At 44.1% G+C, this 62,636-nt stretch overlaps 2 protein-coding genes across 4 annotated transcripts in view; both read right to left on the bottom strand.

Moving 5' to 3' along the window:
* Positions 1–14,655, bottom strand: part of SMAD4 (SMAD family member 4) — a 54,854-nt gene extending 40,199 nt beyond the window's left edge. For all 3 annotated transcript variants that reach the window (XR_009247100.1, XM_058677113.1, XM_058677112.1), the window contains exon 1: positions 14,518–14,655. The gene's annotated coding sequence lies outside the window, so the exon portion shown is untranslated. The remainder of the gene's footprint in view (positions 1–14,517) is intronic.
* A 27,819-nt stretch (positions 14,656–42,474) lies between these two features.
* Positions 42,475–56,951, bottom strand: ELAC1 (elaC ribonuclease Z 1). Its single transcript, XM_004579492.3, has 4 exons — positions 56,808–56,951; positions 49,069–49,233; positions 44,883–45,350; positions 42,475–43,123 (listed from the first exon to the last, which is right to left on the bottom strand). The coding sequence occupies exons 2-4, from the start codon at positions 49,223–49,225 to the stop codon at positions 42,657–42,659; spliced, it is 1,092 nt and encodes a 363-aa protein (XP_004579549.2). The 5' UTR covers positions 49,226–49,233; positions 56,808–56,951; the 3' UTR covers positions 42,475–42,656.
* Between the last annotated feature and the right edge of the window lie 5,685 nt (positions 56,952–62,636).

Raw genomic sequence — 62,636 nt, forward strand, 5'->3', positions numbered from 1 at the left:
TATCCCATGTGGGTGCCAGGGAACCCACCACTTGAGTCACCATCTGCCACTCCCCAAGGTATATCCCAGCAGGAAGCTGGACTGCACTGACACAGGCACTCTGGTAAGGCAACTGTTGAGCCAAAGCCTACCTGACAAAGCTATTTTTCTAATGAGGGTGTACTAAATTCTTCAAAAAATATTACTTTGGAAATGGATACCAATGAAGACTCATTCAACAGGTATTCTAGGTATACCTGGAAGAATTTACCTGACTTCAAGATAACAAACTGAATAGGAAAAGGGGCCACTAGCCTAACAATGAACAATCTAAAGCAGGGCTGAAGCCTCTGCCTGGGAGGTTTTATCTGTTCACTCCAGGCTGACTTTGCTTTTATTTTATTTTGCTATTTAATTTTATCCTCTTTCCTGAATGCATAAAATTCACTCAACACCCTCTACAGAAAATTCATTGCTTTTTTGAGGATCCTGTACTAAAGCATCAACTCTCCCCAACAATCCAGCTTCAGAGAGTGTGGCACACCATGGCCGCACTACTCCACGCTCCCTCAGGTCCTTGACCTTCGTCTTTTTTTACCTGCTTCCTCCTTTCCATCTGCCCTCCTGGTGTTGCAGCTTTGAGCCTCCTTGGTATTTACATCAATAACTAGGTATTTAACCCATGTTTCTAGCATTACTCCTTTACACACATATTTTCTCTTTAACTCACTATAAGTTTCATGCACACAAGCACTTTCTCTTGTCTTTGAGTACATATCATTTACTTGCATTCAGTAAGAAAATGCTGATAATCAAAGATCACTTGCATGGCAAGTTATGGAATCAGAGCTCTAAAACAGAACCCCACTTTTTGGGGCCAGCATTATGGCACAGCAGCCATTGTCTTTAGCATGAGCATCCTATATACATGAACACTAGTTTGAGTCCTGATTGATCCACTTCCAATGCAGCTCCCTCCTAACCGGCTGAGAAAGCCAAAGATGACCCCAGTTTCTGGGCCCTACCACTCATGGGAAACCCAGATGCAGTTCCAGACTCCTGGCTTTGGCCTTGCAAAGCTCCAGCCATTGCAGCCGTTGGGTAACGAACCAGCAAATAAAAGATCCGTCTCTACCTTTCTCTGTAACTCTGCATTTCAAATAGGTACAAAAATCTTATCATACTATCCAAAGTTGTACAACTACCTAACGCCTGGAGCAGTTCAAAAGTCTTCACTGGGATTCATTTTACTTCCATATCCTAAAGTTTCCAAAGCACCTGACATTCTCCAAAGTTGTTCTTTGGGTTTTCTGTCACATTCCAGGAGAGATGCAATCACCAGCCACGCTGAATGGGTTTACACCCTGAAGCCAGGCCAACAACTGTACCAAGGCAAAGGGTCAGAAAATATCTGAAGGTCATCACTCATTTCAATACTAAAATCTCTACCCTAGGAGGAGTTTAACCCGTATTATCCTACCCCAACCTATGTTGGAACATGATTTTGAACTATGCCTGCAAAAATTCTGTAGTCACATCAGCATGTGATGACAAGAACGTCCACTCTTGCATGTTCATTTTCCTTTATAACATTAAAAGTATATCCATTTCCTCCGGCTTGGGGAGTCAACGTTTTTGGAAACAATTCCCTGTGGTCAACACATTTTCTGCAAGTAAATGACTTTGTGTGACAACTCCTGATGGTGCATTTCTTAATTAAACTGGCCAGGTAGCAGGCCACATTTTTTGTTTGCATAACAACTACTTAAAACCATCTGACTTCGTATAAAGTGTGTATAGAGCTCAAAGGAGAAACTTCACCTGAAGTATCTGGTACACAGCACTCAGTCGAAAGTAACAACTGTCTTAATACCAAAATATTTAAATGCTTTAAAGGAAGACTTTCCTAAAATTGATTATGCATATTTTCTTCTATTGTTGCAGAAAATGAACCAAGGCAGGAAACAAAAGTGAATCTCTGGTCTGCCACTAACAACTCAAAAGTGGTGGGGAGGCAAAACACGTAAGCGAACAAAATGTGCTGACTGAAGAACGTCAGAGTACAAGCACCTGCCCATCCACAGTGGGGGCATTTTATAATGCTACCCCCCTGCTCCCAAAGAAAGCAAAACATGCTCATGAAGACATGAAATCGTGTTTTTAAGTAGTGGTAATTTTTTTCATGGAGAAAAGAGAGAATGCAAGCAATCATATGTATGCCAAACAAAATACAACATGAACTCAAATAACACCCAAGAAAACTACCAGTATGAAATTACTGCGGGCCAAACTTTACAGTTTAAATTCCTACACTGAAAGCTTTAGGAAATGGAAACTATATTTGTCTTGCACGCCCTATCTATACAGTTCCTAGGATGGGCAAGTGCTCTATGCTGTCCAAAAAACAAATAAATAAAAATCCTTTTTGTCTCTGTTGTTATGACTTCCAATGTTAGCTTATGCTCTTTTGATTTAAAAAATGAAGCCACATTTTATCCACTGTGTTCTAGACATGCTTCAAAGTATAATTTGACAAATACCTCGACTTGAATTTCTCCCTGACACACTGTCTCCTCTCCTCTTAATCCTAGAGAACTGTTTCCCAGCTTTGTCTAGTGTTTCCTTGCATGTTACTTAACTATCTCCCTGAAACTTAAAACACACTCCTACTACAGTTTACCATGCCACATTATAGCCATTTGATTATGCACCACAAATGCATAAATTATAGAAAATAATCACATCTTCATCTTATACATGAACATTATGAACAATCCGACACAAACCAAGCCAAGCATCTCTCTAGTCTGTCCAATCTAGTTTGTCTAATCTTTAGAGTTTTCTTACAGTAAATTCCAAAGCATACAAATAACTTTAGTTGAATACATTTTCTAATATTATTTTCCAAAAAGATCTTTACCAATTTAAAATACTTGAGTGTCACTATTTAACCATAATCTTACCGTGGTAATCATATAAAAAAGTGTATATAAAAGCAATATGGAAACCAAAAACTGACCAACCAATAAACATGGTACCTACCATGTACAAAGCACTATAGACACAAGTAACATGCAATCAGAAAATGGTTCTCAACTCTATCAGACCAACACCTCACTTCTATAACAAATAAGCTATGTCACCCCCTTAGCTATGTTCAAACAAAACCTTAACCTGCTGATTTTTTTAAGTTTGAAAATGCCCGGGCCCGGCGGCATGGCCTAGCAGCTAAAGTCCTCGCCTTGAAAGCCCCGGGATCCCATATGGGCGCCGGTTCTAATCCCGGCAGCTCCACTTCCCATCCAGCTCCCTGCTTGTGGCCTGGGAAAGCAGTTGAGGAAGGCCCAATGCATTGGGACCCTGCACCCACGTGGGAGACCCGGAAGAGGTTCCTGGTTCCCAGCTTCGGATCAGCACGCACCGGCCATTGCGGAGTGAATCATTGGACGGAAGATCTTCCTCTCTGTCTCTCCTCCTCTCTGTATATCTGACTTTGTAATAAACTGAATAAATCTTTATTAAAAAAAAAAAAAGAAAATGCCCCAACCGCAACATCAAGAAAAATATTTATATTGAAATGTGTATTTCAATACACAAATGCTCAAGCATACTAACTAACCTAGAATATAAAATAAAGAGGCTAGATGCCTGCATTTATGCAAGAACCATAAATACAACAGCCACAAATTCTGAGTTTTCAAGACAGGAGTGTTTTTTGACTATTAAAATGCCACCATGGCTCTGCAGTTGGTGACATGAATTTTCCCTAATGATGAACTGCTGATAAAGTTTTAAACAAACAGAAAAAAAAAACCTGCAATGAAGAAATCAAACTAGATAAATTTAATTCCAAGAATATTTTAGTATAGATTAAAATTAAATTGACTTCCAATTATTTCCTCCTACATGAATTTTTGGAGCACCTAAAAGTCTTATACAGCACAGATGATCTTCACTGTCTGTCAAAGAATGGGACCACTGGTCCTACTTAACAAACTCTTCCCATGAGTTTCCATAACACCTGTTTAAGAACTCCAGTAATATTTAATAGTCTAGATATTACTGCACAAAATAATATGCACTAAAATAGGTAGGCATTAAAGCAATATGGGAGTTTAAGAGGGCATGGAAAGACTAGATAAGCTGAGTCTTGGCATGATTTATATAACAGATTAGGACAGATCAATCACAGTGACAACCAAAACCAACAATATCAATAGCTTAAAACAAAAGTTATGTTTCTGCCTTAGCTACAAGTTCATCACTGATCAACTTCAAAGTACTATACACTGTCATCCTTCAGGGAGCAGGCTGGCAATGGCTCCATCTCTATTCTTAAATGGCAAGGAAAGGGAAGGGACAAGACAACTCAAGTACCATCTGTAAATGCTGCCACTTCATTCACATGTGATTGCCCAAGGTCACAGGACATGCCAAAGTTCTCACCCAGAAAGAACTTGTGTCCCTTGGGAAAACATCCTGGCAATATCTGAAGACCTTTCCAATATAATAACTGGATGGAGAGTACATCTCAGCTTCTAGAAGGGAAAGGCAAGAATGGCTACTAAATGTCCTGGATGCACAGTAGAATCCTCCAGAATAGATAGCCCAAGGTCCAAAATGGTATCGTGCCAAGACTGAGAAACCTTGGACAATGCTTACCTTAAAGGAGCGAAGGGAGAAGCACAACACTTAGTTGTGCCAGAGAAGAGCTATGAAAGTATTGGAAGAATAGTATTACTGACTATATCATGTGTGCATAAAAATCTGCCAAATTGAAGGAGAATCATAGGATTCTCTGAAGAGAAGCTCTCCATTTCAGCAGCTGAGCCAGTGCCCAGCCTGACAAAGCAGCCACCCACTCCGCTATTTCAGAGATGGGAAGGAGTCCAAGGCAGGACAGTGACATCTCTCCAGCACCTTCCATCATAGAACTAGAGAGAACACAGACTCCTCACGCAATACTTCAAGCAGGAGTAATCAGTTTGGAAACTACCTGAGAATTAAACTAAAAAAATAAAAGCAGAGCCACGAGTTAGCAGTCTGAGGATTCTGGCGAGAGCCTGGATCCAGCAGTTTGAGGTCAGCTGTACATCAAGACCACAAAACAGCGGATTCCTCTGTTTACCATATGTTCCATAATACATAACTAAACAAGAAGCTTCCTTACTAATATTTTCAGAAATAGCAGTAATACAAACCAATCAACAGACCCAAGTAATAATCCAGACAACACAAAGAACTAGTTACTTTTAATACAGAAGTTACTAAAAATTCTAGTCTTGGAGACCACTGCAGTAGTGCAGCAAGCTAATCCTCCACCCTGTGGTGCTGGTATCCAATATGGGACGGATTCCTGTCCTGGCTGCTCTACTTCCAATCCAGCTCTCTGTTAATAGCCTAGAAAAGCAGTGAAGGATAGCCCAGGCAATTGGACCTGTGCACCTACATGAGAGAACCAGAAGAAGCTCCTGGCTCCTGGGTCCTGGCTTCAAATCAGCTCAGTTCTGGTAGTTGTGGCCATTTGGGGAGTGAACCAGCAGATGGAAGATCTTTTTGTCTCTTTTTCTCTCTGTAAGATCTATCTTTCAAATTAAAAAAAAAAATCTAGTCTTGGGAATCCCTTCATTTGCATTACTGAGTAAAGCAAATAGTTTTCCATTAGAAAATTCATCATACAAGTTACAATAAAATATTAAAATTTATTACATTAATTTTTTTAAATTAAAAGATAACACAAGAAATACTTTCCAAAAGAAAATAGCCATTGACACTTACACTTCACAAAGTTATCAACTTAACAGGAAACAGCTATAGTCTCATAGATGCTTCTGCCATCTACCATGATAAGTTATTTTGATTAAAGTACATAAAGAAAAGACATGTTATAAAAAAGGATTATAGTATTAACCTTTTTGGATAATGGATATTCGTCTTTTATTCAACACAAAAACACAGCAATTCTTATTTACAACTTTTAAATAATCCTAATGATTCCTTAACTTCAAGCTGTAATTTACTTTAGTATAGAATTTGAACCTATATCAAATGAACTTTATAACTTATTATTTGGACTCAGCCATCTACACTTGATTTCAAAAATCATGAATTCTTCATTTGGGAAAACACTGATTCAATGAGTATGCATAACTTTCAGAATATACATCATTTTTTAATTCCTGAAAGATCTTACACAATGCATACTTCCAAACTCATATCCTTCAGGATCACTCCCAATATCACCAGAAAAATCTTTATTAAGAAACTGATAAATTCCTAATGACAGGTTCAAGCTTTCCAAAAATCTAATTTTCACTTGAAAGATCAAAATTTTAATACTGAATAAAAGGCTCACTATATTATCAAAAAAGAACTGTGGTTTATCTGTCATTTCGTTATGTAAAAATTAAAATCATATTCTACATTTAGAAAGCAGCCAGTTTAGCTTGCAGCTCACACAAGCGCTTTTCCTAGGAATAAGTACAGTATTTCGATGTCCACAATGCTTCAAGCATACTTCCTATTTAATCATACTAAATATTTTTTAAAAACTCAATGCACTTCAGGGGAGAGATTTTAAAAACTGAAACTGTTTACTGCTTCAGCAAGCATTCTTGAGTGAAACTGCTATTTTTTTCAAATATTTAACGTGTACTTACACGTTAAGAACAAGGACTCATATACAATTGGGCAACTGCCCTGACTGAGCCAACGTGCCAGTACTTTACTCATCATTGCTCCTTTACCAACAGTGTAAATGTCAACGTGATGAAAGGGAAAAGAAAGCTTTGGTTTTACTCTCAAAACTAATTTGACTTTGTGAACCCCTTAAATAAAAGGGTCCAGGTGATCCCTCAGGAGTCTAAGGAATCATACTTTGGGAATCACTTAAAATTTTTCCTATTTACTTGTTTGTTATTTGTTTGGCATGCAAACACTGAATGATTGAGAAAGGAGCGGCAGCAGGGAAGGAGGGCCCATTCTTTCCCCAGGTGTCTGCAATCACTGAAGCCTGGCGCTGAAAATTCAATCCAGATCTCCCAAAGTAGAGTGCCCAATTACAGGAGTTATCAGTGCTGCCCTTCAGGATCTGCAAGAAGCATAAATCAAGAGCTGGAGTCAGGAACTTCCTGAAAGAGGAAGCTGGAGTTAGGAACCAATGCCAGGCATCAAACCCACATGGGCTGTCTTAATCACTACAACCATCCACCCCAAAGCAACCATTTTAAAAGATGTGGAGACTAAAGCTGTACTTTAATGAACTGGAAAATAGATTTTCTACAACTTTTAAGTGGGGCCCGGCACCTTGCATGCACCAGGATTCCACATGGGCGCTGGTTCGTATTCCCACTGCTCCACTTCCCTTCCAGCTCTGCGCTTTTGGTCTAGCAAAGCAGAAGAGGACAGCCTAAACGCTTGGGACCCTGCACCCACAGAGGAGACTTGGAAGAAGCTCCTGGCTCCTGGCTTTGGAACACTCAGCTCCGGCTGTTGCAGCCGCTTGGAGAGTGAACCGGCGAATGGGAGATCTTTCCTCTGTACCTCCTTCTCTTTGTAACTCTGACTTTCCCCCAAAAAATAAATAAAACTTAAAAAAAAAAAAACTTTTAACTGAAGGAGACTGTCAGGTCATCTGTCTTATTCTCACAGAGGGGCTAGCAAATCACTCAGACTAGTTCAGCTCTACTTTACAGGCATCCACAGTCTGGTGGACAACCAGGGCTTCACCTTGACAAAGCACCCTAGGAATCAGAGCTGCTGTCGGTTTCACATAGAACTGACTCAGTCAATAACTTCACCTTACAAACTATCAAAACAGGGCCCGGCAGCGTGGCCTAGCAGCTAAAGTCCTCACCTTGAAAGCCCCGGGATCCCATATGGGCACCGGTTCTAATCCTGGCAGCTCCACTTCCCATCCAGCTCCCTGCTTGTGGCCTAGGAAAGCAGTCGAGGATGGCCCAGAGCACTGGGACCCTGCACCCACGTGGGAGACCCGGAAGAGGTTCCGGGTTCCTGGCTTCGGATCGGCACTGCACCGGCCGTTGCAGTCACTTGGGGAGTGAATCATCGGACAGAAGATCTTCCTCTCTGTCTCTCCTCCTCTCTGTATATCTGACTTTGTAATAAAAGTAAATAAATCTTAAAAAATATATATCAAAACAAATTACACACCATAATATATGCAACTGACTGAAAAACTACTTATATGGGCCAGGTGAGGTACCCTAGTGGCTAAAGTCCTCGCCTTGCACATGCCCAGATCCAAAATATAGGAGCCAGTTTTATCCCAGTGGCCTCACTTTCCCATCCAGCTCCCAGCATGTGGCCTGGGAAAGCAGCTGAGGATGGCCCAAAACCTTGGGACCCTGCAACCACATGGAAGACCCAGAAGAGGCTCCGGGTTTCTGGCTTTGGATAGGCGCAGTTCCAGCCACAGTAGCCACTTGGGGAGTAAATCATCAAATGAAAGATCTTTCTGTCTCTCTTCCTCTCTGCATATCTGACCTTCCAATAAAATTTTTTTAAAAATATTCATATTTATATGGTATAAAAAAATTACTCCTTCAATTAAGTTTAGATACACCCAGTATGCTGATGTATAAGGATTCCTGGCTTAGTTTCTCCCATTTAGTGCTACTTTAGCATTCACTCACCAGATGTTTCAATTATTACAATGACTGGCCATTTATAGATAACAAATGTGCTAGAATTCACTATTAAATATCACTAAAAAATATCCTTAACTTAATCTTACTAAAAACTCACACTGACCTGAGAAAGATCTGACTTCATTTGCTATGGAAATCAGGAGCTGGCATCACCATGCTCAGGGGCCTACAACACCAGCTGCCCACACAGGTGCTAGCTGCTCTACCTCTGGTCCAGCTCTCTGCTGATGTACCTGTGAAGGCAGAGAACAGCGGCCAGATCCTTGGACCCTAGCACCCACATAAGAGATCCACACGGAGCTCCTGGTTCTTGGCTTCAGCACAGCCGCTGTGGCTATTTGGGCAGTGAGCCAACAGCATTCTCTCTAACTCTACCTCTCAATTAAGTAAGTCATTTAAAATTACACAGAAACGATGCTTCACTATGAAAAATATTCAAAAGTCCTATTTTTAATCATAAATAAGATATGCATCACAATATGTGAATTGGAGCTTGATAAGTTCACACTTTACAAAAACAAAGCAATAAGGATAAGCATGTTAAAATAATCAAAGCGTTCAAAAACCAATTTTTAAAAATACTGTACAGATGAATGTTTCTGGAAATGTGGTACTGATTCCCATGTCTTCATGTCATTACCATTTTAAATCAGTGTGTGTGTTGGGTCAAGGAAGGAAAAACATCTTCTTTTTAAAAAACAGCTTATCCACAGACAGAAAAGCAACAAACTCTATATACCAGCCCTTGGAAATGACTTTAGGTGACGCAAGTGGAGCCCTGAACTTAACTCTGGGATAAAACTAGAAAACTGCTAGCTAGCGGGGGTAGTTAAACTATATGAACGGGCCTGGCGGCGTGGCCTAGCAGCTAAAGTCCTCGCCTTGAACATCCCGGGATCCCATATGGGCGCCAGTTCTAATCCCGGCAGCTCCACTTCCCATCCAGCTCCCTGCTTGTGGCCTGGGAAAGCAGTCGAGGACGGCCCAATGCATTGGGACCCTGCACCCGTGTGGGAGACCTGGAAGAAGTTCCTGGTTCCCGGCTTCGGATCAGCGCGCATCGGCCCGTTGCGGCTCACTTGGGGAGTGAATCATCAGACGGAAGATCTTCCTCTCTGTCTCTCCTCCTCTGTGTATATCTGGCTGTAATAAAATGAATAAATCTTTTAAAAAAAAATAAAGTATATGAACAACTTTCTCACAGTAAGTTAAGTGCAGACAGCAAAAGCTAAATCAATACAGCTTGCCTCTCAAAAAGTGACCAATTAATTGGTGGCTTGCAAATTTTGTGGTTTCCAAGCAGGTTAATCCCCTAAGATTATATTTCATTAGGAATTTAAATGCTAATTTAAGCACTTAAAAATTGTTCATTTCTAAAAGAACAAGCAAGCATTTTAGAGCAACTTAAAAGAAGAGCAACTTCCTATTTAAAATACTGATAAACCAACTCCTCAAAATGGGAAGTACAAGTTGCTGAAACTTGTTCCCAAATCATTCCGATGGACTGAAACTAAGAAAGATGGAAAGAAAACAGAGAGGGAGGAGTAGAGAAAGAATTAAAACAAATGCACAGATACCTTCAGCAGACCTATCAGGTTAGCCATGAGATGACATCGCACCTGTGGAGGAGCATGCCCCTGAACATACAGTTTACAAAAGGGAAACAGCTCAGAGGACAAACCAACAGAGATCCCTAAAGGCCCAACCACTATGGTGCTCTAAATTGGTCACGTTCTACACCTGAACCACAACTTATAGGGGTAAGATTACGAGAGCAGCATTTTGTAAAGCTCCTAAAGTACACCCAAAGTGGAAAACCATTCCCGAAACCTTGAGAGAAAAACACAATGATTAAACTCAACTCAGTTACAAAGCTGTCAAAACTGCAAAACACCCCCTGTAAGCATTACCTTTTCTTCACTCTCACTTGGTTCAAATTTTCCTGGATGCCAATTACACCATGTAACTACCAAGGTGACACAACCTAAAAATACCTTGTTCCTGAGAAACTGGAATTAGCCAAATTTCCCATTACCAAAATTAGACATTTTAGAAGAAAAAGTCTAAATCTGACTCACTACCAAGTACATTTGTATATTTGTATCATACTGAAAGTAGTTCAAATGAATAATAAACACATTTCTCAACCGTTTGAATTTCCCATTTTAAAACAATTAAGTCTTCAATTATTGCACAAAAAGCCTTAAATGTGATAATTTAACAATCTGTTATGCTTTATTATGTACACTTTAGCATTCATTTAATACAGAAAACAAGACATCAATGAGATAGTTTGGTTTTTTTTAAAAATTTTATTATTATTATTGGAAAGCCAGATATACAGAGAGGAGGAGAGACAGAGAGGAAGATCTTCCATCCGATGTTTCACTCCCCAAGTGAGCCGCAACGGGCCGATGCGCGCTGATCCGAAGCCAGGAACCTGGAACTTCTTCCGGGTCTCCCACATGGGTGCAGGGTCCCAAAGCTTTGGGCCGTCCTCGACTGCTTTCCCAGGCCACAAGCAGGGAGCTGGATGGGAAGTGGAGCTGCCGGGATTAGAACCGGCGCCCATATGGGATCCCGGGATGTTCAAGGCGAGGACTTTAGCTGCTAGGCCACGCCGCCAGGCCCAATGAGATAGTTTTAATCAGGTTAGTTTAGTATGAGGTTAAGTGTCACCTCAGAATATTATTCATCACAACTTTAAGAAAAACAAAGCAACTCTGCTGAACCACACTAATATACAATGCTTAAAGAACCATTTGCTAGAAGCCAGCTTGGTGGCACAGTGGGTTAAGCTGCATCCCATTACTGGAGCGTGGGTTCAGTCTGGGCTCCTCTGCTTCTGACCCATCTCCCTGCTGATGCGCCTGGAAAGCAGCAGTAAACAACACAAGCACTTGGACCCCTGCCCGCCACAGGAACTCTTGGCTTGGGTCTGGCCCAGCCCTGATGGTGGCAAGCGTTTGGGAAGTCAGTCAGTAGATGAAGGACTTCTTTCTCGGTCTCTCTCTTTTCCCTTCTCAATCCACCTTTCAAATAAACCAAAAAAAAAGGGCGGGGGCATCATTTTCTCTAAAATCACTAACTGAAAATGAAAGAAGAAAAGGCATGGCTGGGGAAAAAAATAAAACGGAGTAAATCCTAAACATCAGAAAAATAATGTATGCTTTTCAAAAGCAGGAAAAATTTAGACAAGACTAACTGTAATGAACACTGTAAATCCTGTAGGGTTAACTATCTCCATGGAATCCTCAGCAACACACAGCTCAAACACAACAGCGGTGTCTAAACAGGTTACTATAACACTGGGCAAATCAGAAAAAAAGACAGCATCTAAGTCATATCTGGATTATGATGCTTGCTTCTTAATTGGGGGGAGGGGGTGATTATTAGGAGGAGATCGGAACAGAAACGCTGCAAAAGAATTTACACAAAAGCAGAGAAATACCTAAATTACAATGTAACTCAAAGAAAGTTTAAGTTGTTAAAAAAAATAAAATCTGCTGCTTCCTCAAGCTAGAAGAGCTGCTTCAAGCAGCAAACTCATCATAAAAGGTCAATAATCCACCTAAGATTTATTCTAAAATATTTCAAAATTACTGTCTCAGCATGAATTTTCATTAAATCCAAAAGAGATTTGCAGGGTATTTTTTCCTAAGCTCTAGATTTTCTGTGGTGGCACTTAACAGAGAAGTACGTACTCCTCACTCAAAACAATTCTTTTAACTGAGATGCAATACCTCTTTAAAGCAAACTCACCCAAAAGCCTGGAAAGCAAAGCCACTTCTATTAATAGATTTACAAAACTCAATTTTCTCTAGAAAGGCTTTTAATTTCGAGAACCTAGACTTACACAATTAATCATCACTTTGACTCCTAAAGGTACTTCTCCATCAAAATGCTTGGCCTGGGCCCGGTGGCGTGGCCTAGCGGCTAAAGTCCTCGCCTTGGATGCGCCGGGATCCCATATGGGCGCCGGTTCTAATCCCGGCAGCTCCACTTCCCATCCAGCTCCCTGCTTGCGGCCTGGGAAAGCAGTTGAGGACGGCCCAATGCATTGGGACCCTGCACCCGCGTGGGAGACCTGGATTGGCGCACACTGGCCCATAGCGGCTCACTTGGGGAGTGAAACATCGGACGGAAGATCTTCCTCTCTGTCTCTCCTCCTCTCTGTATATCTGACTTTGTAATAAACATAAAAAAAAAAATGCTTGGCCTGCCTCAATTACATTTGTTCTGTAACAAATTTACTTCAGAAAAAAAATTCAGGGGCCAGCATGATGGCATGAACGCTAATTCTCAATCTGCAGCACCAGCATCCCACATGGGCGCTGGTTCAAGTCCTGGCTGCTCCACTTCCAATCCAGCTCCCTGCTAACGTGCATGGGAAAGCAGTGGAGGAACTCAAGTCTTTGGACTCCCAAACCCACATGGGAGACCGAGAAGAAACCCCGGGCTCCTGGCTTCAGATCAGCTTAGCTCTGGCCATTGCAGCCATTTGGGGAATGAATCAGGATGGAAGATCTATTTCCCTCTCTCTGTAAATATGCCTTTCAAATAAGAATAAATAAATATTTAAAACTGATAGATTTTTGGAAAAGTATTATAAAACTATATCAATCAGTAACAAATTGCAATGTCGACTAATTATACCAGAACTTAACCATCATAGAGACACTAAGTCCTTAGCAGGAAAATAAAATTGTATGAAATATAGTCTCAGTAAAGCACAGCAAACACAATTTATGAAATTACAGTAAGATTATTCAAATGTAATGCACTAGGTCTAATTATCAAAGTATGCATTTCTGTATTTCCTATTGAGCCTCTAAATGGTTTCAGTCAGCAAAAAGTACTGCACCCACTTCTTAAACACTAGAATAACCAAACTGATACTCAGACTAAAAGAATATTAATTCTGGCAAAAGTCAAAGGTCGTTAAAAAATCAGTCTGCAAACAGTGAACCCGGGGCACTTAAAGTGATCTGCCCCTCTTTGGTTCTACACTCTGTCTTAAATCACTAGCAACTGCACTTTAAATGATGCTACAAAGACTTAGAGCACTAAAAATTAATTTCGAAAGAACTGAAGGGGGGCAGGGCCACACAGCTTCATACTGGGATTTATAAAGCTTCTGTAATCCCAAAGAGACCTTGCGAGTTAACTTAGCACCTCCCGCTAGTCTTTGAAAACCTAGCTGGACAAATTATCACTGCGGGAGGTGGGGGGGCGATATGATAGAGCCACCGCCCACCACCCTGCACCGATTTCACGTTCGGAACCCGCAGCCCCAACAATAAGACAAACCGCGGCTTTCCTGAGGGGGCGCGTTTTCATTAGAGGGAGCGGGGTTGGGTGTAAAAGGGGATTCCTGCAGACCGCCGCCGCCACCCCACACCAGGACGGCAAAGTAAACAAACTAGAGCCAGAAACGTGAACTCGAGATGACAGGACCAGGAAGAGAAAAACAAGGGACAAAGAGAGAGCCCACATCGACTTGAGGAGAGACTGACAACTTTGAGATCCCAAGCAACTCGGTCCTCCGATCCGACCCGCCTGTGCAGCAGGGGGTGACGGCCCAAACTCCTCTGGGGAGGGAACAACAAAGAGCGGCGGCCGCCGCCGCGGGAGTCGCTCTCGATTCTCCCACACGAACTACAGGAGCCCGACCGGGCGAGCCGAGGGTCGGCGAGGCTCCGCGGCCGCCCGAGGGGCCGGCCCCTCCGGCGGCCGCGGTCACTCGCCCTCCGGGCCGATCCGCCCGCGTCCCGCGCGCTCGTCGCCGCGGCCGCCGCCGGGAGCCCGCCCCGGGGCGAGGTGCGCGGGCCCGGGCCGCGGGAAGGGGAGGGGAGATGGCGCGGTTTACCTGGGCTCGGGCGGTGACGACCAAGGTCTCCGCTAGTCCGCCGGCGCTGGCCTGGCCGGAGCGCTCCGAGGCGTCCCAGCCGGCCGGGCCGCCCCTCCTTGAGCGCCGCGCGGGCCGGGCCGCCTCGAGCTCCCGGGCCGCCCCGCGGCGGCGGCGGCGGGGAGGAGGAGGAGGAGGAGAGGGGGGCCTCTCTCGCGGGGCGCCCAGCTCCCCTCACCCGCTCCCGCCCCCCGCGGGCGGCCGGGGAGCTGTGGAACAGGGCCGGAAGGGCCTCCCCGTGGAGGGCCGGGCGACCGAGAACGCGAGCTCCGTCACCCGAGCCGCTCCGTTACCGCAGCGGCGACGACGACCGGGGCCGTGTTGTTGCTGCCAACTTGTCGGGAGGACACTGAGCATGCGCGCGCGGAGACCACATCCGGGTAATTTCAGGGTTTGGCCCTTTCTCCCCCCACCACCTCCACACACACACACACACACACACTCACACACACACACACACGGAGCTCCTTTCTCCCGGCTGCCCCCGCCTCCTGCCCGGAGTGACGGGAGACTGCGTCCTGCGCAGGCGCCGGCAGGGCTGCGCCGGGTTGCGGGAGTCCCTGGAGCTGGCGCAGGGCGCTGGCCCAGGGCGGTGAGGAAAGGCCGCTCACGGAGCGCGGTGGGGGGTGTCACAGAAACGGGTGTCCCTTTCAGGAAAAAAATAAGTAAATAAAAAGCACCCTGGCAACGCGGGAGAGCTCGGAGTGCCTGGGTCCCGTGAGTATGTATCACTAGCGATCAGCCAGCCAGGCCTTTGTGGATTTTGATATTGTTTCGTTTGTTTGGAAGGTCCGTCTGGGTGCAAAATTTGGCCTTTCCCAGCCAAGCGCCCACTCCGAGGAGGAAGTGGATGTAGCAGTTTACTTTTAGGGGAGAAACTAGTGATGATCTCATTTTCCCCTCTCCTTCCGGCAGTCCCGAATCACAAGCACAAGAAAAAAAAAGGGGGGGAGCATTTAAACTTGGGGAGCCAGGCTAAGGACCAGGCTAGGAGTCACAGGACATGCACCTGTTCACCAGGATGCCGGTTGAGGAGAGGAAAGACTGCTTTGGGACTGTACATTTCATTTGTTTGATTTTTTTTAAGCAAGAGATATGCATTTCTCTTGCAATTTAAAGAGTTCCAGAAAATACACATGGGTTGAGGTAACAGTGCCTGGAAAGTATGAAAAGCCAGCAGCACCAACACCCTTCATACACCCAGTGCCCCATTCCTTGCTCGCTGCCATCATTCCCTGAGCAGTTGCCCCTACAGCAAACCCCTGAAGCTGTCCACTCTTCAAGCTGCCTTTCCTTCACGGCTCAGTCTTAGAGTCTTTCCAGACCTGCCAAATATATTGCTTTCCTAAACTGCTCTGCTTGGGAAGACACAATATCCACTTTCAAAACTGCTCTCCATCTGCCTTTAAAAAAAAAATGTCAAAATTCTCAGTCCCTGCTAAGGTGTATTGATCCAAAATGTAAAATCCTTCCAAGGCGATTCAAAGGGACAATTTGAAAATTGATCTGTGGTGAGAAAGTAAATGATCTTAATGAATGGATGTTATATTATTTTGCAAACCAGTGACTCTGATTCTTTGTTATCAACAAACAGTGAAGGAAGATCTGTCAGGTCAATAGATTATTTAAGATCATTTGATAACCGATCACTAGGTGATTGTTAGTTAATGTGCCACAAGGAGTTTCTAAACTTGAGTAGCCACCTTCTTCCTGTACTAGCCAGCTGTAGCTGTGTAACTGCGTTACACTGTGTAATAGTATTACCACAAATCTAGACACTTTGAGTCAGCACTATAGGCTCAGCTAAGTCTTCTGCAAAGTGGAGCTGCCCTGGTACGGCCCGGGGGTGGGGGAGAGATCTGCTTCCAACATCCTGCTGGCAGCATTTCGTTCCTTGCAGGCTGCAGGACTGAGGGCCCGATCCCTGCTGTTGTCCAGGGTCCCCTCAGCTCTTTGCAAGGGACCCTCTCCATAGGGAAGCTCACCATGTGCTGTCTTGCTTCTTCAAAGTTGAGCAAATGGAAAAGTGTCCCCCAGACACTGGTTGCAACATTAGGTAACACAACCACACATGACTACTGATCCAACACATCCTGTCGCCTTTGCCTTGCTCTTTTTAGGTCCCAGGCTCCACCTACACACAAGAAGAAGCTGCACAGGCATGTAAGGGTCAGTTCACCACACCGTCTACTTATTTATGCAGCTCACATTCCCTATACACAGCTTGTCCTTTGAACTGCCCTTTGGGTTCTCCTCATCCTTTTCTTTAAGGGAAATCTGGCTGTCTCCTGGTACACAGCTTCCCTTGTCACTTCTCACACTGATGACTGGTTTTAACAGTAAGCCTCTGGAGCTAGCCAAGCATCTTGTCCTCTCTCCTAATTCAGTTTCCTCCCACAGACATAAACATCAGAACATGATCAAACTCTGCAACTTCTGCACAGAGTTTAAGACTCCTCACGTTCTGGTTTCCACCTCAGAGTTCCGGGTGGCTTCTTGGTGTGTACTAACTCCAACAATTCTCCAGCTTCCAGGTGTCTTCTCAGCCCCATCCTCACTCAACTTAGTCCCCTGGCTAATCATTCTCATCACTCTTTTTTTTTTTAAGATTTATTCATTTTTATCACAGCCAGATATACGGAGAGGAGGAGAGACAGAGAGGAAGATCTTCCGTCCGATGATTCACTCCCCAAGTGAGCCGCAACAGCCAATGCGCGCCGATCCGAAGCCGGGAACCTGGAACCTCTTCCGGTTTCCCACACGGGTCCAGGGTCCCAAAGCTTTGGGCCGTCCTCAACTGCTTTCCCAGGCCGCAAGCAGGGAGTTGGATGGGAAGTGGAGCTGCCGGGATTAGAACCGGCGCCCATATGGGATCCCGGGGCTTTCAAGGCGAGGACTTTAGCTGCTAGGCCACGCCGCCGGGCCCAATTCTCATCACTCTTCAACACACCTTCAACTGCCTTTCCTACTTCCCCCTTGTAGAGCTTACTTGGCAAAAATAAAATTCTGATGTAGGTCAGCTCATCCCCTGGTCCACACCAGTACCCATATGTCCACATACGTTTAGTCAGAAGCACAGCCACACAGACGAGTTTCACTGTAATGTCAACACAGTGAGCCGTGGGTAGACCCTTTGCGCTGCCCAGCGATTTTATGTTCCCCCGACACTTTCCTAGATTGTATCCCTTCTCTTTCCTCTACACATCCTCAATTCCACTTTCATTCTTGGTTAATAACTAGTTTCCTACATCTTTGAGAAAATGGAAGCAATGAGAGGAAAACTTGCCCCAGAATCCCACCATCATCTCTACTCATACCTGCATACCAGCTTCTTCCTCACTTGATCTTCATTATATACTGTCAGATATATCAGATAACCTGGATAAACTGGTTCCCTCACTAAAGCAACAACTCTCAGTCCCAACTTGCCTAATTAAGGTCATCGCTATCCCTTCTGTTTTATCCAATATGTACCTCTATTGTGGTCATTTTCATAAGCTTGTAAGAAGTTGTTACTTCTCCAGTCATACAAATTACATTCTTTGATTCATCTCCACTATCAGTTACCACCCATATCTCTTCTGCTTTGTTACCAAATCTTTTAAAGATTTATTTTTAATTTTTTTAAGATTTTTTTTTTGGTGGAAAGTCAGATATACAAAGAGGAGAGACAAAGAGGAAGATCTTCCATCAGCTGAGCCACTCCTTAAGTGGCCGCAACAGCCAGAGCTGAGCTGATCTGAAGCCAGGAGCCCAGAGCCTCTTCCAGGTCTCCCACACGGGTACAGGATCCCAAAGCCTTGGACTGTCCTCACTGCTTTCTCAGGGCACTGGCAGGGAGCTGGATGGGAAGCAGGGGTGCTGGGACACGAACCGGTGCCCTTATGGAATCCCAGCACATGCAAGGTGAAAACTTTAGCCACTAAGCTACCACACTGAGGTCGCCAATTTTTTTTTAAGGATTTAAGGTTTTTTTAATTGGAAACTCAGATTTACAGAGGGGAAACCGAGAAAGATCTTCCACCTACTGGTTCACTCCCCAAATGGCCTCAGCACCCAGAGCTGAGCTGATCCGAAGCCAGGAGCCAGGAACTTCTTCCAGGTCTCCCACATAGGTGCAGGGTCCCAAGGCTTTGGGCCATCCTCTGCTGCTTACCCTGACTACCAACAGGAAGCTGGATGGGAAGTAGAGCAGCCAGAACTTGAACCTGTGCTCATATGGGATGCTGGTGCTTACAAAGGAGGATTACCAATTGAGCCATTGCATAGGGCCCTACAAAATTTCTGAGTTTTCTATGTAGTACTCTAGTTTCCTTTCTACTCTGGAGAAACAGAATGCATGCCACATATATTATTTCTATAAAGCTCAAAAACATGAAATATTTTTTGTGTTGAGACCACATGCACATGTAATAGGATAACGATGCACAGGAGATGACATTTGTGGCATATTTTATGTTGACAGGGAATGGACAGGACTCTGACCCTCACTATAGCCTGCTCCATTCATGCTTTCGTCCTGTTCACTCTGGGTGAGCATACTCTTACCAAGGTCAACAGTGAATTTCACTTTGGCCAAGTCCAGTGATCTGGTCTGATTTCTCCTCTTCATTGCTTTGCCTGACAGCTGTTACAGCTAACCACCTGATTCACACTTACTCTCAGGGTTTTCTTCCTCCCTCCACGCCCCCTGCCTCCCTGTCTTTGCTGGTTCCATCCGTTTTTTCTCAAACCTCTACCCTTACAGTGAGCAAGTGCAAGGGTAGTGTTCATTCCTTGGACTTCTCTTTTTTATCTATGCTCATTTCCGGAATGATCTCATGCAGTCTTCTGACTTTCCTTGTCATCTAATACACGTTGATGTCACACATGCTAACTACTCCCAAGGTTATTATCTATAGTTCAGACCTCTTGCCTAAACTCCAGATTCTGAACTCTAGCAGGCTACTGCACACCTCAAACTTGACCTGTCAGAAACTGAATGCCCCCCACCATCAATTCTGTTCAAACACACTAACTTTCCTATTGCAGGTGAGAACAACTCTGTCCTTGCTGCACTTTCTTCTTTTTGCTGCATCCATTTTTCCTTTTTTTTTTAAGATTTATTTATTTTATTTGAAAGTCAGCTACAGAGCTACTGAGAGAGCAGGGGGAAGGAAAGACAGAGAGAAAGAGATCTTCGATCTGCTGATTCATTCCACATATAACCGCAACAGCCAGAGCTGGGTTGGTCAGAAGTCAGAATTCAGGAACGTCTTTTGGCGGGGGGTGATGGGTATCTTTAGTTGCAAGTGCATCAGCAGCAATAGCAAGCCTTGAACCAGGTGCTCGCAGATAAGATGCAGACATCAACTCCTTAGAATTTTGTGTATTTGAGAGAAAGAATGCTCGCTTCTCCTGGTTTACTCCAAAAATACCCACAATAACCACAGGCTGGGGAATGGTTGAGCCAAACCCTAGAAACACAGTCCAGGTCTTTCACATTGGGTAGCAGGAACCTAATTACTTAAAACATCACAAGTAGGGCCCAGCACAGTAGCTTAAAGGCTAATCCTCATCTTGCATGTGCCAGGATCCCATATGGGCACCAGTTCATTTCCCAGCTGCTCCACTTCCCATTCAGCTCCCTACTTATGGCCTGGAAAAGCCCTGGGACCCTGCATCCAAGTGGGAGACCCGAAAGAGGCTCCTGGCTCCGGATTGGCTCAGCTCCAGCTTTTGCACCCACTTGGGGAGTGAACCAGCAAACAGAAGATCTTCCTCTTTGTCTCTCCTCTATAGATCTGCTTTTCCAATAAAAATAAATAAATCTTTTTTGGAAAAAAATCACAGCTACTTCCCAGAGTCTGCAATGGCAGGACTCTGGAGTCAGGAAATGAATTCAGGTGCTCCAGTGTAGAGTGTGAGCTCAACCTCTCGGCTAGATAAATACCTGCTCTGACATTCAATTAATTTTTTTTTTAATTTGGGAACTATGATAGGCTGATTCGTATAGACTTTCTAGTTTAAAATACTAAAATGTTTAGATGGAAAGCAGACAATACAAAGTGGGGGACAAAAGCATGATGTAAGATTTAAAGAAGAGCTGTTTCATGATTTTTTTTTTAAACTGGATGATAGACACATTATGATATTTAGATTCCTTTGGATTCACTTAAAGATAGATTTAACAATGCTATTTTTAAATGTCAGCACTTATAATATGCCAGAAAAAAAACCCAAACCTTGCCATTATTCAAACTTAATGGTGAAATGTTTTAAATGTGACCTTTAAAATATAGGAAGCAACACAGCTTTTCAGATATCTTTTAGGACATAAGCAAGCAAGAAATTGTGAAGATGAGATTCCAAAAAGCAATCAAAGAGAGTTCAGCCTCTGCTGAGGTTTCTCCGAGCAAAGCTTGATTGTCCCATCACCTCCTATCTGTGCAGGTAAGGGCTGGAAAGCTTTGCTTTCCTTATGTTGTCTTTTTTTTTTTTTTGAAATAATGTGTTTAAAAACATCTATTTGCTTGGGAGACAGAGAGCTTTCACCCATGTTTCCTAAAAGGGTCCCCTTTCTATAAAGAGGAGTTTTCCAAGAGTGAGGAACCGCAGAGGCAAACAGAAACTCAATCCACAACTCCCACATGGGCGACCAGGACCAAGTTACTGGAGCATCTGCCACCTCCCAAGGTGCACATTAGCAAGAAGCTGGAGTCAGAAGTAGAGCTGGGATTTGAACCCAGGCCCTATGTGAAATCCTAGTCCACTCCCTCAAGATACAGTGATGCTACCAGACTCAGACTGAGAAGATAATTTTGGGGGCAGACTGTGAAGGAAAAATGTGCTGATGAGTTGTACTTCATTCAGGATCAGATATGTCTGAGTTTAAAAAAAAAAGTTTTATGAGGACCAGTGTGGCATAGGGGTTAAGCCCCCAGCTGCAACACAAGCATCCTATAGGAACACTGGTACAAATCCTAACTGTTCCACTTCTGATCCAGTTTCCGGCTGATGCATTTGAGAAATCAGAGGAAGATGACTCAGGAACTTGGGCCTCTGCAACCCATGTAGGGACCCAGTTGGCATTCCAGGTCTGCTCTTCAGACTGGACCAAACCTAGCCAACTATGGGCATGTGGGGAGTGACTTCATGCATGGAAAAGCTCTCTGTCTCATTCCTTCTGACTTTGTGATTCCACCTTTCAAATGAATAACTCTTTGCAAAATATAGTTTTTTTTTTTTTCAAAATATAGTTTTGTAGAAGTATAATTTATATGTTAAAAACTTTGTTCAGCCTAGTTGGAGTGACTCCCAATAACCCCCACCAGGGCCGTTCCCCATCCCTGGGTACTGAGACAGTTGGGAGCTGGGTGCAGCTTCTCCGCTTCTCTATCCCCTTCCCCCAGAAACAACAAGAAGAAAGAGGAACAAAAAAAAATAAAACATTGCAGTGTACATCTCTACTCCCAAATAGAAGATGGACTCCCAATGAAACTGTTAAGTACATCTTGACAATAGCATACTAGACTTTTGCTACTGTGTATCTACCATGTCACGATACACTGAAATAATATGATGGACTTGTGACTGTTGCTGAAGAACTATATTATTATAAAAATACATGGGGAAATAGTGAGGGGAGGGGGAAGGGTAGAATGGGAAATCCCTGAGCCTAAGGAATTATATTATGAAAAATAAAACTTTTTAAAAAAGAATGTTATTTGGACACTTGACAAAATTTGAAAACGGGCCATTGATTAAATCATAATATAGGATCAGTGTGATTTCCTAACTTTGTGACTAGCATTGCAGGGCCAGGTATGGAGTGAGGCAAGAAAGGCGGTAAGGTGCAGAATTGGAGGCAGCACTTTTGCAGATCCACCTGCTGTCAGCTGGTGCTCGCCTCCATTCAATCCTGGCCCTGGTAATGTGGCTGAGAGTGGGACTGCCCTGAATCTTAGGAAATGCACACTGAAGTATTCAGGGTAAAGGCATGTCAGTGTATGCAACTTACTCCCTCACCCAAAAGTTCAGGAGCAAAGCAATAATGTATACATAGAGAGGAAAAATATGTTACAGTAGATATTATGAAATAGTAATACTTGGGGCCCGGAATGGTAGCCTGGTGGCTAAAGTCCTCACCTTCCATGAGTCAGAATCCCATATGAGCACCAGTTTGTGTCCTGGCTACTCTACTTCCCTTCCAGCTCCCTGCTTGTGGCCTGGGAAAGCAGTCGAGGACAGCCCAAAACCTTGGGACCCTGTACCCATGTGGGAAGCCTGGAAGAGGCTCCTGGCTCCTGGCTTTGGATCAGCTCAGCTCTGACTGTTGCAGCCACTTGGGGAGTGAGCCAGCAGATGGAAGATATTTCTCTCTGTTTCTCTCCTTGTCTCTATAAATCTGACTTTGCGATAAAAATAAATCTTCAAAATAAACAAAGCCAAAATAGTAATACTTGATGAATTACTACTTGGGTTTTGTATGGGTATAGGATGTATCCAGAAATTCCTTTTAGTGTTCTTGTAAAATTTCTGTTAAGTTTTGATTATTTTTTTTAATATTTAAGCCATTTGTTCAGGTGTTGGAGTTCTCTAGCAATTGAACCCCCTGGACCTCCATGTCTCTATGCTATGATCTGTGATGCTGTCTTGTAGCCCTCTGCCAGGGCCCAGGAGCATCTGCTGTCCAGGTGCCTCAGAGCCGTGTTCCTTCCACTGTAACATGCACAGGGATCACTGACAGGTCTTGTGAAAAGATGGTTCTGATCCAGTGGGTCTGAAGCCCAATTGGACAGTCTAGTGGGACCCTTGGTCCATGACCATGGTTCCAGAGGCAGGCCCTGGTCCAGACCTGAAGGGACCAAATTCAAAAGGTATCAAGGAGGAAAATATTAGAAAGGAATAGTACCTGCCCTGGGAGGCGGCCCGCGGTTACAGCGCTACCCACTTAAAGTGCTTTTAGATGATCAGTTGAGATTTCCTTCTGTCAAATATCCATCCTTTCACTGTGTACCAAGAATGAACCTATGGGCTGCCATGCTATAGATTTCGAAATCACGGGTGATGCACAATAACTGAAGCAGTTAGAATCCACCCAGACTTTCCCTTTCCCCAGGAGACCCCAACTCAGCCTGAAGTCTAGACAGTTTTTAGTCCAGTGAGTGAACTTGGTATCTAACAGTCTCACTTGGTGTCACAGGTACAAGAGAGAGCATTGCAGCCAGGGAGTGCGGGGAATGACAAGTTCATCAAAAGCAAGAGCATGAGAGAGAAAAAAAAAATTTAAAGAGGTGATATTTGTGCCAGGGCAGTGGTTGGTGATAAAATAATCATCTAATGAATATTTGTGCTACTTTTTGTTTTAAACTTTTACCTCTCAGAGAGAATAGATCCTAACCTTAAGCAAATGCCAAATTCTTTTCATATATTTCTTGGGAGAAAACGTTGGAGAAAGTAATTACTTTACCCTGGACCAAAGTCACAGCTACAGTTTGTTTATCTTTATTTATTTTTGGAAAGGCAGGGAGAAAGACACAGAGACAGATTGAGATATTTTATCCACTGGTTCACCCCCTAAATGTCTGAAAGAATCAGACTAGATAAGGCTGGGACCGGTGTAGTCTAGCAGCCTTGCACACGTTGGGATCCAACATGGGCACCAGTTCTTGTCCCGGAAGCCCAGCTTCCCATCCAGCTCCCTGCCCGTGGCCTGGGAAAACAGTTGAGGATGGCCCAAAGCTTTGGGACCCTGTACCCCAATGGGACACCCAAAAGAGCTCCTGTCTCCTGGCTTTAGATCGGTGACATTCTGGCCATTGCAGCTGTTTGGGGAACAGCTGAATCATCGGACAGAAGAGCTTCCTCTCTGTCTCTCCTATGAATATCTGACTTTCCAATAAAAATAAATAAATCTTAAAAAAAATAATAAGACTAGGCTAAAGCCAAGAGCTGAGAACTCAACATAGATTTTAAAAGAGAGAGAGAGAGAGAGAGACCCAAGGCCTAACACCAGTACCTGATTACCTGTGGCCTTCAAGGGGTTTCACTGGCAAAAAGCTAGAATCAGTAGCAGCATCAGGACCAGGCACTCCAGTAGGGGATACAGGTATCTCAAGTGGCTTCTTCACCCTGCTGCTAAACACCTGCTCTTATTAAAAACAAAACAAACAAACAAAAACACTACTCAGAGAAAACCAAATGACACTGTTCAGAGGTGGAAATGAAGCCAGGAAACAGGTGTTGAAGAGAGAAGGGTGCTGTGCGCTCTAGAGCAGGTCACTGGATGACAGAGAAGCACAGATGGTTCTAAGACTCAGGCCCCTCTGAGATACTCCACTCCCTTTGTCCCAGCAGCTGTTGCAGCTTCTCGGCTTTTGCTTCTTCCCCTTTCTGGCTGACTTTCACTTCCCCTGGCACTTCTGACAAGCTTCACCCAGAAGCTGCCTTTGAACTGTGCCCACACTTCCTTCCCTTAATGAGATGCTGTACCATCCAGGAAAGCATGCTCCTAGAGCAGCCTGCAGTCCAGCGACCTCTTTGGGCTTTGATAAGTAGATGTTTGAAGCAGTACTGGCAGTAGCTGTTTCCCTCACCTCCTACCTTGTTTAGCACACACCAGTCCTCTTTGAGAAAAGATGCTGGCTCAGAAACCTTGTTCAAGGCCTGGACTGCCCTTTCTAGCACACAGAAAATTGGCAGCTCCACGGGGCAGCTGAGTGGGTCTGAACCTGCCCCAGGCTGCACTGATTAGAATGCAGGTCCTGACTCCAGTCCTGACCACAGTCCACAAAGGCTTCTTGGAAAATGCTCTTTGTTGGAGTGTTTGCCACAAGCCCGGGCATGTGGGCTTCGCTGTTGTGCCCCCGAAAACTTACCCTTTGCCGAGGGGAATAGCCAAATTGGATTCTTCAATCCCAGCAAAGCCATGGTGACCTCGCTCCTTATCCTTCCAGATCTCCAGCTGCCAGGCCCCTTTGTCTTCCTAGCCATGGCTCCCATTGTTTAAAGTTTCCTTTCTTTCCTAAGAGTTAAATGAGAATTCTCATCCAGTACAGTTTTGACTGTGTGTGCTGCTTGCCAGGCACTGCTCAAGGTGGGGCTGTGGTGCTGTAGGAGACAAATTCCTTGCTTTTAGCAAACTCACCTTCTAGCAGGTCAAACACATAACAAGGCCAAACACGTAACACTAAGTCATGATCTTCACTATTTTTGAAAAGCCTGCAGAGGGTAATTAGATTTGGGGAGGATGTATGTTATAGGATAAGATAGGTAGGATAGGTTGACCAAGAGGTGACATTTCAGCAGAGATCCGAGTAATATAAAAAGAGCAGATGCAAAGACCCCAAAGCAGAAATAAACAATGGGTTCATAAAACAGGAGGAAGAGCAGCATGGACAGGACAGTGTCAGAGAGAAGGAATCCACGCGTGGGAGGAAGCTTAGCCTGTTTTCCTCTTCAGGTCTTCCACTTAGGTCAGTCCACTCAGTCACCTCTTTCCATGAAACTTAGTTTAGTTTATTATTATTAATTTTAATTTCTGTTTTCTTTTCTTGACATGTCAGTAAGCATCTGCATTCAGCCGGGGAGAGGAGGCCGGAGGTCCAGCAGCCGCCCTGTTCCCTGTCTGCTCTTGGCTCCGGTGTGGAGCTGCCTTCCTGCGGCCTGTGAGCTCTTGGCTTGAAATGACCTCCTCAAGGCCAACATGTCCCAGCTTGTGCTGCTCTGCCCACCTTTGGGATGCCAGAAGGGGAGCAGGGCATCAGCTTCACACTGGGCCTGCACTATGGGATTTCCACCACCTTCCTTCGGGCTCACTTAGTGGTGGGATGAGAAAATGAGCAGAGAGCAGTGACAAGATCCCAGGGTCAGCTGAGGTTACCAGTGGAGGAGCTGAACTTGTACTCAGGGATACCCTGACACTTGCTACTCTGCAACAAAACAGTGCCCAGAAAAGTGCCCAGTGAGGCATTACTTGAATTTATAAGAGACTGAAAAAAGTTTTATAAGGTAGAAACAAACCAAAAAAACCTCAAAGGTAGCCAATTTTATATCACTAAAAATTTATTTTAACATGATAAGTATCATAAGAGGCAAATACTTTATATTCAGTATAGATTAAGAGGTTACACAGATAGGCACATAGCTCTAAAATATGTAAAGCAGTAACTAATAGGATAATCAACAACTGTATTCAGGTATTTGTCCTTTAGAAGTTAACAGACTGGGGACTGGCACGGTAGCCTACTAGTTAAATCCTCACCTTGCATCTGCTGGGATCCCAAATGGGTGCCGGTTCATGTCGCGGCTGCTCTACTTCCCTTCCAGCTCTCTGCTTGTGGCCTGGGAAAGCAGTAGAGGATGACTCAAAACCTTGAGACCCCACACCCGCATGGGAGAACTGGAGGAAGCTCCTGGCTCCTGGCTTTGGATCAGCTCAGCTTCGGTTATATTGCCACTTGGGGAGTGAGCCAGCAGACAAAAGGTCTTTCTGTCTGTCTCTCCTCTCTGTATATCTGACTTTGCAATAAGAAAATTAAAAAAATGAACAGACTGAACAGTTTTTACTTAAGATAAAATAGATTGGAATGACTCAGTCAGCAAGCACAGTCTGACAGACTGCTTTTTTTTTGCCCCAACAAATACAGTATATTCTTTTACTGAACCCATGGAATGAATAACCACAAAGATCAGTCAGCCATCCGCTGGTCATGCATCTCAATACATTTCAAAGTATCAGTATCATACATCTTATATTTTCAGACCTACAATGAATTTAGGAAACAGTAAAGGGCAGGGGGCTTAAAATGCCTTCAAATCTGAAAATGTAAAAGAAAAAAATTAGTATTAGAATAAAGAAATTGTAACACAGGAAATTCCTGCAATGAAAGCAAATAAGAAATACTAGCACTCAATGAGCTAAGTATTCCGTGCACCCCCCCAAAGAAATAAACATGAGGGGGGCCCAGCGCCATGGCCTAGCGGCTTAAGTCCTTACCTTGAATGCTCCGGGAAGAAGTTCCTGGCTCCTGGCTTTGGATCGGCACAGCACCAGCCATTGCAGTCACTTGGGGAGTGAATCATCGGATGGAAGATCTTCCTCTTTGTCTCTCCTCCTCTCTGTATATCTGACTTTCCAATAAAAATAAAATAAATCTTTTTAAAAAAGAGAAATAAAATGAGGGAAATTAAAAAAAGAAACTGAGTGCTATGAAGTGGTAGAGGAGGAATAGAGGAAAGAATTAGCAAAAACAACATGAAAAAACTGCTGAAATTTACCAGCCTCTTACAAGATGGAGCAAAAAAAAAAAAAAAAAAATCAGGGAGACATACAAGTAAATAAGACGTGAAATAAATGCAATAAAAAGAAGGAAATTACTTATAGGCAAAGTTGCTAATATATTTGTAAATAGAGATGGAAGGAATACAGAGCTATAAAAATATCAAATACCTAGGTGGCATAAGAAGAAACAGAAATTTTGATTAGGATAGTATCCATTAAATAGTTTAAAGTTATAAAGAACTCTATCCCCAGCCCATCAGCTATAAACATGCATACACATTTGGTTATTAAAAAACAGGGATAATAAACTATAAACAAATTTAAAGTGTACTCATGTGGAGTAAAGGGACAAAAAGAAGGAAGTTAGAATTCTCTGACTATCTCGTCTTATAAATTTTCCTTTAGAGTCATGTAAATGTCTTGTAATTATAAAACAAAATGAAAAAGCAATCCCTAAAAAAATGAAGCCTAATTCTGTGTCAAGTTTGTGGCACACAGAGGTACTATTTCAACTCACTTTAAAACGAGTACTTTGACTCTATATCCCTGGTGGGATCTACCTTCAGGAAAAAAGGACTGTGAGATATACAGGCACACACATTAGTATGTGCAATGTCTTAAAACTATTTTTGCTCATCAGACTGTTAGTGGAGTTTTGATGTTATTAACCTGAGGCTGCTAATATGTATAGGGAAATAATGCAAATGGGTTATTGTGCTGGTACGATTGAAAAGTACGATTTTCTTTCTTTGATAAGACAGACAAGAAGATACATGCCAGAATTTCCAAAAATTTGGTAAGAATTGTATTAAAAGCTGTTTTGTGCAAAATAATTGAAATCTCCACGTAGCTTATTCATAATACAGATTTTCTGTGAACTTCTTGAAGACCTCTCGTAAGCAAGAAAATTTGGTGTTTAACTTTTATCTTTGAGAAGCAGAAAGAAACAGGGAACTCCCATCTTTAGCTCCACTCCTCTAATACCCACAACAGCCAGGAGGAAGCCAGGAGTCAGGAACAGGAGTAGCAGAGACCCAATGACTTGAGTCTTTTCCCAGGGATCCCATTAACAAGAAACCAGAATGGGGAGCAGAAGTGCCTTTACATGGAACTTGAGCATGCTAGGGTCTCAGCCACTGGGTTAAATATCCGACCCCCAGGTCTGAATTTGAACTGGAAGTGTGTGAGAGGCAGACTGCAATATGCTCCCCACTGAATCAAGCCCTGCCTGATCTCCTTTTGAGCAAACCGAAGGTGAAATATCGTTCTGTCACTCCCGTAATTTTAGGTTACACCATGCAGCAGAGATGAAGGGATGATTTTTGCATACAATGAAGATGCCTGATCAGTTACATTTCAGTGAATCAAAAGACATTTTCCTGGGTGAGGCTGATGTGAAAAGGCAGCTTTTAAAGAGGACTAAAAAGGACAGAAAGCCTAGCTGGTAAACCTTTAGGTATAATCTCTTCTCATTTAGAAACAAAACTAAGAGATTGGCCACCACAACAGCTGCTGCTGAGGTTACTGTTCGACTTAGAGAGATACAGGACCTGACCATGAGACAGAGAGAAAGACTAAGGATTGGAGGATGAGAGATTAACTTGCTATCATCAAAAAACCCAAGAGAAGTAACAAATGATTAGATCAAGTGCAAATGTAGGAAGGTGGCCAGAAAGAAGAGCAAATACGAACACCAACTATGGCGACCAGCATTTGGCCTCCGTGTTAAGACTCATGTGTCCCCCCCGGTTTCAGCTTCCTGCTAATACATACTGATAACTTATAAATCAGATCAGGCTGAATAACCAAAGTTGAAATTTCTAAAGCAAGTCCAACTGAGGATTAATTTTTTAAAAAGACTTATTTATTTTTATTGGAAAGTCAGATATACAGAGAGAAAGAGAGCCAGAGAGGAAAATATTCCATCCTCTGGTTCACTTCCCAAGTGGCCGCAAAGGCAGGAGCTGAGCCGATCTGAAGCCAGGAGCTTCTTCTGGGTGTCTCACGTGGCTACAGGGTTCCAAGGCTTTGGGCCATCCTCGACTGCTTTCCCAAACCATAAGCAGAGAGCTAGAAGTGGAGCAGCCAGGATGCGAACCGGCCACAATATGGGATCCTGGCACATGCAAGGTGAGGACATTAAGCCACTAGGCTACTGCTCTGAGCCCCACAACTGAGAATTGAAGCCCAGGAACAACCAGTCAGTTGTCTGAGCCTGCAGTGGTGAGAAGTTGAATTTGATAACAGTTCTTTACCATAAAATGCTATTTCTAGACGCCTCAACCACGGAGAAAGTCCCCAGCAACTGTATGTCTAGGCTGTCTCCTTTCCCATCCCTGCTCTCTCCCCACTATTTAGTGACAAGACAGACAGTCTGGACACGTGGCCCTCTTCCAATGAAAGCAAACTGTATGAAAACACAAGTGAATGCTTTTGTTCGGAGTACTGTCAACAAAATATTTTCTCTTATGGGACATTTTGTAGATATCTTTTCTCTTGGAGGAAGCAGCATGAAGGTGTAGCACCTGACTGGAGGATTCTCCCCCAATATTCAGGTCGCTTCATCAGTGATAACTTCCTGTCTTTCAATCCCAAAGTCTCTCAGCTCTGTCCATGCCATTAAAAACTGTTATCTGTAACATTTGTGTAGTGTCTATTCTCATTGCCCTGGAGACAGGGCCATAGTGTTGACAAAGTGGGATTGACCTCAGGAGATCGACTTTGCTGAAGGCACAGAACAGACCGCGGCTGAGCAGTACTATCAGGTTCTTCCCAGAGTCAGGTTATAAAACTTGGTGGAAGAAAAAGGGAATTCCTAACATTTCTTCTGTTGATAAAGTGGATAGGGCATCCGGCCAGCAATCAGGCAACTTGTGTATAATCTTGGCTCTGCTATGTATCCAGTTTGGCAAGTCAGTCAACACCTCTTGGTTGTACTTTCTTCATTTGTCAAGTGAACTTCACAGTACTGCCCTGCTTGCCCAACTACAAAGAAGATGTAAGAACAAAACAAATGCAAATGCAAGGCGCAGTCATGATGCCCTACTCTTAGACGTATTTATTCAAACCTGAGACTGTGGGATTCTGATTTGGGGATTCAGTGACCAAAACTGGAAAATAAAATTGTGTTTCATAGATCAATTTATTTAACAATTGATGTTATGAGTTAGGAAATTCATAACTCCACATGTAAAATAGTATCAAATAGTATCAAACTTGTATCATCAGTGAGGATAGTGCCATATGCAAATGGTTGGAGATTCGAAGTCTGGATGCACTTGGCAGTCTAAGTAGTTGTTACGTACTTCTGCAAAATTTGGCTAAAAATGATCTTTGGCAGATACTTTCAATTTCTCCCCGGATTTTAGCTTTTGAACAAAACCAAAAACCCTGGTGAATTTGGAGCAGAGACCTCTAAACCCCCTCCACTCCTACAACTGTCTTTACTTTGTGCTAAATTTAGAGCAGATGGAGAAACCAGGAAGCAAGACGATGTCTGCATCTGCTAATACATTAATACCGCTGAGCCAAGCAAGTGGAAAAATCTTGAGTGGTCTGAGAGTGGTAGCAGACCAACGAATAACGTACAGCCTCTTGCTTTTGAGGGTTTTGTAATTACTATTAACTTAAGCATACTATTGTCTGCTAACATCTGTTGAGGAATAGGCACTATATGCTAAGTGCTTTACTCATCTCGACTCACGTCATCTTCCCAACAATCTTGTAAACAAGATATGTTACCCAGTTTATCAAAGAGAGAACAATGCATCTCACAGAGATGAAGTGATTTTGCCCAAGATCATATGACTGGCAACAAAGAGGGGGTTCTGAAACCATGTCAACGTATTCTTCTAGAAGGACACAGATAGGAAGGAATAGAATGCTAAGATTTCATTTCCCGTTTACTATGAGTGCTTCATTATCCTGTAGAAGTACACCCGTTAGAATGCTCTCTATGTTTGTATCATGGCACTTAGGGTAAGCCTTACCTTTAGTCCATGCTAAAGTTAGTATTTATTGATTTGCTCACCAATGACATCATTGTGGATACTTAAGATTGCTTTGGACATGAAATTACCACACAAACTTTAAAAAGCTCACTGAGGCTATGAAAGAAATGCCAGACCTCTGACTTCTGGCCAGACCCACATTCCTGTATGTTCATTTTTACGTGTGTAGCTCGACATGGCCTCCTCAGTGCCCAGCCCAGGATCTAACACAGCATCTTCAGGAGGAGTTTTCACTGTGAGTGACAGGAGTTCAAACAGCACTTGCTAAAAGTGAAAAGAGATATGTTGGAGGGGAATGCCGGGGGAAGGGGTAAAGACAGAGCAGAGGAACTCGAAAGTTAGACTCAGCTCTGTGCTGCTGGGATGCTTTCTGTTCATCTCTTTTTCTGCTTGGGAAAAACCAGTCTCCCAGGGCCCGTCATGCGTAGTCCTCTGGCTGAACGATGTGAAACAAGTCAAGGGGATACTTCCTCTCCCAGGTCCAGGGAGAATCATCTTGAGGAAGTGCTAACTTAGCCAGGTTTAGGTCCTGTTAGGGCTTATTGTCCATCCAGTCCTTCTAGAGCATTCCAGTTGGCTTTGTGCTTTTTCCCGGGGGCAGGGAGTCACTTTCAGAGCAGAAGTGGAGTGTGGAAAGAAGAGAAAGAATGATATGGGTGTATGCTGGGTCTCCGAAAACAACACCTGCCACATACCTAGTAAGTTGCTAATCTTGATGACAAGGAATACAGGCTGCGGTGTGGAGCGGATTTTATTTCCTGAGGAATTGGTTCCATATTGAAAAAGAATAGTGCTTTTCTGTCACTCAACTTACATTCCTTCACAAAATCAATAGTATTTTTTTTTCTATCAAGGGTCAGAAAAGACTTATCTATTTTTATTGCAAAGTCAGATATACAGAGAGCAGGAAAGACAGAGAGGAAGATCTGTTGGCTGAATCACTTCCCAAGTGGCTGCAACAGTCAGAGCTGAGCTGATCCAAAACCAGGAGCCAGGAGCTCCTTCTGAGTCTCCCACGCTGGTGCAGAGTCCCAAGGCTTTGGGCCGTCCTCAACTGCTTTCCCAGGCCACAAGCAGGAAGTTGGATAGGAATCAGGGCTACGAAGACATGAACTGGTGCACATATGGGATCCTGGCACGTGCAAGACAAGGACTTTAGCTACTAGGCTACTGCTCGGGGACCAGGTCTTGTCATCTTAAATGACACCTATAAATGATACCTATAAAAATAAGTTTTTCAGTTTGTTGAAATGTAGGAATAAACTTGCTTTCCTTTTTACTGAATGCTCAGCAACCTTGCTAAATTCACATATTAATCCAAACAGGTTCTCTGCTCATTTTTGGAGCTTCTGTGCACCTGCTTGTATTACCTGCCAACACTGAGTTTTGTTTCTTCCTTTCCAACCTTCATTCCTGTTTTTCTTGCTTGCATTGCAGTGGCTGAGACATTCCAGGCAGTGCTTTACAGGACTGTGGCTGAGTGAGTAACTTTGTGTGCATCTCATTCCAGAGGGAAAGTTTTTAATATTGTTACTGAGAATATTTACTGTATTTTTTCCACAAAGTATTGGATGAGATAGGACTTCCTCCTATTCTTTTAAGGTTGTAAAAATTTTTTATTTTTAAAATCTTCTTTGAGATAACATATTTTTAATTTATATCTTCTGTTCTTAATATGCTCAGTTCTTATCATAAATATTAAACTTTAAAATTAAATTTATCAAATTATTTTGTGCTATGGAGATCATTTTACATTGCTTCTCGGCCTTTTGGCTAAGATCAAGTGTGGAGATCATTTTACCTCTTTTTCTCCATTTATTTTGTTAATATGGAGAATAACATTGATTTTCAAATCTTAGGTAAACGTTGACTTGCTGGAATTAACTACTCTTGTAAAAATGTCTTAATCATTTTATATGTCACTAAGTTGATTAGCTAACTTCTTTTAAATAATTTTTAAAATTTTTCTATTGGAAAGTCAGATCTATACAAAGGAGAGACAGAGAGGAAGATCTTCCATCTAATGATTCACTCCCCAAGTAGCCGCAATGGCCAGAGCTGTGCTGACCCGAAGCCAGGAGCCCAGAACCATTTCTTGGCCTCCTACATGGGTGCCAGGTCGCAAGGTTTTGGGTCATTCTTGACTGTTTTCCCAGGCCACAAGCAGGCCTTGGGATGGATGGAAAGCAGGGCACAGTCTGGCGTCAATATGGGATCTTGGCATGCAAGGTGTGAGGCTACCCCACAGCATGCAGGCCTGATTAGCTAACTTTTTAAAGGATTTTTGTAAGAAAGCTTAACATGTAATTTGTGGGTTTTTGTTTGTTTGTTTGTTTGAAAGGCAAAGTTACAGAGAGAATCTGCCACCCATTGATTCACTTCCCAGATGGCTGCAATGGCTGGAACTGAGCTGATCCAAAGCCAGAGACCAGGACTTTTCTCTGGGTCTCCCGCATGGGTGCAGACTCCCATGGACTTGAACCATCCTCTGCTGCTTTCCCAGCCATTAGCAGGGAGATGGATGGGAAGTGGAGCAGCCAGGACATAAACCAACGCCTACATGGGATGATAGCACCATAGGCAAAAGATTCGTTTGCTAAATTACTATGTCTGCCCCAATTTTTCTTAATATTCTTAAGTTTTAACATTAGGACGATATTATATCACAAATGAACTGGATACATTTCTTCTTTTGTTTTTCTGGAAATGTTTAAAGGAAGATTTTTAATTGAAAATTTTATTTTGTACAAAATATTAACTACAAATTTCAGCTCCTCTAAAGATAGGAAATAATGATAGCCCATTTTTGTGTGTCACTTCTGGAAAATTGTGTTCTTTAAGGAAGTCGTTTTATTAATACTTTGTAAAATTAGAAATTATAGTGTCATCTTTTATCTTACTATTTGTAGGAGCTGTAGGAATGTTTTCTTTTCGATTCTTGTTATAGGTACTTTGTGGAAAAAATTTGTCACAATCTACTACTGAAAACTGATGAAAAGATAAATAAGATGTGGTATATCCAAACAATAGAATACTATTATTTGCCCGCAGAAATGAACAAAGCACTGATACAGCACGGCTCACTTAAAAACATTAAGATAGGCAAAAGAAGCTAATTGCAAAGGACCACTGTATTGCTCAAATGTGGGATTTCTAGAAGCAAAATTTAGGGCATGATAGTGGTTTTTTCTGTGGCTAGGGACGTTGGCAGGGAGAAGTGGGAATAAGAAAATGCCAGAATATGGAGTTTCTTTGAGAAATCATGACTTTGTTCCAAAATTGATTGTGATGATATCACACAACTGTGACTATGGGGAAAGCCATTTCATTGTATGGTACGTGAAATGTATCTCAATAATAAAGTTGTTTTTTTAAAAAATCTAGTATTAGATTAGATTTTCCTTCATTTTTTTTAAACAGCAAACTGAAAACTATCTACCTTGCAAGAAAATTTATTATCTAAGAATTCATTTTTTTTTCAACCTTAATACCAACATTTTCAGTGTCCCTTTCTTTCATGTCCTAGAGGAAGTTTCTTCTGGGATGTCGCAGAATAATTGTAGCAAGACACTTTGACCATGCTAACTGTTAGGTAGACTGATTTGAGGAAATGTTTCACCTGAAAGTATGCCTGTTCCCCCTAAGAAGGCATTCCCAATGGGGCACAAGTACCTTGGTTTGAAGGCCCCTGTGGAAGCTTTCCTGCCTGTCAGTATAGGCTTGTAGGGGAGGAAGCCGATCGTGTCTGGTCTCTGCTCCTGGGATAACCCTGTGTTCCATTTGGATCTGCGTTTGGGTGGTTGATCAGACATGGCCGTTTCTACAAGGTCAGCTCCAGTCCACAATGGGAGAAGCAGACAGGGTCAGACAAGCCTTTGACTTCTGGAAGCTGCAAACCCAGACAGAATCACTTCCATTTTTGACGTGAAACTAAAGGATGTCTGGCTCTACCTGAGGCTACCTGACCAGGTTTTGGCAGTTAAAGGGGAATCTATACAGTTGAAAAATTTGATCCTTTGCCTTTCCCCTTCTGCCTTTTGCTGAGCAAATTTAATCTGTGCTGAGCATGTCTGCTGATATGTAATTAGCATTCTGACACCTGTGTGGCAGTATTTCTCAGTTTGCTGTATTTAAGGGAGCACAGATTTTTAGTTTGGATAGACTTAACTGCTGTCCCCCACCCCCAACATCCTAGTTAGCATGGGTATGACAGCTTTGTAACCCTTGGAATATGTAAAAGACACAGACATAGCTGTGTGCAGATGTCAGTTGGAGTTAACCTGATCTTTGAGATAAGCAAGGACACTTTAAAATGCTGGAGGAAAAATGAAATTAAAAAATTGTTGAAATCCAGGCATAGCTTTTTTTTTTTTTTACTTAAAATGTATTTTATTAGAAAACACATTTCTTTTTTATTTTTTTATTGGAAAGGCAGATACACAGAGGAAGAGATACAGAGAGGAAGATCTGTTGATTCACTTCCCAAGGAGCTGCAACGGCTGGAGCTGAGCCAATCTGAAGCCAGGAGCCAGGAATGTCCTCTGGAATAGGCCCCTGGCTCCATATCAGCTCAGCTGTGGCTGTTGCAGCCACTTGGGAAGTGATTCAGCAAATGAAGATCTTTCTCTCTCCTTCTCTCTGTATTTCTGACTTTCCAATGAAAAAAAAAATCTTAAAATAAATAAATCTTTAAAAATAAAAATAATGCATCTTACACATACTAAAAATTACAAATGACAAGGAATAGCATTTTAAAAGAAATTATCCCTGTGAAAGCCACAGAAGCCATTTCCATGCTCCCCTGTTTTTAATCTGCGATCAGTGGGGAGGGTTTTGTCTGTTTTCAATAACAGGAGGAAAGGCAAACAGACGCAGAACAAGTTACTCCATGTTAATAGGATAATAAGGAAAACCGAGCTCGCCAACAGTATTTATTGGGTGCCTAATGTACTCCAGGCACCAAATAAGGCACAAAGGGAAACACAAACCACAGTTCTGCTCTAGTGAATTCACAGGGCTAATGAGAAAGAGCGAAGTGAAATTGTTAGGTGCCGGGCACCAGGAAAGTTGGGGTGCAGGTGATGAGGGTAGTAGCAATGTAGTAGAGAGGTCAGCGAGGGCTCCCATGAGGCTGCCACTGCCGAGCTGGGAACTGAAGGCCCAGGAAGGGCTAACTTCGGGAAAGGAGAGAGTATTCCAGGCAGGGTTGGCGGGGGAGCTACAGAAGCTCTGGGATGACACATGGCCCTAACAGAGGAATGACAGAAGGTTTGTGGGGCTGGGGTCTGCCACGGACTAAGGAGTAAGGAGGCTGCAAAGGTGAATTTGGCAAGAACATCACAAATGTTCCCGTCAAGGGAGTCTGAGCAGGCTTAAGATCTGACACTTTGTTGTTGTTGTTGTTTTTTAAAGATTTATTTATTTTATTGGAAAGGCAGATGTACAGAGAGGAGCAAAGACGGAGAGGAAGATCCTCCGTCCGATGATTCACTCCCCAACTGGCCGCAACAGCTGGTGTTGCGCCGATCCGAAGCCAGGAGTCAGGAACCTCTTTCCGGATCTCCCACACGGGTACAGGGTCCCAAGGCCTTGGTCTGTCCTCGATTGCTCTCCCAGGCCACAGCAGGGAACTGGATGGGGAGTGGAGCTGCCGGGATCAGAACCGGTGCCCATATGGGATCCTGGCGCATCCAAGGCGAGGACCCTCACCACTATGCAATTGCACCTGACCGAAGATCTGACACTTTGAACACATCATAGCTGCAGTATGCAGAATGGATCAGATCCCTGCGAAGGCTTAAGAGGAGTGCCCAGGTGGAGACCTGAGTAGTCAGAGCAGTCTCTGTGTGATTTGATGAAAAATTTAAAACACATATTAAAATATCAAATAGTGCTATTCCAGTAGGCTTACAAAGAATGACCACTTCCTGCTCACCTCTCCCCACACCTGTGGCCCCTTCCGCTAGAGCCTCTGACTCCACTCTAGGCGATTCACCTGGTATCCCTCCCCTTCTCCCCAGCGTTCTAAGAACATGATGTTCTTACAGTACTGTTTATTTCTGTTAGACATTGTTCACTTCCTACTACTGAAGCAGAGCTTGGTGTTCCCACCCCGCATCATCCCCGACCCAAACTCATTCCCACCCAGTCAAGCAGACATCTGAAGCACTACCAGCACTCTCCTTTTTTGGACTTCCCATGTAAGAAAGACTGCCTCATTCATTACCCGAACAATCCATCAATCAGTAAAGACAGAACCAGGACGTCTCACTATAAGTTTACATTCTTGTGAGGGCCAAATACCTTCCCTGTACTTGTTAGTACTAACTACCAAAGTCTTAAATTGGATTAAAAATGTTCAAGGAAGGGTCAGCATTGTGGCATTGTATATTAAACCTCCGCCTGTGATATAAGCATTCTGTATGGGCACCAGCTTGAATTCTAGCTGCTCTGCTTCGGATATAGCTTCTGCTGATAGCCTGGGAAAGCAGACAAGGATGGCCCAAGTATTTGGGCCCTTGCACCCACTTGGGAGATCTGCATAAAGCTCCTCAATCCTGGCTTTGGCCTGGCCCAGCCCTGGCCCCTGCAGCCATTTGGGGGCTGAACCAGCAGATGGAAGGTAGTCTCTCTTCTCTGTCAGTAAATCTGCCAAATATGTCTTTAAAAAAAAAATTCAAGGAAACCACAGTTAAATTAAACGTGCTAGATGAAAGTTAATAATATTTCTAGGACTAAGGTCTTGGAAAATGAAGTGCTGCGAAAGTCACACATGAATAGGCCACTCCTCTTGGCTACTGAAAGTGCTAATGAGCATGAGTGGGTGGTTCCTACCAAGTCTGAAAAAGTCAGTCAGATGTTTTGACGCTTGGGGAAATCAACTCTAAGAAAAGACTGAGAGATACAAAGACTTATAACAAGAATATTAAGAGGGGATGACACTATGGTGCAGCTTTAAAAAAATTATTTTTATTGAAAGGCAGATATACAGAGAGGAGGAGAGACAGAGAGGAAGATCTTCCGTTTGATGATTCATTCCCCAAGTGAATGCAATGGCCGGTGCTGAGCCGATCTGAAGCCAGGAGCCAGGAGCTTCTCCTAGGTCTCCCACGTGGGTGCAGGGTCCCAAGGCTTTGGGCCATCCTCGACTGCTTTCCCAGGCCACAAGCAGGGAGCTGGATGGGAAGTGGGGCCACCGGGATTAGAACCCCAGTGCATTCATGGTGAGTACTTCAGCCTCTAGGCCACTGTGCTGGGCCCTGGTCCAGCTTTTTAAGCCACCTCCTGTAACATCAGCTTCCAATGAGTGCCGGTTTGATTCCTGGCTGCTCCACTTCCCATCCAGCTCCCTGCTGATGTGCCTCCGAAGGCAGAGGAAGACGGCCAAACGCTTGGGGTCCTGATATCCTTATTGGAAACCCAGAAGTTGCTGGCTCTTGGCTTCAGCCAGGTCCAGCTCCAGTCACTTGTGGCCAATGGGGAACAAACCAGAAAATGAAAGATTTCTTTAACTTTGCTCTTCAAATATATAAATCCTTAAAAAAATTCATGAGAGTATGATTTTTGATAATGGTAAAGAGGAAAATCCCCCCAAATAGGAAAATGATTAAATATTACATCTATAGAAAGGGATAAAATCATTAAGTGCTTTCATAAATACATTTATAAAATATTATAAAATATAAAATCAGTGCTTTCAGAGAACATTTAATGCTATGGGAAAATGCTCTCTCTCTCGCTCTCTCCCTCTATATATATATATATATATATTTTTTTTTTTTTTGGAAAGGCAGATCAGAATTAGAGAGAGGAGAGCCAGAGAAAAATCTTTATCAGCTGGTTCACTCCCCAAGTGGCCTCAGCAAGCCAGTCCAATGCACCGGGCCCAAAAGGTACTAATTTAAAGTAGTATAAGGAACAGCATTTTTCAAAGTCCCAAGATGTTCTTGGCAAAAAGGATTCAGGGAGGCAGTGTGATGGCAAAACTGGCTAATCTACTTGCAAGTACCACTGTCCCATATGGGTGTCGGTTTGTGTCCCGGCTGCTCTACTTCCCATCCATTTTGTTGTTGTTGTTGTTGTTTGTTTTTTGTAGTCTAGAAAAGCAGTGGAGGATGGCCCAAAGTCTTAGGACTCTGTATCTATGTGGGAGACCTAGAAGAGGCTGCTGGCTTCAGCTCCGCTCATCTCTGGCTACTGTATCTATTTGGGAAGTGACCCAGGAAATGTAAGATCTTTCTCTACATCTCTCTGTAAATCTGCCTTTCCAATAAAGAATAAAATAAAATTTTCTTTTTTTAGAAAAAGAAGATTCAAGGATCAAATAAATTTAAGGTCTGCTATTAGTCATACTATCATGAGCAGATTACAGGTTATGAGAAGTCCCATATAAACTTCAATTTTAATTCTGAATCCATAAATTAGAATGTTCCTATCATTAAGGAATTCTTGGTCAGAAGAGTCTAGAGGGAATTCTCACCATGGATTGATATCTGACACCCTGTCCAACCTGTCATTTTCATGTTCCCATGGCCTCTGAGGGCTAAGCCAATGTATATTTATAGAGCCTGATTCTAAGGCCACAGCTTAAGTCAGATGCCGAGTGATTCCCGGGACAGCAACAGTGAGCGCCAGACTGAAGATCAGAAGACTGTTTGAAGGAAGTACATATTTACTTGCTTACTTATCTGACACTACCACTAAACTATGAACTTGGGGCTGGACTTCTGTCTATTCATGTATGTACTCCAAATCCAGTAAGATACAGTACTTAGTTGGTATTCAGTGAATGGAGTGGTTTCTTTTTTCTTTTTCTTTACTATAGTTACAGTAATAAAATGGACTGGACATAGAATCATGCCCATAAGTTTGCATGCATATGACATCAAAACTGCATTTGTTTCAAAATCCGTTTTTGGTGTACTTACCATGGGTTGGCATTTCTAAGAATGCAGAAGTAATCAAGACATACCGTATGTCTAGGCAGTGGACCTTTCCTTTTTACATAGGCTTAGGCATACAGTAAGGGTCAAATTGATGCTTGTTTGAATTAAACTTGAGCACTTTGGGGGTAAAAAGCCTAGATTCCAACAGAATCAGATCATTCTAGAGACAGCATCGGGTTGATCTGAGTTATTAGTATTAGGTAATCAGACTGATCATTTCTACTTTGGAGTCTCCCTAACCAGCTGGAAGCGAATCTACAGTGCACACTATGACAGTTTCTAAGTGCGTGTACTTGGCAGTCTCTAGGTCGCTGTGATGATCACAAGTTGGATCTGTTGAGGCAGGACTGAGAAACTGGTCCATGTCAATAATGGAGTTGACAGGCCTGGGCACTGCAGGACCTCTCCATGCCTGCAAGCCATGTGTTATACTCCTTATACCCACTGTGTCATGTCATTGTCACAACAATCCTATGAAGTAGGCTTTATTATGTCTCCCATTTTAGAGATGAGCAAGCTCATACACGGTTCAGGGAGCATGAAACTTGCTCAGACCCCAAAGAAGTGCCACCACAAGATGTGGAACTGGACCCTAGGGTCAGGTACCCAAGAGTGGTTCATGATCATTCCCGGGAGTACTGTCCTCGTGTACTGACAGCCATCAGACCATTCCTAGAGGAGCGTGGAACATAAAGGACCTCCCGTGCAGATCTGACTTAGGGCCCATTTGGAATGAATGCTCCCTCTACAGTGGCTGTTCATGGAATACACTTTGAGACATGCTGTGGATCAAGTTGGTCAGAGATGCCTCCAGGCACACAGAAAGGACATCAAATGTAGGACAGAAGCAAAGGCCACTCTGGAAAGAAGATACATTAAAACTGTAGCCAAAGAACTAAGAGGAACATGTGCTCTAGGCTTCAGATGAACAGACACAACTTTGAAACTCAGGATCACAAGTTTCACTTGATGGCTCACTTCTTCAAGGTAATATTTGATGCGACATGTCCATCCCAATATCTCCACTCCTTAGCATTTGTTACAGGAATCGATTTGCCTTGTCCTTCTGCTCATTATCACTCATTTTGGTGTCTACTCATTTGTGCCTCTCAATGAGCCTGCAATTTGCATTTTGGGGTGAGATAATTATTCATTGCACAGGACTATGCAAATTATGCAGGATGTACTAACATCCCTGACCCATGTTTAGTAAACATCAGTAGTATCATCACCATCACTACCACCACCACCACTATCCTCAGCCACTGTTACCAGTAAACATCCCCACAACTCCTTCTAGGGGGAGCAGTACCACACTAACTGAGAACATGGGGTTTAGACCAAAGCTGAAAGTTTAGGAAAATACTAATATATGTACCCAGACCAACCCTGCCTGCAGTATTCCAGCAATGCCATCATTATACAAGTTCTAATCCTTCATGTACAATATCTCACTACATTTCTTTCTATTCTGTTAATAACACGAACCGATTCAGCACAGGCTGCCAAAATACCACTCTGAGCTGAGAGAGCCAAGCCCAGTGCACCTTGCCAATAGCAGCAAGAAAGCTGGGCTGAAGCAAAGCCCAGGATGGTATGGGGTCCTGGCTTTTGTCTGTAGCAGAGGCCACTTGATGAGATGTGGACCCAAACAGTCTATCATTTTGTCAAACTTAAACTTGAAAAATGAAGCTGGGCCTTTTCTTTCAAAATGATTTATTATCAAAAAACTTGCTCCCTGCCGTGACTGAGTCAGCTCAGCAATGCAGCTCTATCCTTTCAAGGATTACCAGGACCCAAAGAACTTCAGATGAAAAAAACAACACAAGCTGGACTGTGTTCAGTAATAGTGTCACAGATATGCCAGTATGCGCTCAGGTTTCATTTCTTGATTGGAATGCTGATCACCATAAAATCTTCTGCCAGAGTCACTTCCTGCAGCTCCAGCACGGCTTCAGCTTGCCTTTTCAGCTCCATGGTGCCGTCTGGTTCTCCTTCTCGGGCCAAAGAGGTTGGTTTGTACCTCTGACTGAAATGAGTCAAAACCAGCCTCTTTGCACGGCACAGCTTGGCAAAGGTCGCCGCCATCTGAGGCGTGCTGTGGCCATGCTCCTTGGCTTTGTCCATCTGGGCGTCGTTCAGGGTGGCCTCGTGGATCAACAGGTCCGCCTCAAAGCACAGCTTCACACCCCCCTCACCCACCACCCCAGAACAGTCGCCCAGGATGCAGATCTTTCTCCCACTGACAGGCTTTTTGAGAACGTCTTGGGGAGAAACTGTAACTCCGTTTTCTAGAACAACCGAAATTCCATTTTTCAGCTTCCCATAGGCAGGACCTGGCGGAACACCTAATGATGAAGACAGATAATGTTATATCAAAATTTACTACTTTTTAGAAGAGTTGATTTTAACAGCATAGCAAATAGCAAATGGAAAAGGCATCCAGCTCTTTTCCTAATTATTATGCATATTTTACTGCTTGTGGAAAATTTGGATATTTATGTATTTTTTTAAAATTCAGTGTTGACTGATCAAGACCAGCAATGCCCTAGTACTTAAAACACTTACCATGCATTTGTGTCAAAACTGTAAGCTCCTATTTTCCTTTCTTTCTTTAATATTTTATTTTCTACTTGTTTTAAGAGTTACAGAAAAGAGATCTTCCATTTGCTGGTTCACTCGCCAAATGCCCATAATACCAGGAACTAGCTCAGGCCACAGCCAGGAGCCTGGGACTCTGTCCTGGTCTCCCACATAGGTGGCAAGGACCCAATCACTTGGGCTGTCTCCTGTTGCTTTTCCAAATATGTGTGTAGGGAGATGGATCATAAGCATGAAACATTGTAAGTTGTCACATGGGACCCCAGCCTTGCAGGTAGTAGCCTGACCCACTGAACCACAGTGCTGGACCCATGAGCTCTACTTGCCATTACGACTTTCTTACAGTCAATACAATAGGCTCAATTCTTGGTTGTGCAAGGGAGTAACAGGTTTTATATGTTCCGTATTTACTAAGCTCATCTTTTGGTAAAATAAAGGACTACACTTAAATAATGACATTATTGCCCAGTCAAGATAAGTACCTACAATGGTTAACTCATAAAAAATTGTTAGAGTGGATTGTTTGGATCACAAGACCAAGGAGTACGTCAGTCAATCATACACGATCAACTAAAGACAGGAGCAGTTCTGCCTTTATCAAGCTGGGCTTTGGCTCCGATGAACTTAAAACAACACCTGATCTTCACTCTGTATAGCACAGTACTTACACACAAGTATGGTGTACTCACTGTTAAGGCTTCTCAGTACAGGGGCTGGTGTTGGGGCACAGCACATTAAGCTCAAACTGTATCCCTGTTCAAGTCTTGGATACTCTGCTACCAACCAGCAGAGGCAAGGCAGCAGGGTACGGCCCAACTACCTGGGGTTCTGCACCAAAACACGGGAAACCTGGGTGGAGTGCTTGGTTCCTGGCTTCTACCTGGCTGAGCACTGAATGTTGCAGGCATCTGAAGAGTGAACCAGAGGACAAAGGCCTCTCTGTTTCTTCTCACTGTCACTCTGCCTTTGAAATCAATAAGCCTTTTTAAGTTTTCACATACAGTATTTCTACCAGTTTTTGGATTATAAAAATACCTTTGGCCTAAGCCACTTTTCCTCGTTTTCTAGTTTTTGTTTTGGCTCAAGTATTGATTGTGTAATGAAAAGAACTAGTGAAAAATAGCTCCATGCTTTTTACAGGCATTGTCACCAGTCTCCCTGGCCAAGGGCGGTGGTGATCTTACATGTGTGACAGAGTCAGAGCGCTGAGCACCGCTGTGGGCACAATGGCTTGGCACAGAGGAGCGGTGGAGTCCCCTCATGTGCCCCAAGCCTATCTTGGTATGCTTGATTGAGATGCAGTGTCCTGAACATCAAATTAATTCAAATCAAGGTAGAACCAGAACAGCCAAGTTGACAGAGAAAGGAAACCCGACAGTAGCTGGCTGCAGTTGTAAAGTTATGAGCAGCAAAAATTCTCATACCAGACATGTCCCTGATAAGGTATTTTTAACAGCTTTGGGTAGCAACAGCTCAGTTGATGAGAAGGCAAAGAAAATCACTTACCAAGATCTTTCAGTTTCTGTGCATTGAGTTTACCTGGGCCTTTCTTTTCCATAACTGAAAACCCAAAGGCAGGAATTCTGTGGAAGAGGCGAAATGCTTTGACAACAAACTGCTCCTCATCGACCAGAAGGTATGCATCTTCCTCGGAGTCCAAGAGGATGGTTCGTCCTTGTCCCTGGGCAGCAGGGCTGTCTGCTTTGTCCATGCCTGCCAGCTCTCTCAGTGCCTCTGCCGGACACTGATCCGCTGTGGGCACCAGCTCATGAACCACATAGGGGAAGACCAACTCTGTGTGAGAGAGCTGCATGGTTCGCCATATGAAGTCCCGCAGCCCTACAGGGCCAAAGATCTCAATAGGCTGCTTGGGGACCGTGGGGCCGCTCTGCAGGCTGATTGTGCACAGGAGGCCAGGAAGGCCAAAGAGATGGTCTCCATGAAGATGTGTGATGAAGATCTTGGTGATCCTCCCTTTGGATGGAGACGCAGAGATACATTTGGAGGTATTTTTTAGGAATAAAAATCTGCACAACACTGTTTAACACAAGCCTAACACAATACCAAAAGTCTTAAACAATTTAGAAGTTCTACTTCCCATCATAAATCTATTCATTTACATTTTGCTACACGATTTCAGAAGCAAGGTTTTAATACCATACCTTTTTTAATTTTTTAAATTTTTTTTTAAAGATTTATTTTATTTTTATTACAAAGTCAGATATACTGAGAGGAGGAGAGACAGAGAAGAAGTGGAGCTGCCGGGACCAGAACCAGCAGCCATATGGGATCAAGACGAGGATCCCAGCCACTAGGCCACGCTGCCGAGCCCCCATACCTTTTTTTTTCATACACATCTTCAAATTACATAGTTTTCTAGCATTGATTTTATTATGTATCTTCTCACTTAAAATACATAACATGTAACAAAACAATTCACTTTAAGTTACCTAGTTAAGTCCTGGAGTCAAACGCCTCTGACAGCTACTACCCTGCCCCCTAGTGCTGCCCTTGAGAATAGCAAGCTTGTACTTCAGCCACACAAAATGTTCCGCTGGACCAATGCCTTAGCCCCAAAATTGCCTGTAAGGACGCTCCCCAATGGACAGGTATTAGCCAAGCAAGTAGGAGCCTGCTTGTCTTGGTAATGTTGAAGAAAGAGAGGGCAGAAAGAATGAGGGAGGAAGACAGGAGGTAGAAGAGAGTAAGGAACTGAGGGGTAGAGGTGGACAGTGGATGCTGGAGGGCAGATCCCACGGTATTGGTACAATCTCTCACTTTTAGTTTGAACTAACACAACAGCCTTTGCAGTGCATGTTGGCTTGGGCTATAACCTGATGTAGCCGATGGTAAGCTGAATTCACTGCTGATATTTTCTGAGCTGCACTACACAGCTTTTTAAACATTATCCATCACAACTGACACATTTCCAGAGTAACAGAGGCTTCTGGCCCTACCTCAAGGCCCACCTGTTCCAAACATTTGATGCCACAGAAGGCTGGGGATAGTGTAGGGGATGTGCTCTGTGCCTGGGCATCAAGCGTTCCCTACGTGAGTCTCCCCAAGCCACTATAGCAAGCCCAGGGCAGGGGCAGGCTGGCCAGAGGCTCACCCTGGACCTTGAGAACCCCAGGAGGCCCAAAAGCTTCCTCAGTAGGTATGCTTTCCTTCTCTGCATGTCCTTCTCTTGTTTTTTTTGTTGCTGGTGGTGGTGGTGGTGGCCTTTTTTGGTTGGTTGGTTGATACCCAGAATCCTTTTACTCCACCATTTCACCCCACTCCCCGACTGCCAAGCCACATCCAAGGGTGACCTGAGTATTCTGCAGACAAATACCCAGGGCTGGCCTTAAAACTGCCAGCGTCAGACGTTCTGGGACCTCACCCTGTTTGCTTGCAAACACAGATCCCACCAAATGCAAAAACAACCTGAGAACCCACAGCAAGTGAGGCGGGGTAAGTGAGTGGAAAGCCGCAGCCCACAGTCATCATCGTGGTTTCAGGGAAGACAAACACTGCATATTTTCAGAGACTTCATGTTAGAGGGAGAAGGAAGGGCAGCCACAATGATCAAAGGTATGAGGAAGCTATCAAATGAAGAGAAGAAAATGCATGAGCTCTCTCTGACTGGAGAGCAAGAAAGGTATGCAGGAATACACCAGCCTCAGAGGAGGCAGACACCATGAGCAGCAGTGCAGGCCCATTTACTGACCTAAGGGAGGGTCTGCAATGTACCACTGCATTGATTGGCCAGCTGAAAATCAATAGGTTAAGCCAAGTAAAGTGGAATTCTGTCTATGCAAACCACCCCCTTTACCACACCTGTATGTATAGAAAAGCTAAACTATGATTTGAAGACTTGTACTTTTCTTCTTTATACTTTCATGTGAACTTTCACAGTGATCATGTTATCATTTTAATGATCTTTTTTTTTTTAATACCACAGGTTTGAAATTTGAGTGGTGAGAGAAAGAGAGAGAGGGAAAGGGAGAGGAAGAGAAAATATATGTGAGCTGCTGTTTTCTGGTTCACTCCCCAAATATCAACAAAAGCCAGGACTGAGTGAGGCCAAAGCTAAGAGCCATGAATGCCATCCAGGTCTCCCACAGGGGTGGCAGGGACCCAAGTGCTCAACCTAGCACCTGCTGTCTCCCATGGCCTGTGTCAGCAGAAAGCCGGAATTAGAAGCCAAAAGTGGGGAGTCAATCCCAGGCATTCCTACGTGGGATGATGCAGGTAACTTTGCCTCTATAATGATTTTAGTAATCATCTTATAATAATTTTTTGAAGGCCCAGCGCAGTGGCCTAGCGGCTAAAGTCCTCGCCTTGCATGCACCGGGATCCCATTTGGGTACCCGTTCTAATCCTGGCAGCCCCACTCCCCATCCAGCTCCATGCTTGAGGCCTGGGAAAACAGAGAAGGATGGCCCAAAGTCTTGGGACCCTGCACCCATGTGGTAGACCTGGAAGAGCTCTTGGCTCCTGACTTCAGATAAGTGCAGCACCGGCTGTTGTGGTCACTTGGGGAGTGAATCATCGGACGGAAGATCTTCCTTCTGTTTCTCCTCCTCTCTATATATGACTTTGCAATAAAAAATAAACAAATCTTTGAAGAAAAAATAATACTTTTTTGATTAGGGAAGAAGAAAGCTCTAGCTTACTCTTTAAACTTATGAAAGAAATGGTGACGGCAAATCTGTACTTGTCAATCAGATACTTGTGTATTTGGATCAAGGAAGTGTGAAATAAGTGTTTAGTTCAACACAAAGAACCTCTTGAGAAACTCAAAGCATACTTCCTCAGGAGGAGTCAGCACTGAGAGGTCTCAAGGAATCAAATAATGACAGATGTGTATCAGGTTACTATGACAACCACCATATGCCGAGGGTGCTGCGTTCTGGCTGTAACTGGGGGTAGCTGAAGCTCTGGGGTCAGATAACGATACTGGTATCCATCCCACATTCCTCCAGGAGGCCAGGAATCTTTTTAAAGCCAATGAAAATGTTAGTAAGCAAAAGGCTCCTTCGTGCTCTCTATATTGTGCATGCATCAGGCCTAGCTTTGCCAACTGCTTATTTACAGCATGTCTGAAGTGGTGGACATCGACACAGGGGTTAGGATGGTACTCAGGATGTCCACATCCCATACCACAGTGTCTGGGTGAGTCCTGCTCTGCTTCCTATTGCTGTGCATCCTGGCAGGCAACAGTGGTGGCCCAAGAAACTGACTCCCTGGTTAGTGAGGATGGCTGGATGCGAGAGGGCCTTCTGAGTCTTGCCAGGAGTCTGGCACTGAAGGAGTCTGGCAACTGTTGGTGTTGTTTTGGTACAAAACACCTAAGGAAAGTTAAGAAAATCAAGTGGAACAAAAAATTCTCATAGGGGGTTAGTGTTATGGCCCTGTGGGTTAAGCCACTGCCTGCGTTCGATATGGGCGTGAGTCCTGGCTTCTCCACTTTGGAGTCAGTTCCTGGGAAAGCAGCAGTAGATGGCCCAAGGGCTTGGGCCCTTGCACCCATGTGGAAAACCAGGATGGCATTCCAAGCGCCCAGCTTTGGCCTGGCCCGGCCCTGGTGAGTGCAGCCATTTGGGAAGTGAATCAGAAGGTAGAAGATAGCTCTGTATGTCCCTCTCCAATAAACAAATCTTTTTAAAATTAAAGATAATTGTAATGAGACAGCCGAAAGCACACTAACCTGCTTTAAGTTGGCTTTTCATAAGCTGTGTCTGTGTTCCCTCCCCGCAGTCAAAGAGCCAGCACTCGCCCTCACACCGAAGGACCACGGCAGAGGCTCCCCTGGTCGGGGATGGGTATGCTGCGCCTGTTCCCAGAAATGTCACATCCATGGACATCTTCCACCCTGCAACAAAAGATCACCTGAGGATTACATCATGTCACGGCACCAAAAAATGTGTTCCTGTGAGATTTGCTACGATTTACTTTTTGGTTATTTAGAACAGTTTGAATTCCTGTCCTCTAAAAATTTTTCACAATCCAAACTAAGATTTTTGTGTTTTTAGTTTTTTTCAAAGATTTATTTTATTGGAAAGTCAGATTTATAGAGAAAAGGGGACAGAAAGATCTTCCATTCGCTGGTTCACTCCCCATGTGAACCAGCTTAGCTCCCCTGCCGCAATAGCAGGAGCTAAGCTGAATCGAAGCCAGGCGCCAGGAGGTTTCTCCAGGTCTCCCACACAGGTGCAGGGTCCCAAGGTTCTGGGCCATCCTCAACTACGTTCCCAGGCCACAAGCAGTGAGCTGCAAGGGAAGTGGAGCAGCTGGGACATGAACCAGCACCCACATGGGATCCTGGTGCATGCAAGGAGCCTGGAACTCAGGCTTCCCCACAGGGATGGCAGGGCCCAAGGCACTTTGGCCATACCTGCTACACTGGCAGGAAATTCAATGAGAAGCAGAGATAGGACTTAGTTCCAGGTGCTAAAATGTGGGATTCAGGCAGTGATTTTATCCAGAACTACAATGCCCACCCTTGAAGTAAAAAAATTTTCCAATTAAAAAATGGTGGTTTATTTTCATACAAAGTTGGGCAACTTATTCACTCATCCAAACTACAAATATGTATATATATATATAATTTTCTGTTATACAGTTTTGAAGTACAGGCTTCTCCCCCATCTCTCCCCCCGCTTCCTCTTCTCTCCACTCCCCGATTTCCTCCTGTATTTTACAATAACAGTGAGATTTTTAATAACTGCTGATTGACCAAAAACTGCGAGTTACCAAACTTATATGACTTCAGTCCAACAAAAGCAGCTAAACCTAATCCATTACAAACTATGGTTGAGTTCCAACAATATGACATTATCAAAAAGGGCAAAACCAGAGCTGATGTATAAAGATCAGTGTCGGCTGGTGCTACAGGGGAGGGATGACCAGGGTGGGGCCAGGATCTTGCATGCAGTGAACCTGTTGTGTAACACACAGTAAGGACAGACACGGGCCATATGTGTGGATCACACGAACACAGAAGGTGCACCACGAGGACTGATGAACCTAAGGCATGGTCTCTTAGTAACAGCGTATCTGTACAATACTGGCTTGTCAAGTGAAACAGATTTACCGCAGTGATGCAAGATATGCGTGTAGGAGAGAGCTGGGGCAGGTGAGGGCTGAGAGGGCATGGAGGAACTTGACATGTGTCCCATTCTTGTGGGGACAGGCATTGGACCCGGCCAGGACACTCTCCTCCCTCTGGGGAGTGCCTTGCTCTAGGCCCAGCTCCTCCACTTCTGACTCACCTTCCTGCTGGTGATGGCTCAAGAAACTGAGCCGTCAGTTCCCATGCCGTCGTGTGCAACACACATCACACAGCATGGGAGATACGGACGGACCTCCGCTCTTTGTCCAGTGGTGGTGGTCTGGGTACTTGGGAGATGAACCAGTAGATGGAAAGATCTGTCAATAAAACTAAGTGTACAACTACTTACAGCTAGCATGGTTTTTTGATTTTGTTTTTTTAAAGCAGAAGTTCTGAGAAAGAGAGGTATTTCATTATGCTTACCCAAGCGTGTGTCTGGTGCCCATGGAGATCAACCCATTTTCTGAATAATTACGAAGATTCTGTAATACTCCTTACTAATGAAATACTGAGCAAATGTCTCATGCCCCTAGATGGCAAGAGGCAGGGTCTATGATCTGTTAGGACATGGGACTCTATAAACCTTTGAGCTATTTGAGAGACAGATTAGAAGAGAAGCAAAAAGAGAAAGGAATTCAATGTTGATTTATTGGTTCATTCTCCCTAAATGCCAGCAACTGCTTCTGGCCGAGAGCTCAGTCCAAGTTCCCCACGTGAGCAGCAGGGACCTCACTGCTTGTCATCACCACTGCCTCCCAGCGTGCATGAGTAGGAAGAGGGAGTCAGCAGCCAGATCAGGACACAAGCATCTTAGCTGCTAGGCCAGCTGCCTGCCCCACAGATTCTGTTATTCTGAGTGATCCACACCAATGTTTTCTTTTTTAAAAGATTTATTTATTTTTATTACAAACTCAGATATATATAGAGGAGGAGAAAGAGAGAGGAAGATCTTCCGTCCGATGATTCACTCCCCAAGTGAGTGCAATGGCTGCTGTGCCGATCCAGAGCCAGGAGCCAGGAACTTCCTCCAGGTGTCCCACATGGGTGCAGGGTCCCAAAGCATTGGGCCATCCTCAACTGCTTTCCCAGGCCACAAGCAGGGAGCTGGATGGGAAGTGGAGCTGCCGGGATTAGAACTGGCGCCCATATGGGATCTCGGTGCGTTCAATATGAGGACTTTAGCCACTAGGCCACACCGCCAGGCCCACACCAATGTTTTCTAGGCACAGATCCCAGCCAGCTCCTGCTACTATTCTATTTTCTACTTGTAGATGTATCTGCTTTCTCTGATATGCTTATACGATGGAGTGCACATTAAACAAAACACATGAGAACAAATTGGAACTTCATCTGAAACCAGTTATAGGTTATCCACATTGATGGCAGGGAGAAAAACTTGTGGTTCTGAGGAAAAACTACTATAATAAGAAAATTTGACCAAAAACTAAATAAAAGTAAATTCCAAAGACATGGTTAGCTTCTCTTAGGTCTAGCAACATCCAGGTCAATCAGAAATAAGGGGGCAGGGGTTTGGTGTAGTGGTTAGAAGGCACCCTGGGGATGCTTGCTAGTTCTGCCCCCAACATCTTGGCAGCTGCAGGGGATGGATGAACTACTCTGGCCCTGCCGCCCACAAGGGAGACCTGGACCGAGTTTCAGGCTGGTAAAGCTACACCCACTGGAGGCATTGGGATAATGAAGCAATGCATGGAAGCTATCTGTCTTTCTGTACCTTTCAAAGCATTTTTTTTTAATGTAAAAAAAATTTTTTTTTCACTTTTAAGAATGAGCCCAAACCCCCCCACTACTTATGAAATCCCTAGAAGCAGATAGCAGGATAAAGGAACAGTATCTAAAAGATTCAGAGATACATTTCTGCGGTCCTTGACAGAGAGACCTTACATCACGTTCATGTTCATCTTCCCCAGTTACTGTCCACACATTTAGTGAAAACACTATCAGATTTCTAGTGAGGTTATCCTGGAACAAAAAGGATGCAAAGATCACATGGAAGGGAAAAAAGTGCCTGGCCCAGACCGCTGGCTTGCTGGAAACTTGCGCCCTGGGCGGCAGCGGGAGGTGACTCGGGAGACGGAAGCCTTGGCCTCATTCCCCGCTCCTCCAGAGCCTGGCCCGGCCCCGGCTGTCAGCAACGATCAATCAGTGCATGGGACTTTTCTTACAAGACAAATTTTTTAAAAGGCAAAAAAAAAAAAAATCTCAGAAAACCAAGGAGAGGAGCAGTGACGTGCCTATCTAGATATTAACAGTAACCAGGTATAGGGAAAACAAAATAACACTGACACAAAAGGGAAGGGGCAGAAACTCCCACACTTCTGTGTAGAAATATAAAGAGTAGAAAAGGGATGCTTTTATAATAAACAGCTTTCACATAATTGGTTATTCTTACAGAAATAAGCAAAACATGACCCTCACTTTGTACTGCATACAGAAATACATTCTACATGGGTTATAAATTTAAAAGTAAAAAAAGACAATAAAATGTTGAAAAAGAATAGGATACATGCACAAAACTCTGGGGACTAGAAAGGCTTCTATTGGCAAAGCAGGAAACTCAGAAATTCAAACCAACATTTTCACCATGTCAAAACTTCTACATGTAAAAAGAAAAAAACTCATCATAATCAAAAGTTAGAAAAAATTAGTGGAGATAATTATATCCCTAGGACACAACATTGGTGACTTCAAAAATACATATAAAGGGGCCCAGTGCAGTAGCCTAGCAGCTAAAGTCCTTGTCTTGAAAGTGCCAGGATCCCATATGGGCGCCAGTTCTAATCCCGGCGCTCCACTTCCCATCCAGCTCTCTGCTTGTGGCCTGGGAAAGCAGTCAAGGATGGCCCAAAGCCTTGGAACCCTGCACCCATATGGGAGACCTGGAAGAGCTCCTGGCTCCTGACTTTGGATCAGTACAGCACCAGCCGTTGCAGCTGCTTGGGGAGTAAATCATCAGACAAAAGAACTTCCTCTCTGTCTCTCCTCCTCTCTGTATATCTGACTTTGTGATAAAAATAAAATCAATCTTTAAAAAAAAATACGTGTATGCAGATGAATTTAAAACATCAATGCAACAGAAAAAAAGAGAAAATTGCAAGAATCTATACAATAACCGTAAGCAAAATCCAGAGAGTATTCATGAAACCACTTAGTCTCCGAGTGGTTCCTGGAATCACAAACTCAACAAATAGGCATTGGTTTCCACACATGAGTGACAAATGCCAGTGAAGCCATGCTAGCCAGAGCAAACCAGCGAGAGGGCGAATGAGGAAACACGCGTTTCCACACGTTACTGGGGATGGGAACATGAGCTGCTCTGGCTTTGGGAGAAGACTCTGGCAATGCCTTCTGTCAATACTAACGATGTCACTGGTACCAGCACACTTGAAGTCAGCCACCCCCTTTTCTGGAATCTACTGCAAAGAAACAAAGGAGCTATGTACACTGATGTTTTCTGATATTGTTAAGGTAGCTGAAATATGGCAGCACTCAGCACACGTCAGGAGGGAAAGGGCTGAATACCTCATGGCAGATTCCTACTGCCACACCTACTGTACTCCTACTGTTAACAGCGCAGGTGATATAAGTCCTGGAGGGATGACAGCATAAAAATTACGGATGGATATGGTGCAAATCTCACTTTTCTACATACTGTTTAATGTAAGAAAGTCTGGTATGGAAAGATATATATCCTACTGTCAATACTGTTTATTTCAGAAGTAATTAAAATGATGGAGGTATAAACAGGAAGTAGATTATTAAAACAATTCAGTATTGTTTTTGGTTATAATACTTTATTTCATATTTCATAATGATGATTTTTAAAAATGAAACACGCTGCATAAAGCCAGATCTGCTTTTCTAAGTGGATGTCACCTAGCCTTCCTTCCCATTTTGGGGAACAGCTCTCACCCCTTGCCCCAGGTATCCCCTCACAATAAGGCTGTGGGGATACTCCAAGTACTCTCCCCATGGGTGACTCGACAGTTCCATCTCCAAGTAAGTGGCTCAGTCTGCACAGGTTTTCCAATGGAAGCCCAGGCAAGAACAAGCTAAAACATTTAAAAACTCAGATGCATGTTAACCTCGTGTCATCACTTGCGAACTCCTAACAAATAACAGACTCGGAGCAGAAGCAGATCGCCCTGATAGCTTTTAAAACTCATGTGTGACTGGATTCCATCCTAGAAGAAGCCGACCGGAAGTTCTAGGGGGGGAGACACCTGCTTCTGTGTGTAAGGGGTGCAAGGCAGCGGGGAACCTTCTCCCTTGGTGATGCAAACATGCAGTTAGGCCTGAGAGCCACTTAGTGAAAGGCCAGGGGAGGACCACTGTATGATGGATGCATCAGGCTGGCGTGAACTCACTGGCACTTTTTAAAAACAACAGAGAAACATCATACCTACCCACAAAAGTAGAAAGTACTACAGTGCATTTAGGGTACCCATTCATCACCAGCCTTTAACAATGATCGGCTCCTGGGCCATCTGGCTTCGATCTATACCCCTGCCCCCACTCCCAGGACTCCAAGAACAACAGTAAGTGGTAAGGAGACTTCCATCTGCAGGCACAGAACCTATTATTTCATTAGGGGATATTCCTTTGGCAGTCAGCAGCTAGCATCCTTCCACAAGTCCCCAGTCAATCACCTTGCAACCCTGGGTTCCATTCGTACATCTAACTCCTGAGGCAATGTAGTACAAATACTCTGGAGGTTGATGAGGTTTTCCTTGCCAAAATATAGACCTGAGCCTGAAAAATGATGTCTACACCAGTTTATTGACAGATCCCACAAGGATTGGGGAAAAACAAAATTGATGATGTAGGAAACTACAGGCCAAATGACTTAAAACAAAAATCAAATATAAAGAAAAAACTAGGGCCCAGTGCGATAGTGTAATGGTTAAAGTCCTCGCCTTGAACACCCCGGGATCCCATATGGGCACCGGCTCTAATCCTGGCAGTTCCACTTCCCATCCAGCTCCCTGCTTGTGGCCTGGGAAAGCAGTCAAGGACGTTCCAAAACCTTGAGACCCTGCACCTGCGTGGCAGACCAGGAAAGAAGTTCCTGGCTCCTGGCTTCGGATTGGTGCAACACCGGCCATTGTGGCCACTTGGGGGATGGAAGATCTTCCCCTCTGTCTCTCCTCCTCTATGTATATCTGACTTTCCAATAAAATAAATAAATCTTAAAAAAAAAAAAACTAGAGAAAGGATAAGATTTGAGATGCCAGTCACATGCAACACTTGTGGGCAAACTATACTGGAGGACACCTGGCCCACCTGGACAGATGATAACACAAAAGATGTTAGCTAGACCAATAATGATTCTAAAAAGGAAGACTTATTTTATAAAATAAACACCAACATAGTAAGATGGGATGGTCTACTTCACATTTGCTTTAAAATAGATCAAAACAAGATTTGCAAGTTCAAAATATTCTATTTTCAGTTGTCTTTGAAAGACTCCATCATCATCATCATCATCATCATCATCATCATCATGCTTTAGGGCCTGGCATGGTAACCTAGTAGCTAAAGTTCTCGCCTTGCATGCTCCGGGCCATATCCTGGCCACTCCAATTTCCATCCAGCTTCCTGCTTGTGGCCTGGGAAAGGAGGACGGTCGAAAGCCTTGGGACCCTGCACCTGCCTGGGAGACGCAAAAGAAAACTCCTGGCTCCTCGCTTCAAATTGGCTCAGCTCTGCCTGCCGGGGCCACTTGGGGAGTGAACCAGTGGCTGGAAGATCTTCCTCTCTGTTTCTTCACTCTATAAATCTTTTTTAAAAAGTTTAAAAACAATCCAAGCAACCAAAGCCCTCCCACTAGGTTGGGACGCAATTATTTAAGCGATGGTGCATGTAGCAAGCCCTCTTACAAGCAAGCTTCCCGGACAGACACCAGTGCAGGAGGTCCACCTCCAACGTTGGCACAGAACTGTTATCTGCCCCTGGGCCCAGGGACCAGGTCCCGGGGTCCGCTGTCCATCAGCCAGGATGACCACGGCTTCCCCAGTGATTCTGATGGTCGCCAGGCTGAGAACCACTGCTTCCTGATTTCCAGGCACGCAGTGTCCACCGCGCAATCACCCTGTGGTGTGGAGAGAGGGCGAACGTGTCCGTCCTCCATCTTAGAATTCAAAGAACTCCGGCCTGGACAGCTAGCGTGGCCAAGCTGACCAGGGCCAGCGGTCAGGGGTCCCTGGGCATCAGCGAACGCAGGGTCTCCTGGCGGCTGCCCAGGTGCATCCTGGCTCCCAGCCGCCGGGAGAAGCCGCGCCGACCGGTCCGGAGGAAGCGCGCCCGGCCCCACTCACCCTCTGCCCGCGGCCCGGGCTTGGAGCCCAGGGAGGTGCACGCCGGATCTGCAGTCCAGCAACCCTCGGGGCGGGGCACGCCCGGGCGGAAGTGCGCCGCAGTCGGCTCCCGCGCGGCCGCTCTAGGACGAGCGGGAGGCCTGAGCTCGGTGGCGCCGAACCTTGTCCAGGCCCCAGGAGGGATGCCTAGTTCCCAAAGTGTGGCTGCGGGGAGAAAATGCTCCAGCATGCCCTCTTCCTTCCTACTACCTGCAAAATGGCGACTGTGGCCCAGTTATTGTTGTTTGCATTCCGTACTCTGTATCCCGCGCCCCTCAAAAAAGAGTGTTCATCCCAATGTTTTGCTCTTGTTTTGTGTCATTTTTAATCTCCAGTGTTAACCTGAATATTAAAGCTTCCGGTTCCTCAGCAGGAAAATGTAGGTGCCTTAGGAGTTAGACTCTGTTTGCCCGTGAACCTTCATGAACCTCCACCCTTAATTCTGTTTTCTCATGCCAAGCCTGCGCTCAAACACTGGCGCTCGTGTTGCGCTGGCACCAAGCCTGGGAGGTTTTTTTCTCCACGCAGTGAGGCACGCCGCCAGGCACCTGATGCTCCGGAGAGCCGGTTCTGGGAGAGGTCACCAGGTTTCCTTTCCTTGTTTGTTTTTACAAACCAAGAGCCAAGAGGGAGGAGTAATATGCAGAAAAAAAAGATCGCTCACCCCCTGGTTCGTTCTCTAATTCCCACAACCGCCAAAACTGGGGGACAGGACCTGGATCACCACTGCCTCTCAGGGTGTGCACTGGCAGGAAGCTGGGCGCTCTCCTGTAGCATGAAGGCATCCCAGCCTGTAATCCAACTGGTTAGCTAAACGCAAACCTAACAATGTTGCAAGCAACAGGGACTCGCCCACTCCCCCCTTTCTAAATTCTGGACTCTTCCCCCTAGCAAAATGCTTCTTGGGGAGGCAGATGCTTGCGGATGACACGTTCCGACTGTCTCCTTTAATAAAGCCTTCCTCCGAGCAACTCCCAGGATGGCAACTTACCTTGGCCACCATTAGGTGCGCAAGCCTGCTGTGTGCCTAATGCGCATGTGGAGATTACAAACCAACTTGGGAAGAAAGGAATGGGAGTGGGATTTTTAAAATAGTCTATAGGGTTTTTTGAAAACAGGACAAAGAGCTCAAAAACCACCAATTCCCTTCCCCACTTGCAAACCATTAATTGGTGTGCTTTATAAGCTTTGCAAAGTAATTAAGCTTGGCCTGGTGGAGAGTATTATTTTTAGTCCTGAGAGAATATATGCATAGCTCATGGTTTTAAGGAGGCTCTACACTCAGGCTAGGAAAATACCTGTCAGGAAACAATCAATGAACATTTAAAAAAATTATCTATTTTTAAGATTTTTTTTTTTTATTGGAAAGTCAGATTTACAGAAAGGAGAGACAGAAAGATCTTCTATCCACTGGTTCATTCCCCTAGTGGCCGCAATGCCTGGGGCTGAGATAATCCACAGCCAGGAGCCAGGAGCTTCTTCTGCATTTTCCATGTAGGTGCAGGGTCCCAAGGCTTTGGACCATCCTCGACTGCTTTCCCAGGCCACAAGCAGGGAGCTGGATGGGAAGTGGAGCAGCCAGGACGTGAACTGGGATCTATATGGGATCCTGGTGCATGCAAGGTAAGAAGGACTTTAGCCACTAGGCTGCCATGCCGGGCCCAAGATTTATTTTTTATTAGAAAGAGTAGAGAAAGAGACAGGAAGAGATCTAACTGTGGGTTCACTCCCCAAAGTCACAACAGCCAGAAGTGAGCCAGATCTCCCAGGTGGCTGCAGGAACCCAAGAATTTAAGTCAGATTCTGCTACTTTCCCAGTCCATAAGCAGGGAGCCAGAAGTGCAGCAACTGGAACTCAAACTGGTGCCCATGTTGGATGCTGGCACCACGTTGGATGCTGGCACCACGGGCTCTTACATCAGGGCACTAGCCCCTCAACTAACAATGTGAAAGAGCAAAGGGAGTGGGTAAGAATATGGGCAGGGAGATCACAAGCCAGATCAGTGAGGAACAAGTGGGATGTGAGCAAAGTAGGGTGGGAAGAGGTCAAGGTATTAAGGAAAATGACAGACTCATAGAAAATGTGGGACACAGTTCAGCATACCGGCATTGCAGTCCTGGTGAAATCAGTAGGAAAGATAGGCTAAGTGACAGCTAACAACTTCCAAAATGTACTGAAAAGCAGTAATTTTCACACTGGTTAACCTCCACAAATTCCAACATGACACAACACAAAGAGACTTACAGACACACTGTAGCGAAAATGCTGAAAACCAAAGAAAGGAGAATTTTTAAAAAAGATTTATTTTTATTGGAAAGGCAGATTTATATAGAGAAAGATATTCCATCCTCTGGTTCACTCCCTTAATGGCTGCAATGGCTGGAGCTGAGCTGATTCAAAGCCAGGAGCCAGGAGCTTCTTCTGGTTCTGTCACACACATGCAGAGTCCCAAAGCATTGGGCCATCCTCTCCTGCTTTCCCAGGCTGTAAGCAGGGAGCTGGGTCTTGTCCTGCCTACTCCACTTCATACCCAGCCCCCTGCTTGTTGTCTGGGAAAGAAGCAGAGGATGGTCCAAAGCCTTGGGACCCTGTACCCATGTGGGGGACCTGGGAGAAGCTCCTGGTTCCCGGCTGCAGATTGACTCAGCTCTGGCCATTGCAGTTACTCAGGGAGTGAGCCAACAGATGGAAGATCTTTCTGTTTCTCCTCTTGAAAATCTGCCTTTCCAGTGAAAATAAATCTCTAAAAAAACTAATAATAAATTTAGGGCCCAGCGCCATGGCCTACCAGCTAAAAATCCTTGCTTTGGATGCACTGGGATTCCATTTGGGCACTGGTTCTAACCCCGACAGTCCCACTTCCCATCCAGCTCCCTGCTTGTGGCCTGGGAAAGCAGTCGAGGATGGCCCAAAGCCTTGGGTCCCTGCACCCGTGTGGAAAACTGGAGGAACTTACTGGCTCTTGGCTTCAGATCAGCGCAGCACCAGCTGTGCAGCCATTTGGGGAGTGAATCATTGGACAGAAGATCTTCCTCTCAGTAAATCTGACTTTGCAATAAAAATAAAACAAACCTTTAAAGAAATAATAAATTTAAAGAATATTTACTTGAAAAGCAGACATACTGAGAGGAGGAGGGAGAAGCCCATCTCCTATCCATTGGTTCACTATACAAAAAACTGCAATGGCTTGGGGTTGTGCCAGACTCAAGTTGGGTGCCAAGAGCTTCTTCAAGATTTCCCGATTGGAAACACACTGGAACACTTAGGGGTAGGCCCTCACTTCCTAAAAAAGACTCCAGATACAGTAGAAATCAAGACCAAAATAAACAATTGGGACCTCATCAAACTAAGAAGCTTCTGTACAGCTAGAGAAACAATCAACAAAGTAAAAAGGCAACCCACAGAATGGGAGAAGATCTTCGCACACGACATAGGTGATAGAGGGCTGATCTCCAGAATATACAAAGAGCTACAAAACAACCAAAATGTCAAAACAAACAAGCCACTCAAGAAATGGGCACGGGAAATGGGCAAACACTTCACAAAGGAACAAACCCAAATGGCAAATAAACATATGAAAAAATGCTCAAGTTCCCTGGCAATAAGGGAAATCCAAATTAAAACATCAATGAGGTACCACCTAACGCCAGTAAGACTGGCCCACATGAATAAAAGCACCAACAACACTTGTTGGCGAGGTTGCGGGGAAAAGGGAACCCTACTCCACTGCTGGTGGGGCTGCAGGCTGGTACAGCCTCTATGGAAATCAGTATGGAGAATATTCAAACAACTCAAATTCAACATACCGTATGATCCAGCAATAGCACTCCTAGGAATATATCCAGAACACTTGTTCTATGAGAAACCAACATGCACTCCTATGTTCATAGCAGCACAATCAGTAATTGCAAAAACATGGAAACAACCAAAATGCCCATCAACAGAGGATTGGATAAGAAAGCTATGGTTCATCTACTCCATGGAATACTACTCAGCTATTAAAAAAAACAAAATGCAGTTCTTTGTGGCCAAATGGGCCAAACTGGAAACCATAATGCTAAGGGAAATGAGCCAATCCCAAAAGGTTAAATACCACATGTTTGCCTTAATTTAAGATGATAAGATGTTATGTATAACATGTTATGTTTTGAATGTTATATGTTGTGTATAAACTAAAATTGAAGTATAGGTGAGGTGGTCACAGAAGGTGGCTGGGAACCCACATTTACTTTTAACATATTGGTTACTCATTACTATGTCAATTAATTCCATAATGATGTAAATTTTTGCTGATGGTATGTTGGAGCTTTCGATTGACTGGGATGATACTCTGCTGGCTCTGTCATCAGACCAGAGAGGGTATACCTAAGAAGCCGTTGAACTTGACGGGACAATAAGATGCTGGACTCTATGTTTGGTATACGCTTGCAATGGGGAAATCTCAACTGAACTTGAGCTGTGGTTATGCAACAAGGTGGAGGAATCCACCATGGTGGGAGGGTTTGGGGAGGGGTGGGGAGAACCCAAGTATCTATGTAACTGTGTCACATAATACAATGTAATTACTGAAGTTAAATAATAAATAATTAAAAAAAAAAAAAAAAAAGATTTCCCGATTGGGTGCAGGAGCCCGTGCACTTGGGCCAACCTCTGCAGCTTTCCCAGGCGTATTGGCAGGGAGCCAGATCAGAAGCAGAGCAGTCAGAACTGGTGACCATATGGGATAAGAGCACTTTACTGGCTATGCCACAACACCAGACCCCTCCTTTCTTTCTACAGCTATTCATCTAGCAGTTCCTGAGAAACTTTATGTAAGTTGTAGCTTATTGAGTCTCCTGGGTTTCTTCCAGTTGGTTGTTTTGCTATTACAGTGTGGTAATAAACCATCTTGTGTATAAAAGTTATCATTTTTGTAATTATGAGGTCTTCAAAAGCTTCATGGGAAATGCACCTTATCTTTTTTATTCCTTTTCTACAAGCTTTGTCAAGTTCTATTTCAAGATTGTAATTTTGGTGTGGTGATTTAGCAGAGGGACTGTGGAGTTAGGCTCACTCTGGACTGCGTGTTGTGAAGCAGGGAAATGCTATGAGTGGTTATCTCAAGAACTCTCAGCACAGGACTAACATTACTACCGCAAAGAGCCGGTTCTCAGTACCAGTCAGGATGCAGGGGTGGGGTGTCGCATCATTTTTGTGGTTTGGACAATGCCCATGTTTTCTTAGAGTGGTCCTCTTTACCTGGCTCAGTCTCAGTCACAGTGGCCCTGCTGATGTTGAAGGTCTGTGAAATGCTTTACTTTCAACAGAGTCCAAAAGCAGTCCCGATCCCAGGGGCTGCTGCTTTCACCTTCTCAAAGTACCTGGGAAGACAGGAGGAGGCAGAGCCTGAGTGCCACCTCTTGTGGTTCAGTTTCTCTGGGTCATGAAACAAGGTGACACTCATGAAAGCATCCCAAGTGGTTTAACCTGCAGTGCCACGAGGCCAGCCCCAATCACATCAAGTTCAACAAATGTCCCACACAGAGCCAACTTTAAAAAAACAGGATCATCAGCACCTTTTTTTTATGCATAGGAAAATTTTACTAAGAAAATATAAGAGCACACACATCTCATTATTATCACAAAGGACAGAAAAGACAATTCCCTTAATTAAATCTTAGATCAACTCTTAGAACCATCTGTAACAAGTCAATCTATTACAGTCTGTTCCACACAAGGCTTTCCCTTAACCAGCATTCCCATGAGCAGGTACAAGACTATTCATTCCATCATGTTATCTTAAACACAAA

Source organism: Ochotona princeps, chromosome 18 (assembly GCF_030435755.1).
Source record: "Ochotona princeps isolate mOchPri1 chromosome 18, mOchPri1.hap1, whole genome shotgun sequence".
In the NCBI taxonomy this organism is placed as follows: domain Eukaryota; kingdom Metazoa; phylum Chordata; class Mammalia; order Lagomorpha; family Ochotonidae; genus Ochotona; species Ochotona princeps.

What these genes read in the sequence shown, in the direction of transcription:
- ELAC1 (XM_004579492.3), bottom strand. Translation starts at nt 49,225, where the DNA reads ATGTCCATGGATGTGACATTTCTGGGAACAGGCGCAGCATACCCATCC. An exon ending in GAAAAGCCAACTTAAAGCAG is followed by an intron (nt 45,351 to 49,068) that starts GTTAGTGTGCTT and finishes CTCCATCCAAAG; the next exon opens with GGAGGATCACCAAGATCTTC. An exon ending in ACAGAAACTGAAAGATCTTG is followed by an intron (nt 43,124 to 44,882) that starts GTAAGTGATTTT and finishes CTTCATCATTAG; the next exon opens with GTGTTCCGCCAGGTCCTGCC.